Raw genomic sequence first — 72,089 nt, 5'->3', positions numbered from 1 at the left:
TAATGTTTTTGTGAATATTTTTTCTGGAAGTAAAAGAAGTCATCTGCACAAACAGTGAAACAACAAACCACCTCGCAAAATGGGTAAGTTTCGTTGGAACATCTTAGTATACTCCATTCCCCACAATTATAAAAAGTATTTTGTAAACAGCTGAACAATTGCCGTTAGTAATGGCTCTCCTCTTCCACATTTTTGAAAAATTTCGGATTCAAATTCATTGAAATCTTGTCTTCAGAAATATTATAGATAATAAGACGAGGAATAGTTCTATCAAACATTTCAAGCATCGTGCAAGTGTTTAAGGGGTTATTGGTCACTAGCAAATGCTTGCTACTTCGTATGAGTATTTATGTATTTATATTTAGTGGATTAGAAATGTGGAAAGTATTAAATAAATTACCACCAATTCAAGTTATAAATTTAATCATTTATTTTAAAACAAATCGAAAATAGTTGCTTGGCCAATGATAAATTTATACGAATACATAATTGTACTTTTCTGTGTAATAAATTTCTATAAATGGGTGCATAGGGTTCATTCATTTGTAAAGTATGACTAAATTGCATATATTTCGCAGAGATCTTTTTACCGAAATTCATAACTCTTTTCCTACTCTATAGATTTTTCCTACAGTCTATACAAATTTAGTACCATTTAGCACAGTTCTTAATCAATCTAAAATCACCTACTAATGTCAACCCTATTTCCACTAATTGTTTCTCATACTAAATTCAAAGTTGTTACCATTATTCGTTCACATAATTTCTAATAGTACCAAATGTGAATTTTAGTACTTATGATAGTTTTAGTTTGTCTATCCAACATAACATGAAAAACTTTCACTCCAAATTTCAGATTTCCAGCTCTATTCCAAATACTAAAGTTACTAAAGTTAATTTTGTACTTTTCCTACTTTTTAGCACGTATTTTCAAGTCCCCCACCAAGTATCAACCAAACCGTCATCCTAATGCCAAATTTTAGAATTCCAACTAAACCCCTTACCCAAAAACCAAATTTAGTACTTTTTAGTATGTACTACCAAAATCACCTCCAAATTTCAACCCAATAGAAAAACAGTGATCCTAATGTCAAATTCAATATTCAATAATATTTCAAGCGGCATCCATTCACGCAATACCAAATATAGTACCATTCAGTACCTTTCGTGCACAGAAGTACAAATTTCGAAAACTACCTCCATATCCAAATTCCACTCTCCGACAGTAATTTTATTTCCAATTTTTAGGATACTATTGGTTCACCCAAATCCAAATTGTAACAAATTTAGTACCACTTAGTATACATAAGAACACATTTTCATAACAACCTACATCATACAGTCCAATAGAAATCTTATTTTCAAACTTCGGCATTTTAACTCTACCGGTTCACAATAATCGAAATTGTACTAAATTTTATATCATTTAGTACTTTTATCATTTAGTACATAACTAAAAAAAACTCTGCCAGTAATGTTAATTCAAAAATTCAGGATTCCACCTTCATTCGTTCCTCCAAATAAAAATTGTACTAAATTTAGTACCGATTAGTGTTTTTCTTATACACCCTTTCACGATTGCCTACTTACATCGAATCTACTCCTTGAACTCGATTCCCATTCCAAATTTTAAGATTCCCGCTTTAACCGTTCTGATGATACGAAACGGTAACAAATATAGCACATTCTAGTACTTTTCGTACACTTATAGTTCGAATTACAAAAAACCATTTGATACATCTAACTTGTACTCCATCAATTACCCTCATTTCAAATTAAAGAGCTGTAGCTTTACTGCTTCTTAAAATCCAAAGTGTACCATATTTAGTACCTTTTAAGACTTGTTGTACCGTTCTACTACGAATTTCTTAAAACCCAGCCTTGTCTGAACTCTTCACCCTAAATTTCAATATTTTAGCCTCAGCCGTTTTGTCTGGGCGCTGATGAATCTTTATATCAGCCAGTCAATTACTTTGCTCTTACGCCTAAATATTGCATTGCCGCCATTAATTTAAAGATATTAAAAACATAAGTCACTAATGAAATCTATTTTCCATATTAAAAAAAAGCTTGCATCAGTGTTGCCAATAAAGCGAAAATATTTTCTAATTTAATGTTAGTAATTATTTTTCCTCTTAATTAATTTTTATAAAAAGTATTACTACCTAAAAGTTTCCTTTTAGGTGGTAATACTTTTATTTAAAAAAAAAAAAATTGTCAAAAGAAGAAATATTTTACACAAAATGTTATCCTAATATCCAAAAAATCTGTGTTTGTTTTTAGATAACGGGTCTGCCAGAACGTGGACCTATATTACAATTCTAGTATGATTTCTTACTAATAATAATCTTAAAATACCATATTTGGCGAAATTATATGGTAAATATTTGTCAAAAACGTAAAAATACTTCTTATATAGGGACCATTACAAAAATGGACCGACATGACCCATTTTTTAAACCAATGATTCTGAAATAATCCAAAGCTCCATACAAATGTTCAAAGTTCTATGTAAAATGTTTAAAATGAAATTTAAAAAAAATAAATAAATAAAAAGAACACTTAGTATTTTCCACCATTTGGAATGATTATCTGAAAAAGTGCTAAGTTGTTCGAAAATTAAAAGAGGTTTAAAATTTGTGATTATTTTCCATGGTACATATTAGGTGTACAAATTTCTTTTGTTCAGAGACTTATATTGAAATTTGAAAAAGAATACATCTTCCTTTAACACTCTCCTCAAGACATCGTGCAGTAAGCAGGGACTTAGAAAGGACACGGGAAATTAGCATTAAAATCGCAAACATATGAAACGTAAGGATTCAAAGCAATTTTAATACGATTTTTTTTTTTTTTTTTTTTTTTTTGAGAAATGTGATTTTTTAATTTACTGGAACTATCTGTAACTTAAAAAAATGAATTTACTCACATAGAATTATTTTATTATGAGAGCAACGTATTGCAATGTGCCATTTATGCGGCCATGACTGTGCATATTATGAATCCTCTCAAATGATGCGTTAATATACGACACATCTCGTCTACCCGTAAATGGCCTGCTGTGTCAATACAACTTCGTTATAATTTAATGATGTTATGTTCTTTTCTTTCAACATTTGTTCTCACTTCAATTAACATCACCAAGAGATATGATACCTATAAATAAATGTATGTAATAATACTAGGTTCTTTTGGGAATTGTTTAAAAATTAATGAAACAATATTTTCTCATTAAACATTTGCAATATAAACCGTTTTATATCACTTACATTATCGTATCTCAATGGTATACTTCAATTAACACACAGCAACTTAAAAAAGTAAATCGCGTTAAGTTCATCCTTGCCGAACTATCAATACCCTCCACCATTGGATAAAGTGAACCTTAAAAAATAAAATTATGGATATCCAATTCCATTTTTGCCCATGAAATCAGTTGATAAGTCTTAAAAAGAGGTGAAGTCACTTGTAAAGGTTTTCCGCTATAGTGACTTTTATCCATTGCGAGTTTCAAATACTAAATGAAAAAATCCCAATTGTTCGAAGGTACCCTTTTATGGGTGAGAAATAATGTGCCTATTCTGGCAGTCTTCTTCCAGAGAAGACATAATCCTTTACAAGCTCTAAATACCGTATTTTAAATGATTCTAAGCCACTCGTCCGACAGCTGTTAAAATTATTCCAGTGATAGCTCATTATATATTTTCCAAACATTGGTGTGAGAATTTTGATGAAAAAAAAGTTATTCGTGATGGAATTCAAGCGTGATAGTGTGATTTCTTTATATTTGGCTGGAAAACCACCACAAAGTGACTATCGTTTAAGCACTCCAGCATTTAAATGTGAATAAATCTTTTGTGTCTGGTACCACCGTGATACTACTTACCGTGATACGGGTAGCGTAGCCCGACGTCAAGGAAGTGGATGGAAGAAAACAGCAACAGCAGCAGAAATTGTTAGAGAAGTACAGAAGCGACTTGATCGAATCTCGCATCGCAGTGGCAGAAAAATGGCTCGAGAGCTGATGAACATATCGCAATATTCCATTCGGCAAATATTGAAAAATGAGCTCGGGGTAAAGCCATTGAAATTCCAAAAAGTGCCAGAACTTACACCGCAACTGAAAGAAAATGGACTCAAAAGAACTAAAGCCTTGCTTCGCTTGGCCGAAAGTGATGAACTGCCGAATTTGGTTTTCTCCGATGAGAAAAAATTCGTTGTCCAGCCGTTTGTAAACGAACAAAATGATCTAGTTTACTTGCCAAAGAGGCCAGCTGAAAATGTGCACCTTCGGTTGGCCACCAGTGGGCCGCCAAAACAGCCGATGGTCGCTCTCCGCTTCTATTTATTAATCGACCGTGGAATCAGAATAAATGCCGAATATTATCTCGAAAAGATTCTGAAGGGTGTATTAAAGCCTTGGGCACTCAAACAATTTGGCAGGTATTTTGGAAAATACCGCAGAGCAATATTCGGGCAGCTTGTGACGGTTTCATTGGCCGTTTGAGGGCCATAATTTGTGCCAAAGGTGACCAATTCGAAGAAATCTAAACTTATTCTAAAATTTGAGGCTATTTCCGACAATTTTTTCTTTCATTCAATTTATTTAAAAAATACAAAAATTATGGCGTTTGACTTTGTTGTAGTTTTTTTTATCTCACTCTCTATGTGGGTAATATCAATAGAATACAGAGAATCGAGAATTACTGAAGCATAGCAAATCGTTAACCTATGTAGGGCCCGTTAGCCTACATACTGACAAAATACACGTATGTCTACCTCAATTCGTTTAAAAGATGATTGCAGCAGATAGACGGACAGCGCTAAATCGAATTTCGATTTTACGCTAATCAAGAATACATACATATACTTTCTTGGGTCTAACATGAGTATGTCGAGGAGTTATAAACGAAATGATAAAACGATTGTATATGAGGGAGCTACATCCAAATCTGAAGCGCCCTCGATAAAATTTGGCAAAGGTATTTCCGAGCTGTATTTTATATATTTTTCCGAAAATCGTTATTACAGATTGCTGTGGAGGAGAAATTTAACAAATCGAATGAGGAATATATGTGGGAGCTATAGCTATATCTGAAACTGTTTTCACCAAATTAGAAGTACTTGATTCTGGACTGAATTTTGTCGAACGTGCCGAAATACCTCCTTTTTAACCGAGTATTGCACATATGACGCAAAATAAAGTTGAAATCGGACGAAGACATGTAGGCGAGCTATATTTAAATTTGAACCGCCTACCACTAATTCAATAAGGTTTGTCCTTGGACCAACAAATGATTTGGGGAAAATTTCATCCCAATCGGATTGTAAATGCCACCTGTACTGTACGATTCATGGCTAATTATAGACCAAACTGGAGATGTTTGACAGAAAAATGCAATACGAAAAGTGCGTGAGATGCCTAGCTAAAAAATCACCATTTATAGCATCATTTTCATAATATATGAAGGTATTTTCAGTTTTTTTCAATGGAAAATTTCCCACATTCGTGGTATTAATTAAACCGTCGATTAACACAAATACCGAGCATTTTTGATTCTTGTAAAATCTGTTTAAAATTTTTCGGCATTTCAGAGAAGCATCCAACTGCAACAGCCTGATTTCGCTGTCATAATTTTCTTTGCTTTCTCCCTTCTATGATAAGCCCTACTAAACGTGACAACTTAATATACGAAAACGAAGAAAACTCTGCATTGATTTCACAATAATTTCAATACTTCATTACACAATTTGCCGCTTGAAGACAAACAAAGGAAATTTATGTAAATTTCTTCTCGAATATTAAAAATTACATTATCATCAGAAATCCGCATAGAAAATTCCTCGCCGAATTGCTAATGACGATAATTTCTAGAAACTTCGTTGGAAATTGACTGGGTAATTGCTTTGGAAGAGCACTGCGATGGAATGAATGGAAGCGTATCATTATATCTTTATTCAAATTATTATTATTGGTATTATGATTATTATTAGCTGTGCCTTGAGGGACCAATAAGTAATCTGTATAATTTGTTTTTGACGAATTTCCCGCGGGATTTACTTGCTTAGCTACATTGGGTAATTATTGTTGGAGAATATTAAGAAATTTGTATTTATTATTGTGTTTATCTTCATTTCACATTTGGGAATAATGTGTGGCGCTGTATTAAGAAGCCATGAAGAATATACGAATTATTAAAAAGAATTTGGTGTTTTTGTGTGTGTTTAAACGATGTGTGAAGAAAATGGAAATTTAATTTAAAAAATGTTTAGTTCCCCTGATGGGAGTTAGAACGCCAAAGCTGTGGAGCATAGGATGGTATGATAAATGGAAAAGTCACAATATAGATTCTACTTTAAATTTAACGCCAAAAGTCAAAAGTCGGGCGGTGCCAACTATATGATACCCTACAACACTATGCGTATTTAGCATAGCTCCCATCACATAAAAGTTTATATTTTACCAACTATGAACCTTATTTAAATGCGTATCATAGCTTTGGAGTAGTCACAATTTGGGAACTATATCCAACTCTAAATCGATTTTTTAAAAATTTGACAGATTCTTTTATACTTCTAGTACACATTAACATTGCCGTGCATGATATGATTTCGATAAGAATTAAATTAAAAAAAAATTATTGGAACAATAAATAAAAATATACCAGAACGAGTTGCAACAAATGGAAAAATTCGGTTGAATATGAAAAAAATCTATCCAATTTGGGCTAATATTACATGTATGGTGATCAATAACCGTAAAATCGTTTGAAGATGTATATCGAAGGCATATACAAATCTGAAAATTCGGCAGAGGTATTTTCTAGCTGTTTCTAATATCTGGTACCAAATATCATCGTTGTGGGTTGCATATTATGCATGCGAGGGACTTAAAACACCTAATCGGATGAAACATATACAGGGTGAGATGAAAAAACTGCAACCAAATTCAGACTGCTGTCATTTCTAAGCCAGTCGTCCGACAGCTGCTAAAATTATTCCAGTGACAGTTCATTATATTATTTACAAGCGTACAACTTTCCAAAAAAAAAGTTATTCGTGATGGAATTCAAGAGTGATAGTGTGATTTTCTTATATTTGGCTGGAAAACCCTCAAGTGGCTATCGTTAGAGCATTCCAGCATTTAAATATGAATTAATCTTTTGTGTCTCGTATCATCGCTCGTTACGGTGATACTGGCAGCATAGCCCAACGTCAAGGAAGTGGACGGAAGGAAACAGGAACATCAGCAGAAATGGTTCGAAAAGTAAAGAAGCGACTTGATCGAAACTCGCGTCGCAGTGGCCGAAAAATGACTCGTAAGCTGAACATATCGCAGTTTTCCATTTGGCAAATATAGAGCAATGAGCTCGGGGTAAAGCCATTAAAATTCCAAAAATTGCAAGAACCTTCACCGCTACAGAAAGAAAATAGACTCAAAAGAGCTAAAGAGTTGCTTCCCTTGGCCGAAAGTGGTGAACTGCCGAATTTGGTTTTCTCCGATGAGAAAACATTCGTTGTCCAAACAAAATTATCGGGTTTACTTGTCAAAAAGGTCAGCTGAAAATGTGCCCCTTCGTTTGGCCACCAGAACACAAGCGCCGGCTATGGTGATGGTGTGGGCCGCCATAACAGCAACCGTGCCATCAGAATAAATGCCAAATATTATTGGGAAAATATTTTGGAGGGTGTATTAAAGCCTTGGGCTTGCAAACATTGTGACCGCAGACCTTGGACATTCCAACAGGACTCAGCACCATCGCATTCAGCACGGGCTACTTAAGAATGGTTATAAAATGAGGTTCCTCGCTTCATTTCCAGTGCACAAAATGAGATTCCTCGCTTCATTTCCAGCGCACATTGGCCATCAAAATCTCCGGATAACAATCCGTTGGACTATTGTGTCTGGAGTATTTTGGAAAGCAAGGTTGGCACTAAAAAATACCAAAGTGTCGATCACCTCAAGCAAGCGCTTCGCCGGGAATGGACCAAAATACCGCAGAGCAACATTCGGGCAGCGTGTGATGGTTTTATTGGCCGTTTGAAGGCCATTATTCGTGCCAAAGGTGACCAATTCGAACAAATCTAAAACTTATTCCAAAATTTGATGCTATTTCCGATATGTTTTGCTTTCATTCAATAAAATTTTAAAAAATGTAAAAATTGTGGCGTTTGACTGAATCGATTTTTACCAAAATTTGAAGTACTTGTTTTTAGTACGAATTCAGTCGGAAGTGCTAAAATTCAGTCCATTTGGGTTGATATTAGCCATTTGATGCACAAAAAAACCTAAAATAGGAAAAAGATATATATGGGAGAAGTGCTCAAATCTAAACCGATCGTAAAAAAATTAGGCACTCATTTCTCAGCTGTACCTGATATACCAAATCTGATACCAAATATCATTCTTGTAGGGTGCATATTACGAATGTGGGGGACTAAAACACAAAATCGGAAGAAATATATAGCTATAGCTATATCTTTACCGAAATCGGCTGAAGATATATGGGAGCTTTAAATAAATTTGAACCGGTCCTCACCAATTTCAATAGGGTTCGTATTTGGGCCAAGAAAATAATTTGTGGAAAATTTTATATCAATCGAATCATAAATGCGACCTGCATTTTGTTTACAAAAATACACGGAGAGACATGCATAAATCGACACAGAAATTGATTCTATGAAGATGCTCAAAAGTAATTATGTGTCTATCTCGCCTCCTTCTTCATGTTACGAACAAATGCACAAAGACATAACACCTTTGCCACTATGTTGTGTAGGGTATAATAACGACTTAATTGTAAGTCGTAGTTGCACAGCAATAAATAAAAATGTATACACCCCATACCGATTAAATTGTAACATATTTTTATATACTTGTATGAAATCAATTAAAAACTAAACAAAATATTCCAAAAATATTTAATTTATTTTCAATATTTCTCCACAAAATATTGATAGAATTCAACCATCAATTTTACATTTACTCCTTTTGATATAAATTCATTTCTCCAAAAATCCTCTTCATAAATATCCCTTTTTCCCTTTGCGAAAATCCTTTGTGTTCAAAAAATTGAAGTATCCATACACGTCGATTGTTATTGAAATAACTTTTTTTTTAACCCAAATATGATTGATTTGATATATTGATGTTGTTCCATACATAACTGTAGATGCATGTTTGTATATTCTCTATGAATGTTAGTCGTTTATCCGACGATTTGCAGTGAAGAGAGTAAAGTGAGATTTATAAAAGGATATCAAATGATTGCTAGCTTGCTTGCATCCCGAATATTGAACCACATATTGTGTATTGTGGGTATATGTGGTTATTTTGTAATAATTCTAGAGAAAGTAAACTGAAAGGGAATGCGATTTGGTATAAACGAACAATTATTGAAATATTTTCATTCCCATCATTTAGTGTATGATTTAATTATATTAATTTGTAAAATTGTAAATATTCAGATTTATTGCTTCAACTGAAATGGAAAGTAAGCATTCCCATAAAGTATAATTGAAACGTTATGGAAGCAAACACTATATCTGCAAAAATTATTCTTGCGAAGTAAGACCCTTCCATTCCATTTTTTGGGGATAATTGTTAATAATAAGTTTAACCTCTTGCGGGGTAAGTACGAAAAGGAATGAGGCAATAAATTCCATATTCAAATCAGCTATCTGGTTAATAGAAATATTTAGATGTATACAATTTGAATAGAGTCACTGACTTATTTCGCAAGTTATAATATATATAAGTAGTTAAAATGTTGACCCTTTTGGGGGAAGTACCAGAAGGGGTAGACCGATATCTATCATTTCCACACCAGAACTTGAGTTATTAAAAATATTGGAATATTCGAAACTTGAAGACAGTCAGATGGTAATTATTGAAAATGTTGACCCTTTGTGGGGGAGGTACATGATGAACTGCGCCGATATTGTCCATTTTTGCGCCTGACATAGCACTAATACAAATATTGGGATTTGAAAAGTTTGCAGCAAATTGGATGTTCCTTACTTGTTTTATACGATCATATTCTGTAAAAAATCTGAACTTTTATGTGGGAGGTACCAGAAAGAGTAGACCGATATTGTCCATCTCCGAACTCTTTGACAATAGTATGGCGATGTACCAAGTGTGAACTAAAATGGATAATCACTTCGAGAGTTATCGTGAGCACCAGCCAGCTAGACAAACGGACGGACACCTCTACTTCGAATCCAAATGACCTGAAACGGATTTGGTCCAACGAAACCTAGAGTTTAAACGCGTTATTTCGATGAGGCACAATATGGGCTACGTTCGCCCAAATGGAAACGATTTCGGCACATCCGATCAAATTCAGCCCACGAGCAAAAAATTCAAATTTTGTGAAAATAGGTTCAGTTATTTTGGATATTCATCCCATTTGGTATTCAAGTATCCGATATTCGTAACAATGATATTAGGTACCACATATCCCATGTAGCTCACAAATACTTGTTCAGTTTAGATTTGGATGCAGTGCATGTACAGGGTAAGATAAAAAACTGTAACAAATTCAAACGCCATAATTTTTATATATATATTTTTAAATTTATTGAATAGAAGCAAAAAATGTCGGAAATAGCATCAAATTTTTGAATAAGTTAAGATTTGTTCGAATTTGTCACCTTTGTCATGAATTATGGCCTTTAAACGGCCAATGAAACCGTCACACGCTGCCCGAATGTTGCTCTGCGGTATTTTGGCCCATTTCCGGCGAAACGCTTGCTTAAGGTGATCGACACTTTGATATTTTTAGTGCCAACCTCTCTTTCCAAAATACTCCAAACACAATAGTACAACGGATTGGTATTCGGAGATTTTGGTGGCCATTGTGCGCTGGAAATGAAGCGAGGAACCTCATTTTGTACCTATTCTTGGGTGGCGCCTGCTGAGTGCGATGGTGCTGTGCCTGTCCTGTTGGTCAAAGGTTTTAATACACCCACCAGAAGATTTTCGCGATAATATTCGGCATTTATTCTGATGCCACGGTCGATAAATACGAGCGGAGAGCGACCATCGGTTGTTATGGCGGCCCACACTATCACCATGGCCGGCGCTTGAGTCTTGGTAGCCAACCGAAGGTGCACATTTTTTTTTTTTTTTTTCATTTTCAGCTGACCTCTTTGGCAAGTAAATACGAACATTTTGTTTGTTTACAAACTGCCGGACAACGAATATTTTCTTATCGGAGAAAACCAAATTCGGCAGTTCACCATTTTCGGCCAAGCGAAGCAACTCTTTAGCTCTTTTGAGTCTATTTTCTCTTTGTTGCGGTAAAAGTTCTTGCACTTTTTGGATTTTCTATGGCTTTACCCCGAGCTCATTCTTCAATATTTGCCGAATGGAATATTGCGATATGTTCAGCTCACGAGCCATTTTTCGGCCACTGCGACGCGGGTTTCGATCAAGTCGCTTCTTTACTTTTCGAACCATTTCTGCTGATGTTGATGTTTTATTCCATCCACTTGCATGACGTCGGCCTACGCTACCAGTATCACGGTAACGAGCGATGGTTAGAGACACAAGAGATTTATTCACATTTCAATGCTGGAGTGCTCTAACGATAGTCACTTATGGTTTCCCAGACAAATATAAAAAAATCACACTATCACGTTTGAATTCCATCACGAAAACTTTTTACTGGAAAAATGTCACCAAAATGCTTTTGTACGCTTGTAAACAATATAATGAGCTGTCACTGGTATAATTTTGACAGCTGCCGGACGAGTGGCTTAAAAATGACAGCAGTCTGATGTGGATTATTGTTTTATTTCCTTGCTTCTTATAATTCCGGTTTTTTTTTTTGTGCCAAAGTAAATATGAAAAATATGATGAAGAACGCGATTTTTTAAATCTACGAATAGTGTTTAAATTTCATTATGATAATTTTCAGAACCGTGTTGTTCATGACATTTTCAAATCATCAAAATTTTCGAAATTCACCATTGTAATTCCGATCAAGTAATTTTTAGAAATTTGGCTCCCAAGCTTCCCATTAAAATTTTCATCCTTAAGAAGATACCGCTCCCAATTTCCTAATCAACCCTCATATCCACACAGTTTCAATATTTTAAAAATAATTGGAATATAACCTACAATGCTATATTTCCATTTTAGGCCGAAATGCGCACCTAGTCATAAATCTTTCTGTCTCATAATAAATTTGAAGAGAATAATATCGTAGCCATCATTTGGTATTTTTCACTTAAAGGACGTACAATAATCATAGGCTGATGGTATACATCTGCCACCCCTTTTTAATCCCCCATCACATTGTTTCTTTCCAGATACTTTTCGATTTCGTCGCTCGTCTATATCCCGTTTTGGGTCGATGGCCAAACAGGAACCCATGATTGTTGTCGATGAGTCGCAAATTGTCGAAGAAGATGATCAAGAAAGCTCTGAAACACCCTCGAATAAAGCCAGTCTCGACATTGATTCACCTGTTAATCCCTATTTGTTATCACCATGGCGAGATCCCAGAGAAAGTCGCAAACATTCGCTACCCTCGCAGCAGGTTACCGAGGGTATTACAGCAAGTCAGGTCAGACGTCTGTCGGAGCGGGGCGGCGAAGGATCTGGACCATCGCCCAAGGAAGCCGCATTCCTTGCAACCCTTTCACAGGCTCCAGCACCCTCTGGAAGGCGTCATTCTGTGGTCACCATTTCCAAAGTCCCACCAACCATATTTGGCCGGGCACGTCGCGAATCCGTTGCAGCCTTACCAAACAAGTGAGTTGGGGAAGGGGGTTGGTTGGTTTATTATGGGCATTAATGCCAATTTTTAATATCTCAACCTTTTTTCCATCTCACCAGTCGTTTAATAGGTTCTCGCCGGGAGAGCAACACCTCCACTGGACCACCATCCACCGATCCGATCGGCAGCATACATAATCTGCAATTGGACATTATGGACGACATCGTACAGTCGCGTAAGGCACGCATGAAACTTTGGACCACAAGCAGTGAAAAAGTGTGCGAAGTGGAAACCCTAAATGAGGTGGGTGGTACAACGCCACAGCGTTACACTAATCGTCGCTATTCTGAATGCGTTTCAGCTCAGCCCACACCATCACCAACACCAAGCTATCGCAGACCCTCCGAACATCCCGCCGTTATGTCACCCTGCATCACCCAGCCAACCAGCAATCGTTCCTCGACCAGGCGAAAGAAAAGTTCAGGATTTTTAGGTGGACGCACAGATATTGGTTCGATTTTTAGCAATCTCACTTCGTCGGCCATTGAAATACATAAATGTGAAGACAAACCCACACCACCACCCTCGGCATCAGCAACAAAAACCAAGACCACACTGCAGGCACCCTCACACAGTAGTTCCAATCTATTGGACCCCAATGCTGGCCGCTCGACTAGGTCCAATAGTTTCGATGTCTCGATACTCAATAATGCTAAGCAATTGGTCAGTGATGCTCAGGATAATAGTTCGGCAGCTTTGTCGGGTTGGTTTGCAAATCGCCATGAGCCCATGGCTCGCAAAAAGAGCATACGCAGTAAAAGCACCGCCATGGCTCTGTCAAAAGATGTCCTAGAAAAGCTACAAGCCAAAGATGTGTTGCGCGAGAGTAAACCCAAGCTAAAGCCACGAAGCAAACAGAAAAGTTGGACAGATCATACGAAGGGAACAATTGTTGATGCCACGGTAATTGGTTCGGCCATAGAAGGATTCTTGCGTAAAAACTCAGCTTCAGGGCCATCGGGAAGTAGTGGCAGCAGTAGCAGCACAGCTGCCACTTCCAGCGGCAGCAAGACGAACAAAGGCGGTGCAGTTCCCAAAGATTATGGTTCCTCGAGGCGAAGTCGCACCCAGGCACAGGCTGCTAATGCGGTGCGCTCCACCCTCAATTGGTTTGGCAAGGCCGATGAGGATGACACCAAAGATACCTGTGATGCATCGCTTTGCTCCACGCTCAAGGATTTGTTTGTCAAATAATTGCCGGGGAATCCCTTATTTAAATTAAAATAATCCCAACTGTTTTGTTGTTTTAAGTTTCGACGACTTATTGCCTTGATTCCACTTAGAAAATGGTAAGTTTTTGTTTTATTTTTTGTTATTAATTTTTGGTTATCCCCAAATTACATTGAAATGGCCAGGCAATAAATTTTGGCAAAGATTGAAAGCTTTAGAAAAAAAAATAAAAACCCAAATATAAATATACATAGCATATAAATGAGAGAATAATTAAAATACATGCATACAAATAAAAACTATTTTTCATAATCCAAAAATAACATTTTACAAAATCACGTACACAAACAAAAATTAATTAAGAACCGTTATTGCAATATAAAATTAAAAATATATATTTCATATATTTGTTCATATGTTTGTAGGATTAGGGAGAGAGAGCAACATGAATAATCGATATTGTGTTGAGTGTACACAAGGGGTAGGAATAAATTTGTGACGCCGATTCACTGCGGACACTTCATTCAAAATATTGCTACATGTGTCAAAATTTTAAAATTGATTACTGATGTTAACTAGTTGCAGCCAGGATCCATAACAACAAGTGAAAAAATTTAGCCGGTGTTTTGGCAGATATATACCTTCAGCCAATTTGCCGACACATGTATAACCTTCGGCAATGTCCATTTATCAAAATAAAGTTTCACTTGCATTTTGATTATTTAAATGTTGACCCTGGACGATACCAAAGGAGTAGGCCAATTTTTATACCCTCCATCATAGTATGGAGGGTATATTAAGTTTGTCATTCCGTTTGTAACACCTCGAAATATACATTTTAGTCCCCACTAGTCTATGTCGATTTAACAATGTCCGTCCGTCTGTCCGTCTGTGGAAATCACTTTAGCTTCCGAACGAAATGAAGTAGCTTGATAAAATTTTACTTAAACATTTATTATGTCTGCAGGACTTTTGGTATTGAAAATGGGATGTTTCAAATTTAGTATTTGAAGTTCGTAATAGATACTTCATCCTAAGACAGAAAATGAGCCATCTTCGTATAGGCCCCATATAACGGTACCACCCGATATTCGGTATTTTGATGATTTTAGAGTCATTATTTACCGGAACTTTTTCAAAATAAGTATTCAATGTTCGTAATGGATACTACAGCCTATAACAGAAAATTGTCTATGCAGGTTCATGTCTTCGTATAGCCCACATATAACGGTACCTCCTTATATTCGGTATTTTGATGATTTTAGCGACATTATAAACCGATTTTTTTTTCAAGTTTCGCATTTGAATATTGTAATAGCTTGTGACAAAAGTTGCCTATGCAGGTCCACGTCGTCATATAGACCCTAATATACGGCTATATTCGGCATTTTTAAGATTTAAACAGAATTTTTAACGGATTTTATTTTTTTTTTAAATTGGTACCAAATGGTGGAGGGTATTCAACAGCTTTTTTACTTGTTTTTATTTTGTATCTGACCCAAATCAGATATAAATATTACAACGTGCCAGATTTTCACTATATCGACTACTTCCTTCACTCTATAGGTGATATGTGATAATTTTTGGATAATGTTGAAATGTGCGTGGGTACTTCAATTATCTCTGACTTGTTATACAAGTTGTGATAAATACAGTTATTGAAATGGTGACCCTTTGAGGGGAGGTACCAGAAGGAATGGACCGATATATCTCGTCTTCACACCAGATCTTGTTTTGATAAAAAGACTGTAAGGCGATACATAAAAAGGATCTTCAATATTTTTTAAAATTTGGACCCGTTTTGGAGAAGGTACAAGAAGTAGTGCTCCGTTCCATCCGTTCTTCATACGAGATCTTGTATTGGTAGAAATATTGAGATGTACGAAATTCGACATTGGAACTTTTTTTTAAGAGCTATAATTTTTTCATATTTTGACCCTTTGTGTACCATAAGGAGTGCTCCGACATATTTCCGCCTGGTCTTGTGTGAGTAGAAATATTAGAATGTGTCGGGTTTGAAAGTGGTCGGATGCTCGTTTCGCTTTTAATATGCTTCATGGTTATTCAAAATTTTGACCCGTTGTGGGAGAGGTACCGGAAGGAGTGGATCAAATATACCATCTTTACACTAGATTTTGTGTTAGTAGAAATATTGGAATGTGTCGGGTTTGAAAGTGGTCGGATGCTCATTTCGCTTTTTATGAGCTCCATTGTTATTAAAAATTTTGACCCGTTGTAAGAGAGGTACAGGAAGAAGTGGATCAATATCAATACTGGAAGAAGTGAATCAATATCTTCATATATGATTTAGTGTTGATGGGGATGTGTGGAATTTGAAGAGAATCGGATATTTACTTGTTATTTTGTAAGAGTTATAATTATTCAAAATGTTGATCCTTTGTGTGGGAGGTACATGTTGGAGTAGATTGATATTGTCCATTTTCGCACGTGACATAGCATTGATACAAATATTGGTATTTTCAAAATTTCAAAAAATTTGGATGATCCGTTCTTGTTTTGTACGGAAAATTATTTTCTGTAAAAAATTTGACCTCTTGTAAGTGAGGTATCAGAAGGAGTGGACATATATTGCCCATATTCGAACTCGATCTACGTCTGACAATAACATTACCATATACCAATTTTGTATCAAATCGAATGCTCCTTTCAAGAGGTATCGTGCGCACCATCCAGCCAGACAGACAGACCGACTTACGCAACAGCTAGCCAAACATATATTTTGACCTATCGGATGAGATAAACCCTCTGTAACCATACAATCGAGTTTATACAAACAGCCTTAAGTACATCCACTTATATGAGATAATGGAAAATTTGGCCAAATGCAAAACATTCCCAATTATTTTTACAAACCAAATACAGAATTCCGAGTTGTACCTTTATAATGGAACCGTGTACCTATAAAGATAATTTTTCACCAAAACTGTAATACGATCAATAATATGGAGACCATATAAAATGATGGACCTATTAAGATAATTTGTTGGCGAGAGACTGGTGCCCAAGAAGAGCTCCAACTGCCAAATTGTACACAATCCCATGAAAAAAATGTTGGAAAATTCTTTCAAATGCCGAATAAGTAATAATACCTTTTTTAGGAGCCTTTAAAACATTTGGACGGATTTATTTTTTTCTTGTTAAAGGATTTGATACCCGTTACGAAAATCAAACACTTAGCCATTCGATTGAAAATGTGGCTAAAGTCACATAAATTCTCTAAGTATGCTGACATGTTTCAGTTGGGGGTCATGGTTACTAAGACCACAAATACAAATATCATACAATTTGTGAGAAAAACGTTGCAATTTGTGAGAAAATATTAAACAAGTAAGCAAAGGCTATAGTCGTGCAGGGCCTACCATGTGATACCCTAAAAAACTATAATATGTTTGAAGCCCCCTTATGTCCAAATCCATTTTGGAAGATTTCGCTTTTGAATTATGTTACGGAGCACTGCCCAGATGTTACCCCTAGCATTTTGACCAGGGACATTTGGCCAATATTTACGCACTCCGTCGTGCTGTTAGTCATTGTGGTCCATTTTATATTATAATTTAACCTAACTCTCTTCTCAGGCGTGTCGATTGGCTTCAATTGTGTGATTAGGAAATTTTGTCTGTTTTTGTTTCATTTTTACACCTAAATATTTTGCGATCATCTCCAAAAGCAAGATGCCCCTCTATATCTCCAAATTTAGACCCATCTATATGATTTGCTTGTCTAAATCAGGAACATTGTTTGTTGTCCATTTCAAACCCTACATATCATGCGGACATCTTTAAAAATAATGGGCCTAACCCTTCTGAGCCTAACCCTACCCTAAAATTTTCGTGAGGATCGGATGATAGTTGCAATCTGTATATAATAACCCCAACCTGTGTTTTAAGGTGAACAAATATTACAAAATATACACTTCAATATTTTAAGTCAAATTGAAAAAATTGCATGCGATAGGTATATAATAAAAAATGAAAAAATTAAAAAAATGTCACAAAATACTACAAAATCTCTATTAACATCATTATTGGCATCTTTTTATGTAACTTCTTCAGATTTTATTCTTTTACGCCAAGAAGGCATTATGAATTGAAAAAATTTGTCAAAATCGGTCCAGCCACTCTTAAGATATACGCATTCTAGCAAACATCCCCTTCCAATGTATATATACATTGTATCGGCATCTACTTAACGGTCAGAATTTACCTATTTGTCTATTTGTGATTTCGCTGTGATAAAATATCATCATAAATTATATAAAAAATAAGATTAGGATGTGCTTTGTCTGAAGGCTAAATTCGTCCACTGCAGGTATTGAACTTTTGTTAAACACATTACGAACTATGTCATGGTTATGAATATAAAAGTTTTTTTTAAGTCTTAGTCGTTTTTTTTCCTGGCAAGCCGGCTCGGCATTTCCTTAGAAGACATTTTTTTAGTACTCCCCCCTAGGAGTATCATTTCTGCATTTGGGTGTTTATTTTGGCCTCAGTACATTAAACACAATATTGATCTTATTCATGTACTATTTTATAAAATTTAAAACAAAACAGAACAAGAAACCACAAAAAAAAAATACAGCAATACCGAATTAATTCAATTACATTACATTACATCAAAGTTCATCATCAACAATTTTTGTAAATCAATGTTTGCTATTAACAAAAATCCAAGTCCCAAATCAATTCCTAATATGTGTCAAGATTCAACAACTACCTACATTTCTATTCGTTAATAAAATGGAATATCTCAATGTGATGTGTTGTTTGTTAACGCAATTGAAACCAAAAAAAAAAAAATGAAAACAAATCAAATCAATTCCAGACTAAAGAGGCGTATTTTTCTGTAAAATTTACGGAATTTCAAATTGCCAAACACAAATTAAAACAAAGTAATAGCTAACTAAGTGATGCTGCTGATTCCAGTGTAGCTGTAGATCATGGAGAGATATAATGACTGCAAAAAACACACAAAAGAAAACTCAACCCCAAGTCCATAAAAATATACATTTCACACAAAAAAAAAGCATAACACTTTTCATTTTATTTGAAAACCCATTTTTTTATTTTCCTGATTGACCCAAAATACATTTTTCATTAAAAAAAATGAGTAAAAAATTCCGTTGAAATGCAAACATTGAAACAATATTTTTTTTTTTTTTTTGTGAGAAAAATACAAAATAAATATTTCAAATAAAAAAATCTCAATCAAATGTAATGTAAAGTTAACTAAATCTAAAACCACCAACATATTTTAAAAATGTTACAACCCATGAATACAATTTGTAAATTAAAGCAAAAAAATATAATGAAATATTGTTGCCAAAATAAAATGAAATAAATATTTAATTACAAAATAATTACAATTAATGTTATAGTAGCAAATGTTTAGCAGAAGATTATTAATAATTTATATATATAAGAATACGAAATCCTTAACATAGATAACAACAAAACACACAAACCAAGACAATATAAACATTTATTTTCTTAACTATTTCCAATTTATGTAAATAGCGGTGTTCTGCATACTTTTTTTTATATTTTTTGGACGAACTCTGTAATTCATCTGTAAATGTTGTTAAGATACTTATTGAATATACACAAATGAATAAATTAAATATAAAAATAATTAGCTTGTATTTAACAGATATTTTATATAAATAATTATCACTTTTTCTTTCTTTGTTAACTATACAAAAAGTGAAAATACTATTAAATACATCAAATGAAAAAAATCGAATTATACCATCTGGAAATCTAGTGGATTGGTAATATACTCTAGCAATTTTTTCTTATCTATACTAATTTCTATCAGAAGGTCAATGTCGAATGTATCAATCCTAAATTTCTATATTCAAATCTTCTTATTTATCTTGAATATTATATTCAACGGCCAGACGAAGCAGCAAAAGTTAGAATCTTGAAATTTTGCACTAGGGTTTTTGGGAATTCGAACTCAAAGGATACTAAAATGTACTAAAAATTGAATAATTTGTACAAATTGAATAATTTGTACTAAAATGTACCAAAAACGAAATACTTTGTATTGGACAAACGGAATGAGCTAGAATTCTGAAATGAAAAGAGGAAACTGAAGGAGTGCAGGGATGTACCAAAGGGATTTAAGAAAGTCGAACTTTACAAAAAAATAGAACGAAACAAGTAAGCAAAGGCTATAGTCGTGCGGGGCCGAACATCTGATACCCTACAACACTAAAATATGTTAGAAGCTCCCTTATGTCCAAATTATTTTGGAAGATTTCGCTTTTTGAAATTATGTCAAAGAACACTGCCCAGATATTACCCATACAGCAGTGTCACTTGCCCAATATTTACACACTCCGTCGTGCTGTTAGTTGTTGTTGCCTATTTTACTGCTAAATATAATCCAATGTTCATCCAAAATGCTAGACTTCCTCCCTGTCCTTAACTCTCTTCTCATGCTAAATTCCGTGTCAATTGGTTTCAATTGTGTGATCAAGAAAATTTTTCTGTTAAGAAAATATTTTGTGATCATCTCCAAATGCAAGAGGCCCCTCATCTATATGATTTGCTTGTCTACGATATTTGGTTATATTCGTCAACATAAAAATCCAATAGTTTGCTTTTGTGTATTTTGGATTTCGCTTGCAAGTTATTTTCAGCGTTTCAGTAGAATAAAAATGTTTTTATTTATTTCCCACAAAAATAGTGGTCCGTCCTAAACTCTGATTTCATGCGAGATTTCGTGTCCTTTGCAAAATCAGGAACATTTTTAGTCTTTGGTCCATTTCAACCACTAACCACTATTTTTAAAAATGAGTTAAAAAGCAATATACCCTCCACCATTGAATACCCTCCACCATTTGGAACGAATTTGGAAATTTTCAAAAAATAAAGTCCTTGAAAAATTCTATTAAAACTTTAAAAATACCGAATATAGCCGTTATTTTGGGGTCTATACGACGTGGACCTACATAGGCCATGCTTGTCATAAGCCATTACCATATTTAAATTCGAAACAATTTTCTGTCACAAGCTATAGCATCCATTACGAACTTCAATACGACATAAATTTCGGTGGGTATTGTACCTATTCCGAAGACCTGTACCTGCATAGACAATTTTATGCCACAGACTGTAGTTTCCATTACGAACTCTAAATACGTAATTTGAAATAATTACGAACCTCAAATACCAAATTTGAAACAATTCCGATGAATAATGTCGCAAAAATCATCAAAATACCGAATATCGGGAGGTACCGTTGTATGGGGGCTATATGAAAACGTGGACCTACATGGCCCTTTTACGAACTTAACCTGCCTACTGGAAAAATAAACACGTGTGCAAAATATTAGCCTTCTATCTCAATTCGTTCGAAAGATAGCGGGATTGCAACAGACAGACAGACAGAGAGACAGACAGACGGACAGACAGACAGACAGACGGACATGGCTAAATCAAATTAGAATTTTACGCTGATCAAGAATATATATACTTTGTTGGGTCTGACATGGGTATTTCGAGGAGTTACAAACGGAATGACAAAGTTAATATACCCTCCATAGTATGGTGGAGGGTATAACAATAGGTCTAGCGCTATTGAGCGTAATCCTACTCTTATGGACATTTTTTGGTGAGGATCGGACGATAACTGCAATCTGTACACAATATCCCCAACCTGTGTTGTAAGGTGAAAAAATATTACGCATATATATATCGCATGAGAAAAAAAATATGAAAAAATAAAAAATATCACAAAATACCACAAAATCTATATTAACATCATTATTGACATATTTGTATGCATTGCATTTGCATTGAGCCGGCATTGAGGGCATTCTGAATTGACCCCATTTGTCAAAATCGGTCCAACCATCCTTGAGATATAAGCATTGTAGCTAACATCCTCTTCCTTTGTGTATATGCATATTGCAAATATTTCACTATATATATCCGATATATTTGCTATCGGCATCTACGTAACGGTCAGAACTAACCTGTCCATTTATTTGTGATTTCGCCGGGATTAAAAATATTCGCGGTTAAATGGAAAGTTTGACTTTTATTTAACACAAATGTTAGGGTTTAAGGCTTTTGCCCAGCCCTAAGCTCTAGAGCCATGGAAACTTCCGCGACCTGTTTTTTGATCCATTTCAATGCCTTAATATTTTGCGATCATCTTCAAAAGCAATTGGCTTCTATTCTGACTATAACCCCACCTCAATGCAAAATTTCATGAGGATCGGGCCATAATTGCGACCTGTAGCGTGATTTTGTAATCACGTGGACAGACGGACGGTTAGAAAGATCCGTATATAATTTTCTATGTGGGAAACCAATAATTCGAGGTGTTACATGATTTTTGGTTCAGTCAAACTCATAATACCCCAACACATAGTGTTGTGGGGTATAAAAATCTGAAATCCCAAAACTTGATATTGAGGTCTCTGTTGATATTGGATATTGAGATATGGAGATGTTTTTTCTTGGTACTATAGTCTTTCGAAAAGTACTAAGAGGTACTACATTTGATATTATGTGAAGGGATAGAGCTGATATTAAGGTCTCTGTTGGTATGGAAATAAGTCATGCAAGTCAATTTTTTTCAATTTTGAGGAAAAAAAGTGGGATATCATCTCACGATAGTGCTCATCATTTACAGCTGCATTGCGAAGTACGGACACCAGCAATGGTAGCTTGCTTCTGACAATGCTTCTGGCTGATCTTTACTCTAAAATCGACAATTCTGCGTGCTGGCAGTTAAATGTCCAACAATTTCAATTTGTTGCGAAATTAAGTCACAATAGTCCGAAAAGCCACTTCAGCCACTTTTGTTAGAACAAACTCAATGCTTTGCAAGCGGTGTTCGTTTGTTTGTGTATAGAAAAAAACTGATGATTTTTAATAGGGAAACAGAACACTCTTTGCATTTCAAAAATACTAAAATTTACCCAGATCACATCCATATATATCCTCGTTCAAATGAAAGTTAATTGTTGATGAGTATCGGCTCAGACATAACTTTAGTCCTCTCGGGTTCACTGTAGCAATGATATTTGTTACCAGAAATCACAAACATCATAGAAGTAACGCCTTCAAATTTAGTGGGAATTCATAAAGATATAGCTACCATATGTTGGTTGTATCCGATGTCATAAAGTCGGTCCGATTTTTGTTAACACTGAACAAGTTTAATTATAGAAGATATTCCAAAATATTTTCTTGTTTTTATTAACATTTTCTATGCGAAATTTCCTCTTGTTTCCTTCTAAATCTTTACATCAACCTCATGGCTAGTTAAAATATACGACTAAAACAACCTAAAAAAGGTACGATATTTAGTATACATTTAATATTGCTTTTATTTCAAAGTCTATGCCAATCCAAATGATTTCCAAAAAAAACGGATATAATTCTTTTCAAATGATACCAGCAACATAAAAAATCTAATACAAAATACTCAATAGATTAATGTAATTTCCGAATACTAAATAACAATTAAATCAATAAAAACATACCTCTTGAGCCCACTGTACCTTAAATACAATGAAAGAAAACTTGTTACAAAAGAAAAACGAACAAACAAACTCATTCACAAACTTACCACAACAGAAAAAACTTATACCCACCTTCTATTAATGTTATAGCTAAAGAAAACAGTTATTAAATATACATACATACACACAAATATATTTAGACAATGTTAAACTACATAAATAAATTATTATTGTTTATGTTTAAGATAAACCCAAAATTGTTATTAGTAAAACAGCAACAACAACAAATCTTCATCGATTGCAAATTTGCTAAGTTGGCCGTACACTGTACCCGCCCCAAAAAGGAGGGCGGACGGTGTTACAGGCAAATGCTAACCACAAAAAGGGGGAAAAGGGAAAATACGCATATTACCATTTAATTATTAAGAATTATATTCAATTAATTAGAATTAGATTAATTCGAATAATTTAACATTTAAATCAGCAAAAAAAAAAAAAAAAACAACAAGAAAATGATGAAAATTATAATTAATTATAAATTAAAACAAACTCATTGAGGAACACAAAGCAAAGCAAACATGCCCAAAGGCATAACGGAGAATATGAAAACACAAATAAATATACAAATGCAAATGTTAAACACACTCACACACATATACAAAACTACAACCACGTACAAAAAATATAATGTGTTTAGAATAAATTTATATTCTAAGAAACTCCAAGGAAGATTTGCATGTATCCTGGTTGAAAGCGTTTGTACCAATGATCCGACATTGTATTATAAAATTAAATCTCACCTAGAGAACCCATTGTACATTGAAGTGTAACAGAGTTCCTTGAAAAGGAGGCTATGTAAATTAAAACCTAAGACATTTGTAATTATTAACGATTTGTTACTTTCAAATCATCATTAATTCAGAAATATTTATGAAATTACTATAAAGTTAATAATAATAGACAAAAAGCAAGAAACAGGCAACAAATATTAACTATTCATAAAATAAAAATAACAAAACGTCTCTATTTCTCTCTATTGGATGTGTAAATAAAATGTGTGTGTGCGTTTGTGTTTTATTTCGAATGGTGGCTACGGCGGTAAGTTCATGAAGATAAATGTGAAATCACACGAAAACCAAGAAAAATCGGTGCAAAACCCGAATTTGATAAAACTTGACAGATCATTGATATCGGAAGCATATTAAGGTTTTCATAGAGCAGTTCTGAATTGATTTTAAAACTTCATACGGAATTCAGCTTCGTGCGATTAAATTCATATAATTTTGTCAAATATTTCGCACTTGGTGCACAATAAACGTTAAATAATCTGAATCTGAACTGATTTTGACAGAGCCGAACATTTAATACCCTCTACCATTTGGAAGGAATTTGCAAAACGTAAAAAAGTCCTATGACAATAACGTTAAAATTATAAAAATTCCGAATATTAGGTTTTACAGTTATACGGGGCTATACGAAAATTTGGACCATTACAGCCAATTATCTGCCAGAGGAGGAGGCAGATATGTTAGAAGCCCCTCTACGTCCAAATCCATTTTGGATTTCCGTGGGGATCGGACGATAGTTGCAGACTGTATATAATAACCCCAACCTGTGTTGTAAGTTGAAAAAATGTTACAAAATATACACTTCAATACTAAGTCAAATAAAAAAATCGCATGCGATAAAAAATATGAAAAAAAAAAATGTCACAAAATCTATATTAACATCATTATTGGCATCTTTTTATGCGATTTTTTAGATTTTATTCTTTTATGTCAAGAGGCCATTCTGAATTGACAAAATTTGTCGAAATCTGTCCAGCCATTCTTGAGATATAAGCATTCTAGCTAACATCCCCTTCCTTTGTATACACACATTGTACATATTTCGCTATATATATCCGATATATTAAATATCGGCGTCTACGTAACGGTCAGAATTGACCTGTTCGTCTATTTGTGATTTCGCCGGGATTAAAAATATTCGCGGCTTAATGGAAAATTTGAATTTTATTGAACACAAATGTTATGGTCTTTTTCACCAACTAAATATTACACGATGACTATCAAAATTGGAAGACTTCTGCCCAGTCCTGAACTCTAGCCCCATGCTAACTTCCGCGTCGATTGGTCCATAATTGTGACCTGTAGAGCAACTGTAAAATCAGTTTTTCAGTTTTTGGTCCATTTCAACCCCTAAATATTATGCGATCATCTCCAAAGGAAATAGGGTTCTATTCTGACCTTATCCCATTAGATCTGACCTTAGATCCATATATACTTTCCTATGTGGGAAATCAATATTTCGTTGTGTTACATAATTTTTGGCCCAATCAAACTTACAATACCCCAAACACATAGTGTTGTAGGGTATAAATACCGAAAATAGCGAGACAACGCTATACAAGGTGAGATAAAGAAAACTGAAACCAAGTCAAACGCTATAATTTTTAAATTTTTTTTACCCTCAGCCATATTGCTACAGAGGGTATATATCATTTGATACGGCCAAAACGTGCCTCATCGATATAACGGTTTTAGACCCTAGGTCTCTTTGAACCAAAATTGTTTCAGGACATTTGGAGTCGATCTAGCGATGTCCGTCCGTCCGTCTGTCTGGCTGAATGGGTCGCACGATAATTCTCGAAGGGAGGATCCGATTTGATCCAAAGTTGGTCATATTAATATTTTTGTCAAACTTAGATCGAGTTCGAGGATGGGCAAAACCGGTCCACTCCTTCTTGTACAGCCCCCCTACAAAAGGTCGAAATTTTCAAAAAAATATTTTACTGAACAGAGAGAGAAATAATAATCCGATTTTGTGCGAATTTGTTCACGTCTAATGCGAAAATAGACAATATCGGTCCACTTCATCAAGTACCTTCTCCACAAAGGGTCAAAAATTTCAAAGGAAATAATTTATTGCACAGAAAGAGAAAGGATAATCCGATTTCGTTCCAACTTTGCGAATCCTAATATTTTCATCAGTGCTAGGTCAGGTGCCAAAATAGACAATGTCGGTCCACTCCATCAAGTACCTCTCCCACAGAGGGTCAACATTTTGAATAATTACAACTTTTATAAAATGTGATGTAAGAGTCCGATTGTCTTCACATCTCACACATCCCAATAATTTTATTGACTCAAGGTCTGGTGTAAAGATAGGATATATCGGTCCACTCCTCCCCCACAAAAGGTCAAAATTTTGTATATACATTAAACTCATAAAATGCGACATTAACATCCGATTCCATTTAGACTTGGCGAAAATGAATATTTCTACCAACACAGGATGTGTTATAAAGACTGTAGGGATCGGACCATTCTTTCTTGTACCTCCTCCACAAAGGATCAAAGTTTTGAATAACAAAGAAGGCGAAATAAAAGCAAACATTTTAGCTAACACAAGATCTCTTGTGAAGATGCGAACCCCTTGTGGTATCTCACAAACAAGGGGTCACATTTTACAATAATTTTGCCTGTCATAATTTGCGAAACAACTCAGCGATTTTTTACAACTTGCTATATCTAAATATTGTCAAGAGTTTAGATAACCATAACGGAAGTCAAAATATTTTTAAATAATCGAACATTGACTGAGGTTATACATCTGTCGGCAAAACCGACCGCCACTTTATTACTTGTATTTTTTTTTTTAATTTTATTGAATGAAAGCCAAATATTTCGGAAATAGCATCAAATTTTAGAATAATTTTAGATTTGTTCGAGTTGGTCACCTTTGGCACGAATTATGGCCTTTGTACGGCCATAGAAACCGTCACACGCTGCCCGAATGTTGCTCTACGGTATTTTGGCACATTTCCGGCGAAGCGCTTGCTTGAGGTCATCGACACTTTGGTATTTTTTTAGTGCAAAACTTGCTTTCCAAAATACACCAAACACAATAGTCCAACAGATGGTATCCGGAGATTTTGGTGGCCATTGTGCGCTGGAAATGAAGCGAGGAACCTCACTTTGTAACCATTCTAGGATGGCGCATGCTGAGTGCGATGGTGCTGAGTCCTGTTGGAATGTCCAAGGTCTACGGCCAAAATGTTTGCATGCCCAAGGCCTTAATACACCCTCCACAATATTTTCGCAATAATATTCGGCACCAATTCTGATGCCACGGTCGATTAATGCGATAATCGGCTGTTATGGCGGCCCACACCATCACCATGACCGGCGCTTGAGTTCTGGTGGCCAGCAGAAGGTGCACATTTTCAGCTGACCTCTTTGGCAAGTAAACTCGATAACTTTGTTTGTTTACAAACTGCTGGACAACAAATGTTTTCTCAACAGAGAAAACCAAATTCGGCAGTTCACCACTTTCGGCCAAGCGAAGCAACTCTAGCTCTTTTGAGTCTATTTTCTTTGAGGTGTAAGTTCCTGCACTTTTTGGAATTTCAATTTCTTTTCCCCGAGCTCTTTTTTCAATATTGCCGAATAGAATATTTCGATATGTTCAGCTTACGAGCCATTTTCGGCCACTGCGACGCGTGTTTCGATCAAGTCGCTTCTTTACTTTTTGAACCATTTCTGCTGATGTTGCTATTTTATTCCGTCCACCAGTATCACGATAACGAGCGATGTTACGAGACACAAAAGGTTTATTCACATTTAAATGCTGGATTTTTTCTAATGATACACACGTGTGGTTTTCCAGCCAAAGTTAAAGAAATCACACTATCACGCTTGAATTCCATCAGGAATAACTTTTTTTCTGAAAATTTCTCACCAAAATGCTTTTGTACGCTTGTAAACAATATAATGAGCAGTCACTGGAATAATTTTAACAGCTGTCGGACGTATGGCTTTGAAATGACAGCAGTCTTAATTTGGTTGCAGTTTTTTCATCTCACCCTGTGTATGTCACTGTTGGTGTCTCTGGTTAAGATATCAAATATCATTGAAATCCTCACATTTTAGGTGTATAGGGTCTTCGGCATTATTACAGATAACATCGAATATTATTTTGGTCTCTCGATATATAATGGAAAAATGAATTTATTTTGGTCACATGTTATAATTATGATAAAAAATAAGTTTGTCCGTCAATAAATGTTGAAATGTATATACAGTGTTTCCTAGTTTTAGCTCTTCTTTCATAATCTACTTGAATTTTGGTGTAATTTATAAAGAATTGAATTTTATCGCAAAATGTAATTAAATTCACGACACACTGTCTCATACATCCACAACCGACGTTATTATTTTTTCTGAGTTTCGAACTCCCAATCTTCGATTTTGGTAATGAGGACTAGGTAATGAGGACAATATCCATTATTTTAAAATATTTAATTGGAATTCTGATGTAATGAACATGTCCAATATGAGTAAGTAAACATATGCATCGTAAAAAATCCGTTCGGTTTAAATGCGGTCAGAGATGGTTTCACAGACTTTCCATTATGCTTGTACATTGTACCACCGAGAATTTATGTTACTTTTTTTAAGGTCATAACGTATTCACAATACTTTAGCTAAATGTTATTAACTACAACTACCAGATTACCAGGTGACATTGTTGCGCCAGCTGAAAATAAATTGTAATTTAAATACACAAAATGGAATAAAAACAACAAATAACTTTCACTTCAAGTTCTAGATTCTCTTGTTCATTAACGTTATTTCCTTCAAAACATCTAAACGAAAGGATGCGCTGTAACTACATTCCAGTGGCGTTGCCACCATCCAATACAGATTCAAAGACAACGTTACATCTAATACACCATCTAAATTGTGACGCTACTGTCCCCACCAATGCATCGCTGCTAAAAACGAAAACTTCTAACAACAAATTAATGTTTGCAAACAAAGTAAAACGAAGAAACTTCATCAAAGAGTTTGACAAATTATCCAAGTAATCTTTTGCCAGGTAAAGTGGTTCTTAAATCAAATGCAAGTTAGGGTAATGAGATGTCCTTGCAGACAAATCCCTGGTTTAAAGGAAAGAAAGAAAGTCATGGCAAAATATGTGTCTAAGTCTTATAAATTTAAAAAGTAAAGAAAGTCTTAAAGTCGTGCGGGGCCGACATTATGATACCCTACATCACTTAGCTAGTTTAGTAGAGCTCCACATAACAATTAAAAGTTTTTTTATGGGAGATTTCAATCATACACGCTATGATTATTATTATAATTTAAAGTTCAAACGACTAAATATGCCGAAGCATTTGTATCATTTAAATTCGGACTTATATTGCACATTTGGTGAACAATTAATTTGAAATCGTATAAACATATTATATGGGAGCTATGTCCAAATCTGATCCGATCTCGATAAAATTTGGCAAAGATATTTCTGAGCTGCATTTGATATATTTCCCCAAATATTGTTGTTACAGAATGCATATTACGGCTGCGGAGGACAAAAATAACAAATCGGATGAACCGTATATATGAGAGCTATAGCTATATCTTAACCGATTTCGATCAAACTTGGCATTCTTATTTTCAGGCCTAATTTGGTTTTATGTGCGAAATTCCATACTATTCGGGCTGATATTACACGTTTAATGCACAATAAAAGGTAAATCGGACGAAGTTATATATATGGGAGCTATATCCAAATCTGAACCGATCTTCGATAAAATTTAGCAAATGTATTTCTGAGCTGTATTTGACATGTTTCCCCAAATATTGTTATTACAGAATGCATATTACGGCTGCGGATTACAAAAATAACAAATCGGATGAACAATATATATGGGAGCTATAGCTATTTCTGAACCGATTTCGATTAAATTTGGCATACTTATTTTCAGGCCTAATTTGGTTGTATGTGCGAAATTCCATACTATTCGGGCTGATATTACACGTTTAGTGCACAATAGAAAGTAAATCGGACGAAGTTATATATGGGAGCTATATCCAAATCTGAACCGATCTTCGATAAAATTTAGCAAATGTATTTCTGAGCAGTATTTGACATATTTCCCCAAATATTGTTATTACAGAATGCATATTACGGCTGCGGATTACAAAAATAACAAATCGGATGAACAATATATATGGGAGCTATAGCTATATCTGAACCGATTTCGATAAAATTTGGCATACTTATTTTCAGGCCTAATTTGGTTGTATGTGCGAAATTCCATACTATTCGGGCTGATATTACACGTTTAGTGCACAATAAAAAGTAAATCGGATGAAGTTATATATGGGAGCTATATCCAAATCTGAACCGATCTTCGATAAAATTTAGCAAATGTATTTCTGAGCTGTATTTGATATATTTCCCCAAATATTGTTTTCACAGAGTGCATATTACGGCCGCTAAGGACAAAAATAACAAATCGGATGAACAATATATATTGAAGCTATAGCTATATCTGAACCGATTTCGATAAAATTTGGCATACTTATTTTCAGGCCTAATTTGGTTGTATTTGCAAAATTCCATACTATTCGGGCTGATATTACACGTTTGGTGCACAATAAAAGGCAAATCGGACGAAGATATATATGGGAGCTATTTCTAAATTTTAACCGATTATCTCCAATTTCAATAAGGTTCATCCTTGGGCCAAACAAATGAGTTGTGCAGAATTTCATCTGGATAGGACAATAGATGCGAACTGTTTACAAAAATACATGGACAGATGGACGGACGGACATGCATAAATCGACTCAGAATTGTTATTCTATGCGGATCATCAAAAGGAACTATGGGTCTATCTCGTTTCCCTTTGCCTGTTACAAACAAATGCACAAAGACATAATACCCTGACCACCTTGTGGAGTGTAGGGTATAAAAAGAATATTAGATTCTTATACTCACTTTTACTTTTTCCACATCCTTATATGAGGTAACACAAAACTGTTTTTTTTTTTTCTAAGAACAAAACTTTTTTATTAACAAAAAAATAATAAATAAATAAAAAATTAAATACTCAAAATTTGACTAAATTGCACTTAAAATTTAAGAATTCTCTTTATATTCTCTCTTCACTCTCACATTAACACTCCGCACGCCACACGATTCCTTTGGTTATAGAGCCGAAAATCCTTGAGCTGTTTTGTAACGCAACGACGAATAATTCGGTTGATAATTTGGCCCACAATAGTTGGAGGTGGGAAAAAATCCACAAGGACCTGTTAAGCCATCGGCCGCAGTATTTGCGCTTGCCGTTGCAAAGGTGTTGTACGAACTGTTCACATAGTTCTTCGACGATGCATACATTCCCAGGGCAGATGGAAAGCTCAGTGAATATGCTGCCGCTGCAGCAGCAGCATGATGATGATGGTGGTGGTGATGCGGATGGGCCAAATTCATTTGCTGTTGCAGCAGAACAGCTCCTTTTTCGGGTGAGAACTTGTGGGCCGTTGTTATGGGCGGTACGGGCTGTGGTGTGGTTGTTATCAAAGGTCTTCCTGTGGTCGAACTGCGTTCATTGCGACGAAATTTGGCACGACGATTTTGGAACCATACCTGAACACGAGCCTCGCTCAGACCCACCTTGGTGGCCAATTCTTCACGCACAAATGCATCGGGGTAGTGTGTTCGTTCGAATACCTTTTCGAGGGCTGTTAATTGTCCGGATGAGAATGTAGTTCGATTACGTCGTGGCTTGCGGCCATTGTGTGGTGACGTCGATATTTCATGATGATGCTGTTGCTGCTGTTGGTGTTGCTGATGGAGCTGGAGATGATGATGATGTGGATGGTGGGCATGATGCTGCTGCTGGTGATCGGCTATAATGTCATTTGTGAGCGATGATGTTGAACCAAAGTCATTATGAAAAGTGTCATCTGCAAAGAAGGGAAAAAAGTAAAAAACGTCAGATTAGTTTTTTGCCAAAAATTAAAAACGAATATTTGTAGCTTAAGGTAGAAGTGTAAGACAAGGTTGAGTTTTAAGAAATATAAACTAATTTGAAACTAAATTCGTTCGAAATTAAATCTCTTTAAAAATAAGAGATCATAGCAAATAGTACATTTTTTCAAAAAAAAAATAGACATAATTTTCCCAAGTCATTAATAACAAATTTCAATGTAAATCGAGGATATTTTTGCAGGAAATTTATTGAATAACGTTTTTTGCTAAAAAGTTATTAGAAAATAAAAAAGTCCAAAGTTTTTAAATATTTGAAAATAATCCCAGATTTTTTTGGAGTCAAAAAATCTAAAAAAATACAATTTAAATGATTCGCAAGATATGACAGATATAGGTATTAGAGATTGAGACCCTTTGTATGTGAGGTACCAGAAGGGGTTGGCCGATATCTATCATCTTCACAACAGATATTGCGTTCGCAAGAATGTTTGGATGTGTGTAATTTGAAGAGAGCTGGATGTTTATTTCGCATTTTACGAGCATTTTGTTTTTTTTTTTTAATTTGAACCCTTTGTGGGCGAAGTATCAGAAGGAGTGGACCGATACATTTCATCTTCACAGCAGATCTTGTGTTAGTAAAAATAATGAGATGTGTGAAATATGAAGAGAACCGACCATTTTCGCACCTCACCTAGCCATGATGTAAATATTAAAATTCGCTGTACCAATTTTGGATCAAATCGAATACTCCCTTCGAGAGTTATTGTGCGCAACAGCCAGACAGACGGACGGACATCGCTGGATCGACTCCAAATGTCCTGAAACGGATTTGGTCTAAAGAGACCTAGGGTCTAAAAACCATTATTTGGATGAGGCACGTTGGGGCCGTATCAAATGATATACAGGGTAAGAGGAAAAAATGCAACCACCAGCTCATTATATTGTTTACAGGCGTACAAAAGCATTTTGGTGGGAATTATCCAGAAAAAAGGTATTCGTGATGGAATTCAAGCGTTTGTTTATTTTTGTTTTATTTATTTGGCAGGAAACCCAGAAGTGGCTACCGTAAGAGCACTCCAGCATTTAAATGTGAATAAAACTTTTGTGTCTGTACCATCGCCCGGTACCGTGATACTGGTAGCGTAGCCCGACATCAAGGAAGTGGGAGGAAGAAAACAGCAACATCAGCAGAAATAGTTCGAAAAGTGAAGAAGCGAAAATGGCTCGAGAGTTCAACATATCGTAATATTCCATTCGGCAAATGTTGAAAAATGAGCTCGAGGTAAAGCCATTGAAATTCCAAAAAGTGCAAGAACTTACACCGTAACAGAAAGAAAATAGACTCAAAAGAGCTAAAGAGTTGCTTCACTTGGCCGAAAGTTGTGAACTGGCGAATTTGGAGAGTTTCTAGTGTATAATTCGCATATGCTAATTTGCAATAAGTTCGAAATATATACTACTTTCCAGAGAACGGCCCTTGTAAGCCATCATCCACACCAAATATGCCTGATGAGCCGCTTAACCAACGGCGAAACGCGTCGCATAGTGGTGAGTGTGAGATAGTGTCTATCTGGCTTTCCTTTTCACTGCAAATTCCTGATCATTAAGCTCGTCTCGAAAGAGAAGAGGCCGCCATAATAGCCGATGGGCGCTCTTCGCTCGTATTAATCGACCGTGGCATCAGAATAAATGCCGAATGCGAAAATTTTCTGGAGGGTATTAAAGCCTTGGAACGCAAACATTTTGGCCGCAGACCTTGGACATTTCAACAGGACTAAGCTCTATCGCACTCAGCACGCGCCACTCAAGAATGGTTACAAAATGAGATTCCTCGCTTCATTTCCAGCACACAATGGCCACCAAAATCTCCGGATACCAAACCGTTGGACTATTTTGTCTGGAGTATTTTTGAAAGCAAGGTTGGCACTAAAAAAATACCAAAGTGTCGATCACCGCAAGCAAGTGCTTCGCCGGGAATGGGCCAAAATACCACAGAGTAACATACGGGCAGCGTGCCAAAGGTGACTAATTCGTGCCAAAGGTGACGAATTCGAACAAATCTAAACTTATTCTAAAATCTGATGCTATTTCCGACCTTTTTGCTTTCATTCAATAAACATTAAAAAAAATTAAAAATTATGACGTTTGACTTTGTTGTTGCAGTTTTTGTTTCACCCTGTAGACAGAAATTATGAATACATCAAAATATACGCAGAAATATATGGCTTTCAAATACAAATTGGGTCCACATAAATAAAAGTCAAAAATATAGATAGCTTCTTTGAAATGAAATAAAAACTTTGACACACATTATATTGACGTAAGGTATTACATGGTCGTTCCGCCCTCTAGCTTACTTGTTTCAAATATAATGGGAAATCTCAAACGATGATCGCGGATTCTTCAAAATATGCTTACGAAGACTTCCTGAACAAATAGTGGAAGATTTCGTAGAGAAAGAGTTGTGAATTTTTTGAAAGAAAATGTATTTTCAAGGATATCCTTCATAAGGATAGAGAAAATCTTCAGTGAAAATGCTGCGGACTTCAAAAAATTATTTTTTTGAGTTTTAATAACGTATTGGAGAACTTTAATTTTTTAGGATATCTGTCAAAATCATTGATTTTTTTTAACAAGTTTGAAAAGAACAAGTAAAAAAGCAGTAAGTTCGGCCGTGTCGAACTTTGAATACGCTCCACCATTTGCATGGAGAGATAATGCTGTTGAAATCAAAAAAAAAAAAAAAATACCGCATATAGGGAGGTACAGTTATATGGAGGCTACGCGAAGAGCTGTCCCAGCAGATGCAATTTTCTATCACTGAATGTAGTACACATAATGAACAACAAATACGAAATTTGAAACAATTCCGGTGGACAATATAGTTAAAAACATCAAAATGGGGAGGCTATACGAAGATCTGTGGCTGGATTCATGTTATATGAGAATAGGAAATTAACAATATTTCCTTTATAAAATGTTTCATTTGACATTTTTCTCCTTTATAAAACATAGAATAAGAATTAAGGCCATGGACCCGCATTGGCAGTTTTCTATCACAGGTTGTAGTACTTATAATGAACTACAAATAGGAAATTTCAAATAATTTCGGTGAATAATATTCGAAAATGATCAAAATATCGAATTTAGGGCGGTACCGTTATATGAGGGCTATACGAAGAAGTGGACCTGCATGCCAATTTTCTATCAGAGCTTACAGTACCCATTAGTTACTTCAAATACGAAAATTGAAACAATTTTGGTTGATAATATCGTTAAAATCATCAAAATTCCTATCTATATTCGGTATCGCCATATGTGGGCTATATCAACACTTGGACCTATATAGCTGATTTTCAATGCCAAAATCCTGTGGACCAAACACACATCTGAGCAAAATGTTATCAACATACTTCAATTCGTTTTGAAGCTAGAGGCGGACGGACATTATAGAGTTTTTTGCTGACCAAGAATATATAGGGTCTAAATATTGTAGGGTCTAAAATATATATTTCGAGGTGATACAAATGCAATGACATATTAAGTTTATCAACTATAGCGGCTGCCATACTATGGTGGAAGGTATAAAAACATTTGGTCGCATATGGTTTGTATACACGTATATTGCACATAGTCTAGGGTATAACATCTAATCCGACGGATATTTCTAAGTAGATTTTTAATTATTATTAGGGTCTCAAGAAAAATTACAAATTTCATATATCACTTTGGTTTTATTTCTCCTACACTATTTCAATAACTATCCAGCACTTCCGAACAATTTCAATTACTATATTTGTACTTTGCTTTAGGCCAAAGGGCAGCTATTTAAGGATAATGCTTTTAACATTCCTTCCGCCCTCATTCACTCACTCCCACCCTCATATTTGACATTAAAGTCATTTAAATAACGACATATTCTTGCGAATGCCTCCAAGTGATTTTATGACCTTTTAAAATCGATCCATTCGACCACTGGGAATCAATTTAATCGTAATAAAGTCATAAAATCTGAGGGACGTAAGGGGGACGAAAGGTTTGAAAATTGTCAACTTACAATTTGCTCATAAAATCTATATCGTCCGGCCGTCCGTCCCTGCATTAAAAGCTCATAAAACAATGATTTATTTATGTCCTACTGTTAGTTGTTGCAGCTTAAATATTGTGTCCCTCTGTCATGCCAGACCCTCAATTTGTCGTTGTTGTTGCTGTTATGTTTGATGTGACACATCTGAAGAATTTTTCTGTTATCTTTTTGCTGACATCTCCTTATCTGGCGTGGGGGTGGAGTGGAGTGAGTTTTACGACCATGTTTGTAGTTGTTAATGATGGCGCTGCCGTTTGGGCAAGGTCTGGATGGCAGTTTACAAATCCCATTTACGACATGTGTTAAACAGAGATTTTATTGTATATTTGGAATTTAGTAAAAGGATGTTGTTGCATTTATGTAATCGATGGTTATCAGTCGCATTGAGGCTGATACTGCGTGTGTTTATTTGTTTGCTTAGAATAAACTAATGAACATTGCAGTTATAGAAAATCGATTTCATTCTTAAAGTTATTTTAGATTTTAGTTTACCGTTCCTACACTGGGAAAGTTTAAAAAAATAATAATACCGGGTAGTAGGCACGACAATAACAATCAAAGGGTAAAGTAATTGACTGACTGACCTAACAATTCATTAACGCCTAGACAAAACGGTTGAAGCTAGAATCTTCAAATTTTGGGTGAGGGCCAATCTTGATCCGAAGTAGTCAGATAAGGCTGCGTTTTTGAAATTCGTACTATACCGGTACGAAAAATATTAAACGGTACTAAATAGGGTAACCTTTCTATTCGAGGAAGAGATGGAACTCTTAAATTTGGAATGAGGATCACTGCTGAAGTGTATGATGGGTAAATCGGAAGCTTTTGGGAACTCGCACTATAAGTGTACAAAATGTACTAAAATGTACTGCATTTGGTACCATAACTTATCATGTGAGCGGTTAAAGCTAAAATCTTGAAACTTGGAATGGAAATTAAGGTTGAGGAGTAGAGTCGATATAAGAAGGTGGTTTTGGAAGTGTATTCTCATGTATACGAAAAGTACTAAATGGTACTAAATTTGGTACAATTTGACGAATGCAGCTGGAATCCTGAAATTTGAAACCAACATTGCTGCCATAGTGTAGGATTGGGATATGGAGTTATTTTTTGAAATTTGTGCTTATGTGCACGAAAAGTACTAAATTATACCAAAATTTGGTACAATTTCGATTGGAGGAACAGGTAGAGCTGGAATATTAAAAATAAGATTACTATACCATTGTAGGCCTGTAGTCTGTAGGAAGTTTTAGAAATTCATTCTTATGCGGACTAAATTGAACTAAATTCTGTAAAATTTAAATTTTGAGGGAACCGACTGAGTTGGAAACCTGAATTTGGGAATAAGATAACTACTGCATTCTAGGATTGGGGTATGTAGGTAGTTTTGGAAATTCGTACCTATGTATACTAAATGGTACTAAATTTGGTACAATTTAAAATTTGGGTGAACCAATAGAGCTGGTATCCTGAAATTTGAACTCTACATTACTGGCAGACTGTTGGATTGGGATATGGGTATAGTTTTCGAAATGTAAGTACTGAAGTAAGTACTAACTGAAAGTACTAAATCGTACTAAATTTGGCACAATTCCATTTGGGTAAAGCTGGAATACTGACATTTGCAAAATAAGGTTTCTATAGCATTGTAGGCTTGGGGTCCCTAAGAAGTTTTGGAAATTCGTTCTTATATGTACTAAATGGTACTAAATTCGGTACCATACAATTGTATAAGATTAATATTGCATTGAAGGATTGGGGTACATATGAAGTTTTGTAAATTTTGGTATAACAGGTAGTGTTGGAATCATGAATTCGGGAATAAAATTCCTATTAAATTGTATAATGCAGGTATTTATGAAAATTTGTACTTATGTGTACTAGATGATACTAAATTCGGTACAATTGAAATTTTGGCAAAACCGATAAAGTTAAAATCCTGAATTTTAAAATGACATTAACGTTGGATTGGGGTATGGAGATAGTTTTGGATATTTTACTTAAATGTACTTAATTTCGTACGATTTGCATTTGGGTGAACCAGTAGAACTGGTATCCTGAAATTAAGAAATAAAATTAATGTTGGAGTATAGGATTTGGATATGGGAGTAGTTTTCGAAATGTGGTACCAAATTTGGTACATTTTGTATTTGGGCGAATCGATCCTGAAATTTGAAATTGGGATTACTGTGTGAGTGTAGAATATGGATATGTAGGAAGCTTTGGAAATTCGTACTTATATATACTATTATAGTACCAAATTTTAATGCAGTTTGAATTTGGATGGATTGATAGGGCTGAGATCCTGAAATTGTTTTAAGAGATTTATATGGGATTGAGGTACACAAGTAGTTTTGAAATTTAGATTGGTTTATGTAGGCAATTTTGGAAACTTGTACTTAGGTACAACTTGTATTTGTGTGAGCCGATAAAGCTGGGATTCCTGAATTTTATGTAAAGACCACTAATGGTGTATGTGGTTAAGACATGGAAGTGGTTTTGGAAATGTGCACTATAACTGTTAGAAAAGTAATAAGTGGCACTAAATTGGGTATTGGTTGAATGGATATAGCTGAAATCTTGCAATTTGATACAGATGCCACAGTTGGTATCTGTGGTTAAGATATGGAGGTGATTTTGGAAATGTGCACTATAATTGTTCGAAAAGTACTAAAATGTACTATATTAGATATTGGGAGAAGGGATAGAGCTGGAATCCCGAAAATTTATATTGAGGACTCGTTTGGTATCTGGTGCATAGATCTGGAAATGTGTATTATAATTGTTCGAAAAGTACTAAGTTGTACTAAATTGAGTATTGGATACTATGATAGGGCTGAAATCTTAAAACGTTGTATTGCGATAACTATTGGTGTCTAGGATTGAAATGGAGGTGGTTTTGAAAATATATACTAAAATAATTCGAATATTACTCAATGGTACTAAAATTAATATTGGCTGAATATATGGAGCCGAAATCCCGAAATTTGATATTGATGACTCTGTTGGTATTCTGTGTTGAGATCTGGTGGTGGTATGTACTATAATTGTTCAAAAATTACTAAATATTAAATCTGGATTACTGTTGGTATCTGGGACACGTAAATTGTACTGAATGTTACTAAATTCGGCATTGGGTTAAGGAATAGAGCTAAAATTCTAAAATGTTTACTATGAAAGTCTGAATAATTATTAGAAATTGTGCATTTGGAGTACTAAAAAATCCTAACGCAAACTGTTGGAACGAATCTAGTATTTTAATGTGTACTTTTCGCCGACAGAGTAGCGGGCACTTGCTAGAACTTAATAAGATAACAATATCGACTGTCGTTAAAAAGTTACAAAATAGGTCTACGGTCAACCTACTTCAAGGTGGAGCGCGGTGTGCTCATAAAACGAAATTTTGAAAAAAGAATAATTTTTCATATATTTCTGAAGCAAATTTAGGACATTTATCAAAAACAATTGGCCCACAAAGGTTTTTATTCCACCATAGTTTTCTAATATTGTCAGGATCGTATAGCCTTCAAAAGAATCATGTAGCTTTCAATAGAAATTCTTAATTGAGTCTTAATGTAAAAAAATATTCCCAAAATATTGCAAAATTGTTTTGTACTATAAAATACATTCCGCCCGCTATTTATATATATATATATCAAAGTGCTTGTCACTCATATTATTTCTTGTCAAAAAATCAGTTTTTCTCATCACAACAAAAAGACACCGCGAAGCATATCACGAGTTTTCAAACAAAAGAAGCCGCCACTACCGCCTTCATACAGCCACTATTTTCTATTCGCATATGTGACAGGAGCGCAAAACGACAGGCGCGTGAGTTGAGCTCGTTCATGCAATTGCCCACATATGGTGCATAAAGATGTTACAATTTATCATTGGGCGGCGGACAATGAATGGTACCGCATCCATTGCGGTCTTGTTTGTTTTTTGTCCGCTCAAATAATATATCTGTTGTGGGTCATGTTTTGTGTGCCTCTGTGAGTCCTGAACATCGAGGGATGCCTCCTCACAACATCAGTAGCTCTAAGTACTTTATGTGTGTTTGTCCTCTGTTTTGCTGTTGTTGTTGCGTGCACGCCACCGCTGTCAAGCTGTTGATGCGGCAAACATAAACAGATACTCACCCGTACCCACCACTTTACAAAACTATGAATAATTATATTTTAAAGAGCCATAAATTTACACCTAATTATAAATCATTTGTTGCTCCCTGTCTCTCCCTCACTGGATGGCCCTGCTTATTTATTCCCCCAAAGGCGTTTCAAGTTTTATGAGTTGTATCCACAAAGAATGTGCCACATTAAAATTGGTAAATGTTGGAAGGGGACTCATTGCCTCATTTCAAACAATTAGGTGATTTAATTGATCTTTTTACAAAAATAACAGCAGTTTATAGTTTTGAGAACTTCGATTTTATGGTTCTGAGAAAATTTTCTTGGAATTATCCGGCGATAAGGTGGCGTCTACATAAAATGTATTGTGTAAAAGAGAAGTAGAAATGTCAAATAAACACAAATGTATCTATAATGTTAAAACTATTATATAGTGTTGTTGTTCCAGAGCTTTATCATTTCAAAATGTCTTTCATTTGGGTTTGAAAGCGATCAAAATCCTGTTCTACAGTTCTTATAAATTCTATATTCTCTATAAAAGGAATATATTTGAACAGGATAGCGAAACTCATGACCCCATTTCACATGATTTGATTGTAGTTTTGGGTTATTTGTTTTGTTCACATTTAGGTATAGCCCCGATATAACGGTAGAGATACTGATTTACGGTATTTAGAAGATTTCTACCACAATTTTCAAAAAAAACAGCCAAAACTTTTCACTTGGTTTTTTTATAGGTATAATCTCTCCCTGGAAAAAATATTCGCTACATGCCCACAAAATTGGCATAGCATCCATATAACGGTACCTCCCGATTTTCAGTATTTTGATAAAGATAAAGAGTTGAACAATCGTACTAAAGGTGCTAAATTTGGTATTGCCTATACTGCTTGAAATCAAAATTTTTGGGATTAGGGTCCTGTTAGTATATAGATTAGTACTAAATGGTACTAAATTTGATATTTGGGTAAGGTATTAAGTTAGAAGTCTAAAACTCTGCGATAGGTTTGAAAATACTTACTAAAAAAGTACAAAAATACTTAATAGTTTTAACTTCGGTAATGGAAATTTGGAGTGAGAGTCGTTAATGTTGCGTAGGATAGAAAAACTCGAAGATATTTCGAAATTCTAACAATGCGTGTACCAAAGTACTAAAATTCGCCAAATTTCTTATTTTGAATTATATGAACGGACAGTGGTAAAATGTGAGAGAAATGTTGGAGTTAGGGTCCCTGTTGGTGGTAGGTTTATGATAAAGAAGTGGTTTTGAAAATGCGTACTACAAAAACCATATGTTGTTCAGTTTGGTATTGAGTGAACATATAATGCTTGACATTTAAAATTTGGTATTAGGCTCGTTATTCATGTGTAGCCTGGACATATGGAGATGCTTTTGGAAATGTGTACTATAGTTGTACTAAAAGTACTGAATGGTACTACATTTGCTATTGGATGAAGGTGTAGGGATGGAATCTTGAAATTTATTTTTGAGGTCTCTGTTGGTATTGAGATATATAGGTGGCTGTGAAAATGTGTACTAAGTGTGTCAACTGTACTAAATTGTACTTATTTTGGAACATTTTGGTTTAGGGTGAATGGATGATACTGCATGTTGGTGGTAGGTTTGTGACAAAGAAGTGGGTTTAGAAATGTGCACTATAATTGCTCGAAAAGTACTAAATAGTACTATATGTGGTTCAATTTGTTCTTAGGTGAACCAAGACCAAATGAAATGTGAAATTTGGTGGGTGGAGGTGGTGATCATGTGATCGGAAATGATCACTATAATTGTACGAAAAGTTTTGAACGGTACTAGATTTGATATTGAAGAAAGAAACAGAAATAAAATTTTGAAATTTGATACATAAATTACTGATGGTATCTGTTTTTGAAATTTGGCGGTGTACGAAAAGTACTAAATGGTACTAAATTTAGTATAGGGTGAAGGAATAGGGCCGGAATCCTCAGATTTGATGTCACTGTTGGTGTCTGTGTTTAAGATATAGAGGTGATTTTGAAAACGTGTAATTGTTGGAAAAGTACTAAGTGGTAATAAATTGGATATTGGGTGAAGAAATAGAGCTAGAATCCCGAAATTTGATGTTGATCTGGGATTGACATAAAAAGGTATTTTTGGAAATGTTTAATATAAATGTTCGAAAATACTCAATAGTTTGAAATTTGCTGAAATCCTGAAGTTTAATGTGGATATCACTGTTGGTTTCTATGGTTGAGAGAAGAAGCTGTTTTGGAAATGTGTGCTATAATAGTACGAAAGGTACTAAACAATACTGAATGTCTAACGAATGAAAGAATAGAGCTGAAATCCTGAAATTTGATATATTGGGTGAGATGAAAAAACTGTAAACAACTTCAGACTGCTGTCATTTCTATGCCACTCGTCCTACAGCTGTTAAAATTATTCCACTGACAGCTATATTGTTTACAAGCGTACAAAAGCATTTTGGTGAGAATTTTGTAGAAAAAAGTTATTCGTGATGGAATTTAAGCGTGATACTGTGATTTCTTTATATTTGGCAGGAAAAACACAAGTGGCTATCGTTAGAGCACTTCAGCATTTAAATGTGAATACATCTCATTCGCTCTCTAAATCCCTCGTTACCGTGATACTGGTAGCGTAGCCCGACGTTAAGGAAGTGAACGGAAGAAAACAGCGACATCAGCAGAAATGGTTTGAAAAGAAAAAGAGCGACTTGATCGAAACCCTCGTCGAAGTGGCCGAAAATTGGCTCTTGAGCTGAACTTATCGCAACATTCCATTCAGCAAATATTGAAAAGTGAGCTCGCGGTAAAGCCATTAAAATTCCAAAAAGTGCAAAAACTTACACCGCAATAGAAAGATAATAGACCCAAAAGAGCTGACGAATTGCTTCGCTTGGCCGAAAGTGGTGAACTGCCGAATTTGGTTTTCTCCGATGAGAAAACATTCGTTGTCCAGCAGTATGTAAACAACAAAACAATATTATCGAGTTTAATTGCCAAAGAGGTCAGCTGAAAATGTGCACCTTCGGTTGGCCACCAGAACTCAAGCGCCGGCCATGTTGATGGTGTGGGCCGCCATAACAGCCGATGGTCGCTCTCCGCTAGTATTAATCGAACATGTCATCGGAATAAATGCCGAATATTATCGCGAAAATATTCTGGAGGGTCTATTAAAGCATTGGACACGCAAACAGACCCTGGACATTCCAACAGGACTCAGCACCATCGCACTAAGCACGCGTCACCCAAGAATGGTTACAAAATGAGGCTCCTCGTTTTATTTCCAGCGCACAATGGCCACCAAAATCTCCGGATACCAACCCGTAGGACTATTGTGTCTATCGTATTTTGGAAAGCACCGTTGGCACTACACCTCAAGCAAGCGCTTCGCCAGGAATGGGCCAAAATACCTCAGAGCAACATTCGGGCAGCGTCTGACGGTTTAATGAGTCGTTTGAAGGCCATAATTCGTGCCAAAGATGACCAATTCGAACAAATCTAAACTCATTCTAAAATTTGATGCTATTTCCGACATTTTTTGCTTTAATTTAAAAAAATGTAAAAAAATGTAAAAAAAATTGTACAAATTATGGTGCTTGACTTTGTTGCAGTTTTTCTCTCACCCTGGCAGAAGCCACCAAAGCTAGAAAACATTATTACTTACAAATACCAATTTTTTGATAAATCCGTGTGGACATGAGCCGAAAATCATCAAAATGCCGAATATCGGAAAGTATCGTTATATGGCGGCTATACAAATCCGCGGACCGATATATTTCATTTTTGGTACCAACGGATTGGTATCCAGAGATTTTGGTGGCGCTGGAAATGAAGCGAGGAACCTCATTTTGTAAGAATTCTTGGGTGGGGCGTGCTGTTGGAGTGTCCAAGGTCTGCGGCCACAATGTCTGCGTGCTTAAGGCTTTAATACACCCTCTATTTATGCTGATGCCACGGTCGACTTATACGAGCGAAGAGCGAGCATCGGCCTATACCATCAATATGGCCGGCGCATGAGTTCTGGTGGCCAACCGAAAGTGCACATTTTCAGCTGACATCTTTGGCAAGTAAACTCGATCCTTTTGTTTGTGTACAAACTGCTGGGCAGTTCACCACTTTCGGACAAGCGAAGCAACACTTTAGCTCTTTTGAGTCTATTTTATTTTTGTTGCGATGTAATTGCACTTCTTGGAATTTAAATGGCTTTACCCCGAGCCCATTTTTCAATATTTGCCGAATGGAATATTGCGATATGTCCAGCTAACGAATCATTTTCCGCCATTTTTATGGAAAATTCTCACCGAGATGCTTTTGTATGCTTGCAATCAATATAATGAGCTGCAACTGGAATAATTTTAACAGCTGTCGGAGGAGTGGCTTAGAAATGATAGTAGCCTGAAGTTGAAGAATTTTCAACTTCATCTCACCATGTAGGGTAAGTGTGCCTAAGTTCGACATGTCCCTGTAGTCGGCACTTTTTATTTTAAAGCCCAAATAAACTTCAAATATATTGCCAGCTATCTTTGTGTACAATTTCTCTAAGAAAAGATGATTTATTCTAATAAAAATTAAATTTTTGTCTCTGAAGGTCCTCAACAATCAATATTCTTAAGAAAAGTACAATAAAGACGTCGAATCAGTTTAACTAAACAAAAATATTATATTTTAGTGAATTAATTTATTATTATTATTAATTATTCTTACAAAAAAATTGGTATGCCGAATGTTGGAACATGCCATACCGAAAATTGGCAAGTGGTGCCGACTACTGGCCAAAAAACATTGTTTTAATAAATCTACAAATTTATGAAATTTATTAAACTTTATTTATTATTGCAAAAACTATACAAAATTTCGGATCTGAATAAATTAACTTTGTAATAATTGAAAAGTTCCACTCAGAATGGTGAGCGATTAAAAACGCGAAAATCCTAAAAGTGCCGACTACTGGTACACTTACCCTATAAACTTTATTTTGTCAATATATTTTTGTCATCAAATCTAATGTGACAATTCCAATGTTCGTTATAAAATTTATATTATATTTCTAATGCTATTAAACTAACCTCTTAATGTTTCAAGTTTAAATATTATTTTAAAATAATAAGAAAACCTCACGTAGAATACCCAACAAATGCTACATTGACATTCAAATCTAAAAAGAAATCAAAATATCCAAAGTAATAAAAGAAAATAAAATCCAATCAAAACCAAAAAGAACATTTGGACAATTTACACGTTTGTCGCCATGAAATAAATCTGTCACTTTACAATTGATGGCAATTTGTCAACAATCATCAATTGCTACATATCCCCAAACTCATCAACCACCCAACAAATCAAATGACAAATCTCACAGATATTGAATGAACTACACAACAAAAAACAAAAAACGAACCCCAACTCCATACATCAACCCAAGACCAAACACAGCAACTTATTGTCTCCCCAGAGAGAGATTCGGTAAAAAATAAACTCTTTTTTATGAAGTTGCTTCGCATCGAACACACACTCACACACATTGTGTGTTATAAAAATCAAATGACAAACTCAATCTCAAAAAAAGTCAAAATAAAAAACTCTTTGATTATAGAGATGAAGTTGCATCCATGCAATCCCCATTAACAACTGAAAGGGAAGGGGTGGTAGGGGTTATTGGGGAAGAGGGATCATATTGAAATTGAAATGAAAATTTACAACACAAGTACCATGAACACAATCCACTTCATGGAATAGAAAGTATCATGAGGAAGGCGGATCTCCCTGCTGGTCGGTCGTCTTGAACAGTTGCTACATTTGCTGTTGTTGTTTTGAATGAATGCAACACATCCGTCCATTGATGGTAATGCAGACGAGCGCACACACACACACTTGTATCCTCATTCTTTCTGGGGGAAACAGCATTGCATTGAGTAGCCCTAGCCGTTCATCCCCAGACCGAGAGTACATTTCAAAAAAGTTTTATTTTGAAAAGGATACAGCTTGAGTTGCATGATTGCACATGCTACACTCAACTCAAGTAAATTAAGAGCGACATTGTAAATGCAACAACATTTTAAGAACTCTCGAGGGGCTGCTGTTGCAGCGGATGGTCACCGATGTTGATGGTGATGACGACGACGCCGAAAAGGAAAATGTTGCAGAAGAAGAAACAATCCATTCATTTACTATATCGGAGAGTCGATGTAACATCAGTGACTGTTTATTTTCATCTTATGATCCGTTGTGTGTGCTTTTTTGATTTTTCAGAATTTTCTTCGGATTTTTTGGTTAGTTTTTTTTTTCTACTCTTCAGATGTCAAACAATTTTTTGCTAAATAAAGATAATATTGTTGCTTGCTTTACTTTTTTATGTTATACAGTGTTCGGTCGTTAAATTATGACACACAATATAATAACACTACTGATATTTCCTTTGTCTAACCCACAGTTACCCTCATAGCTGAATTCATAAGTTCAACTCTATATATATTAAATTTAATATCATTAAGTACTAAATGTTATGGTTTATGCTAAATGACAAATTTAGTACCACTTAGTACTTCTCGGACACTTTTTGTACGCAATTGCAGAAAGAATTCTTAAATTCAAACATTCCACCCTTTTCCATTCTCCCAAAACTAAAATGTACCATTTAGTACAGTTCTTTTAGTGCTTTTGAACTCGTGTTGTTCCGTAAAATCTTTGGTTCATCAAACCTACACAACATCAAAGACCATCATTCCAAATATCAGAGTTTCATATCTATTCCTTTTCAAAAAAAAAAAAAAAAAAAAAAAAAAAAAATTAATACCATTTGGTACTGTTCTAACTTTTTGTACATTTTCCAAATCCACCTACATATATTACCCCCTCTCTCAGAAAATGTGACCCTAATACCAAATTTCAGATTTTCAGGTCTATCACTTTCTTCTATACCAAATTAAGTACCATTTAGTACTTTTCCAAAATATGCACTTCCAAAACAACCTTCAAATCTTAACGCTAGACACTAACACCAATGGTACCAAATCCAATTCTGTTTTGTATTTTTATAACCGATTAGCGTCCGTCATCCCAAAATTTCAGAATCCCTGAATAATAATATTATTCTATGTCCTTCACCTGGCTCTTAGCTACCTCCCCACAATTTTTCAGCAATATTGGTAAAGCTATATATGGTGTAATTAGCACGATTTTTTTATGTATAGATTTTTCTACGGATGCCTCTCCAAAAAACGTAGTTTTTTGAAAAGAAATTTCCAAGCCATTCGGGGGCACACATTCCAGGACAAAAAAGTTTATTTTTTATTGATTTTTTTGGAAACACTTTAAGAAAATGTTTAACAAGTAACAAAAGGCTATAGTCGTGCGGGGCCGACTATGTTATACCCTACAACACTACAATATGTTAGAAGCCCCCTTATGTCCAAATCCATATTGGAAGATTTCGCTTTTGAAATTAGGATTTTGACTAGGGACATTTGCCCAACATTTATGCACTCCGTCGGACTATTAGTTGTTGTAGTCCATTTTACAGATAAATATAATCCAATGGTCATCCAAAATGCTAGAATACTTCCCTGTCCTTAACTCTCTTCACAGGCGTGTCGATTGGCTTCATTTGTGTGATAGGAAAAACATTTTTGTTTTTGGTTAATTTGAACCCCTAAATATTTTCTAATCATCTCCAAAAGCAAGAAGTCCCTCTGTATCTCCAATTTAAGACTCATCTATATGATTTGCTTGTCCACGATATTTGGCTATATTCGTCAACCAAAATAAGCATAAAAAGCCAGAAGTTGGCCTTTTTTGTATTTCGAATATCGCCTGTAAGTAAAGTTGGTATTTTTTTACGTAGTGGTCCATTATACCCGGTGTCCTAAACTCTTACTTCATGCTTGATTTCATGACCTCTGGTTTCTAATTGTGACCTTTATACCGGCTGTAAAGTCAGGAACATATTTAGTTGTTGGTCGATTTCAACCCCTAAATATATTGCGGACATACTTGAAAACAATAGGTCCGCTCCTTCTGAGCCTAACCCTACCCTTGTGAAAATTTTCGTTAGGATAGGACGGTAATTGCAATCTGTATATAAAAACCCCAACCTGTGTTGTAAGGTGAAAAAATATTACAAAATATTATAAGTCAAATTGAAAAAAATAGCATGCGATAAAAAATATGAAAATATAAAAAAAATTCATAAAATACTAAAAAATCTATATTAACATAATTATTGGCATATTTTTCTGTGATTTTTTTAGATTTTATACTTTTATGTCAAGAGGGCATTCTGAATTGACAAAATTTGTCAAAATCGGTCCAGCCATTCTTGAGATATAAGCATTCTAACTAACATCCCCTTCCTTTGTATGTACACATTGTGTATATTTCGCTATATATAACCGATATATTAACTATCGGCATCTACGTAACGGTCAGAACTTACCTGTTCGTCTATTTCCGATATCCCTGGGATTTAAAATATTCGCGGTTTACTGGAAAATTTGACTTTTTTTAACACAAATGTTGTGATCTATATCACTCACTAAATATTACCCAATGACCATCAAAATTGGAAGGCTAGCCCCATGCTAACTTCCGCTTTGATTCGTCTATAATTGCAACTGCAAAATCATGACTTTTTTAAGTTTTTGGTCCATTTCAACCCCTAAATAATATCCCACCTCCATTCTAAATTTCGTGAAGATCGGGCCATAATTGCGACCTGTAGAGTGATTACAAATTAACATGGACAGACGGACAGACCGACGGACGGACATATATTGCTAGATCAACTCAGCTCGGCGAGCTAGGAAGATCCATATATACTTTCCTATGTGGGAAACCAATATTTCGAGGTGTTACATAATTTTTGGCCTAATCAAACTTATAATACCCCCAACACATAGTGTTGTAGGGTATAATTAAAATAGTGGAGATTTTTAAAAATAATGTTCTGTGCCCCTAAGGTGTTAATATTTAAGGGACCTTTACAGATCAAAACATTTTTTACAATGAATTCCGGGCCCGACCAAAAAAACTTCTCGGAAAAAGAAAAGTTTTTTAAGAATCTTACATTTTGTAAAAAAAAATTAACTTCTTAAACAAAAACCTTGAAACATAAGCCGGCAAAGTGACTAATAATTTAGAACATTTTATGCTTAGATACATACATCCAACCGAAACTCTCAATTCCAAATAATGGATTTCCAAACAACAATTTATCATTCTAAGCTTGGTAGGTACGCACTTGGTGCTGGAGTCCGTTCTCACATTTTTGTACTTTTTACATGGAAATGCTTATGCATTTCTTTGAACGTCCCCGCTCTTAGCCACTTATAAAATAAGTATTTTTATTTGTGATTTAAAGTTGTTGGTAATTAGAAAAATAAGTTGATTTGCTTTATAACTTAGGAAAAACATCCTTTCATCCTTTTGGGTATGCAGAAAAAAGTTTGTTCACATTACGCTGTAATAGATTATTCGCCCCATTTAGCTTCCAACTATTTACTTGGTATTCATTAATTCTTATTCCTGCTTATGTTTAAAAATAACACCAATCCCCTCGTTTTTTTTTTTTCCAAAACATTCCCAATAGATGCATCCGTTGACTGTTGCCTGTGTTTTTCTTGTGTGCGGCCGCCACTGTCAACACAAATTAACGTAATGTCATGTCGACAGTGTCACGTTTGTCATGGAAACCACAAACGCTTGACGTATGTGTAACATTGTCTCCGTTTTTCGTCTGTTTGATGTAACGAAATTGATATGTTGACGATGATGATGGTGATCATCATAAAATTTATTTAATTTGAATCGTCCAAACAAAAGAAAATAGGTTTTAAGGGTAAAGCTAAATTTCCCAGTACCAATGAGAGGAGATTAATTTATATATTTTTTTTTCTATAAGGATTTTAATTTAAATATTTTTAGAACGACAATTAAAACCAGCATTAGCAAAATTATTATAAAATTAAATAAACAGAGCATGCAAATACTACGTAAGCTAATATCGTGTACCCTCCGCAATATACATCAAAAAAAAAAAAAAAAACTAGTATATAATTATTTCATCGGTTACAAACTTCAAATACCAACTTAAAATTGGCCAATCCCGACTTTTGTCCTTTTTTTTCTTAACTGGATGTTATATAGAAAACCATTCCTCGGAAAAAATATAGATATCACCATTTTTTTTTTTTTGAGAATTTGGGAAAAATCGATATTTAATTTCCTAATTTACAGAGAAAATCCTAGTTTCTTGGATTTTCAACTTTGAACGTGCGTAACTTTTATTTCCAACAATGGATTTCAATTATTTTTTTTTTTTTTCGTTGTGATCGATTGTTAACAGATATCAAAGTTGCAGTGGTTTAAGTGTGAAAAAATGCATAAAAAAACAGGGAAACGGGTTTCTTCGTGCTCTACAGTGCAAAGCTGATACCAAATAGTGGTATTATTTATTTTTGGTAAAATTGTGTAAGCTTTCAAAAGTTGGACGCAGCATTAAAATCGGTTTAGAAATAGACGAGTAAATATTTTTTTTTTTTTTTTATTTGTTTGAGACCCTTTCAAAGACAAGAAATAGGAATATGTTGTTGACAATCGGATTTCTTCTGTATTTTCTGTCATAACATCAATTTTCGAAGTGACCCAGAAAAAAGGCGCATTCGTCATCTGTGGCCTCCCAGTATTGGAACATTAAAGCAAGTGCGTATTTTTGCTGTCACACAGTGCTATAATAAATTTGTTATAAGGCTAAAAATTATTCAAAATATTGATATTTGAGAGAGAGTATTGATATTATGAGAGTTTGGGCCATTCCAAATTTTTACCCGTTGTGAAGTAGGTACTACAAGGAGTGCTCAGACATACTCCACTATCACACCTAATCTTGTGTTGATAGAAATATTGAGATGTTCCGATTTTGAAAATAATCGGATGCTCATTTCGTTTTTTATCCATTTTCGCACTTGAAATAGCACTGATATTGGAATTTGCACAATTTGTACAAAGTTAGATGATCCTTTCTGATTTTTGGGATGTGGCGAGTTTGAAAGTAATCGGATGCTCGTTTCGCATTTTGTGTACTTAATGGGTCTTCCAAATTTTGACCCTTTGTGGGGGAGGAGTGGTCACTTCAATCTGTTCTTCGCACCAGGTATAGTGTTAGTGGAAATATTGAAATATGCGAATTTTTAAGATAATCGGACTCTTGGTTCAAATATTATAAATGTTATACTTATTTAAAATGTTGACACTTTGTGGGGCAGTTACCAGAAGGAGTGGTCCTATATCTTCACAGCAGATCTTGCATAAGTAGAAGTATTAGCATGCATGAAATTTGATATGAAAAAGAATCGGATGCCAATTTCGCGTTTTACGAACATCATGATTATTCAAAAGTTTGACCCTTTGTGAGGAAGGTACCAAAAGGAGGGGACCGATATACTCCATCTTCACACCGGACCTTTGGTAAATAAATATATTGTAATATGTGTAATTGAAGACAATCGGACACTAACATCACATTTTATAAGAGTTATATTTATTCCAAATTTTGACCCTATTATGGGGGAGGTACTTGATGGAGTGGACCGACATTGTCCATTTTCGCGGCTGACCTAGCACTGATGCAAATATTAGTATTTACAAATTTCTGTGCAGTAACATATATATTTTTTTTTAAATATCGATTTGTGAGGGGGAGGTACCAAAAGGAGTAGACCTATATTGTCCACCTCCGAACTCCTAAGTTGGACAATAACATTACAATGTGCCAAATTTGAATCAAACTGGATGTTCCCTTTGATATTTATCGTGCGCACCATCTAGCTAGACAGATGGATGGACGGACATCTCTAGATCGACTCCAAATGTCCTGAAACGGATTTGGCCCAAAGAGCCGTGGGAAATAAAACCTTTATTTCGATGAGGCTTGTTTTGACCGTATCAAATTATATATCTGAGGGTTTAACAAATAAAAAACAATAAGTTCGGTCGGGTCGAACACTTAATGAAGGTAAAAAAAAACATTTTTATAAAAATTATCTGCATTCAAACGTATTCCACCTAAATATTTAATGTTCTGCTACCAGAACTAGAATCCTTTATGGACTATAAATACCAATTTTTAGACAAATCCGTGGGAAAATGTGACAAAAAACTGGATATCCGGAGGTACCACTATGTGGGGGCTATACCAAAACGTGGACCTATATATACTATGTTCCGCCACCACAGCTAGAACCCATTACGAACTACAAATACCAATTTTTGAAAAAAATGTTATATGGAGGCTAGACTAAACGAGTTTTTAGGCATATTCGTGAAAAAATGTGGCGAAAATCATCAAAATACCAAATATCCGGTGGTACCATTATATGGTAGCTATACCAGAACGATGACCGATTTTCAATACCAACCATGCTAGATATAATATAAATTGTTCTGCAATATTGTGAAGCTCTACGTCAAATAATGTGAGGTATATCAACAGACAGACTGACGGACATCGTTAAATCGATTTGGATTTTATGCTAATCATTAATATATATATTTCAGTCCGTACATTGATGAAGGCTCATTTTTTTTAATAATTAGAATGAGGAACAACTCTTTCTTCTAGAATGCAATAATTATCACCTTAATCAATTCCAAAGCTTATTTTTAAATAGCTACCAGAATATGTCCTTCCATTTTTCCTGTCACTAACAATTATTATCGATTCATTGCAAATGCGTAATCCCAAATTCTAATTGTATTTCCAAATGAACAATCTATGTAAAAATTCGAAAAAAAAAAAAACAACGCACTTAACAAAACATACCTAAATTATCCCCAGGCGATGACGAAATGATGGACAGTTGTTGATTTTGTTGCTGCTGGTGCTGTTGCAATTCAAGGTGGAGTTGTTGATGATGCATTTGCAGTTTATTCGTAATAAGATTGTGATGATGATGGTGATGCGGACTGTCCTGGACGGCGGCCATGTCCAGCAAATTGTTAACAGAGAAACGTTTCACATTATCCGAGCCCTTGTCGAAGAGGAAGGGTGAACAAATCGCTGCCGTCGGCGAGGCGGTCAATGTCAGAGAATTTGAAAGTTTTGCCGATAATGAGGCCGATGGCGACGACAATGGTTTGCTGTTGCATAATTGTGGCTGGTGATAGATTGATGCAGCTGCAGGTGATGGCAGGGTCATGGATCCGGATGAGGAGGAGGAACTGGTTGTGGGTGTTGTTGAGTTAAGGCCTGCAGGTCCCGTCGCCATTGCCAAACCTGTTGATAACTGCGATGTGTTAATGTAATTGTTATTATTGGACTGTAGCGAAGTTGACGTGGCCAAGGAACAGGTGGTGGCCATTGGCGATGAGGTTGATGATGTTTGATGTGACTGTTGTTGCTCCAGTTGTTGCCGTTGATGCAGTGACGTTGCAGAATAAAAAGGTTGAGTTGCACCAGAAGAAGTTGTGGCCGCGTCTGCCGTCGCCGAGCTGCCATTATCGCCAGCCATTGTGGCCACAAGTGTGGACATTTGATGCTGTTGATAATTAAGCATAATTGCTGTTGTTGTTGTTTGTGTTGCGGCTATCAACTTAAATGCCTTACGCTATTAAAATAAATCAATCTTGGACCACAGCGACGTGCTAATCAACAAATTAGCATTGGGGGGAAAATAACTTAATTATGTATCAATTAATTAAGAAAATTGTCAACTGGCTACGTTGTTCTTTGCTATTGAGAATGACACAATCACACACACACACGCCTGCAGATTTCCTTTTTGGCGGCCGTCTTTTCTAATTTCACCACAATTTTATTTTCACACTTTTGTTAAATTCCGTCGAGGTTAATCAGCCAGGGCTACTAATTTTTTTCCTTGTTGTCTATGGTCGGCAATTTAATTTAGTGTCGATATTTGAACATTTATTTTCTTCGTTTTCTTTTTTTATTCGATTGAATTAAAAAATCAAAGACCTTTAACCGTTCTTTTTTATTATCGAATCCCGAACGTGCCGTATCGTATCGTACCGTTTTTTGTGTATATTTTGTCTTATTTGTGGGTTCTTCAACTAATTGAATTAACAATTAGCAAAATACACAATTAAGTTAATTAAGTTAATTGTCGTCGCAATACTAAACTATACTAAAGTCAACTGACTACTGAAATTATTTTCAAAAACATAAAAAAATCCGAGCGCACAAACCAAATTATTTTTTTGAACAACGAATGAAAAGGAAAATTCACTTTTCATCCACAGGCATAGATCATTCGTTTCTTTTCTTTTCATTCTGAGATAATACGGATAAGGCACCAGTCTAAATATACATCATCGGCAGCATCCTCCCAATTAGAATGTCTTGCCTGCTGGATACCAGTATCGCCACCTCCCATTTTGTGTGGATCTCTTGCAGCACATTCTTTGGCGATCATTTCATTTAATTTGGTTGCATTGCCATCTCTTTCACTCTGATGAAAATTGAGGTATTTAGTTCGTAAAGATCTTCTATTGGTTGATCTTCAAAAGGAAATGTATTTGTTGTTGTTTTCCAAATGGACCGGGAGGGATCGTACTTAAAATTGATCAAATAAACATTCTGAAGTAAATATTTTGCAGTTTATTAACAGTTTAATTTTTTAGCGGATTTTTTAGCGTGGATTAGAGATACGATATGTTTAGCTTCGTGTACTTTTTATTTCCTCCAACTAGAAAAGTGAGCGACCGCATAATGTATATATATTCATGATCAGCTTAAAATTCTAAGTCGATTTAACGATGTCCGTCTGTCTGTCTGCAGAAATCACGATACAGGCCACAATATTTGACATAGAGCTTCAAAATTTGGCAGAACTATTTTTATTGTACATTGGTTGGTTGGTATTGACAATGATATATATCGGTCCACGTTTTCTTGTTGCCGCCAAACAACAGTACCTCCCGACATTCGGTATTTTTATGATATTTGCCAAAATGTGTCGTTCATAATGGGTTCTAGCTCGGGTGGCGGAACTTAGTATAAATAGATCCACGTTTTTCTACAGCTCACATATAACGGTATCTACCGATATTCGGCATTTTGATAATCCTAGTCACATTTAACCACGAAATTGTTTCAAATTTGGTATTTAAGAATAGTTGGTAGATGACAATCCTTGAAATATTAAATCGTCTATAGAGGTTCCTGTTTTGGTATGGCCCCCATATAACGGCGTCTCCCACCTTATGGTTTTTTTTGAAAAGTTTTACAGCATTATCCAAACGGTCTCACTGGTATTCGTAGTTTAATGTGGAACAGTTTTGAATTCAAATACTTTTATAAAAAAAAAATTACAACAGTGTTGGCTTTGTTTGTTCGACATACCATAGTATTTTGTTGTTGCAAAATGGATAGGCTTAACCTTTTTTTTTTTTTTGTTTTTATAAAAACAACGTTTGTTTATTAGTGGTGAACGATGGTAATGTTTACCAGGGGGTAAGGCAGCGAATACCTAGGTTTCGGAAAGAGCCACCATTCCTTATCAAGATTACTGATATTGTCTGGGATATTCTCCCCAGAATTTTAAAAATAACTTATATGACAAAAAAAAAAACATTTTTACCCAAGTGACGAGATCGTAAGCTCAATAGAAGAGAAACCAAAAAATTAAATAAAACTATTTTTTTTTTTTTGGAAAATCGTCTAAATCTTACAACCGCACTTATAAACTCTTATATTAATAGACAAGGCACGGTCGACGAAGGGGTTTTTCTTGTAACGGCCAAAAACCAACTTCCATGGTTATGCTACTTCGTTCAGGTAGAACGAAAGCAAAACAAGTGGGGAAAGATGTAAATGTGTAACACCACGAAACATTGGTTTCCCACATAGGGGTTTCGCAGAGCTGGTACGATTTAGCTATGTATGTCCTATGCTCAGGATAAAAGCCTATTTCTTTTGGAGATTATGGGATAATATTTAGGGTTTGAAATTGACCTGAAAATTTTCCTGATTTAGCAGTTGCTCTATAGGTCGCAATTATTGACCAATCGACCCCGATGTTAGCATGGGGCTAGAGCTTAGAGCTAGGCAGAAGCCTTCCAAACTGTAACAAAGTCAAACGCCATAACTTTTACAATTGTTTCTAATTTTATTGAATGAAAGCAAATAAATTTCGAAAAAAGCATCCAATTTTAGAATAAGTTTAGTTTTGTTCGAATTGGTGACGAATTATGGCCAATGAATCCGTCACACGCTGAATGTTGTTCTGCGGTATTTTGGTCCATTCCCGGCGAAACGCTTGCTTGAGGTGACCGACACTTTGTTATTTTTTAGTGCCAGCTTTGCTTTTCAAAATACACCAGACACAACAGTCCAACGGATTGGTATCCGGAGATTTTGGTGGTCATTATGCGCTGGAAATGTAGCGAGGAACCTCGTTTTGTAAACATTCTTGGGTGGCGCGTGCTGAGTGCATTTATTCTGATGCCACGACGGAGAGCGACCATCGGCTGTTATGGCGGCCCACACCATCTCCATGGCCGGCGCCAGAGTTCTGGTAGTCAGCCGAAGGTGCACATAAGGTGCGCAAATAAACACGATCACTTTGTTTGTTTACAAACTGCTGGACAACGAATGTTTTCCCATCGAAAAACAAAACCGAATTCGGTTGTTCACCACTTTCGGCCAAGCGAAGAAACTCTTTAGCTCTTTTGAGTCTATTTTCTTTCTGTTGCGGTGTAAGTTCTTGCACTTTTTGGAATTTCAATGGATTTACCCCGAGCTTATTTTTCAATATTTGCCGAAAGTTCAGCACACGATCCATTTTTCGACCACTGCGACGCGGGTTTCGATCAAGTCGCTTCTTTACTTTTCGAACAATTTCTGTTGATGTTGCTGTTTCGTCCACTTGACGTCGGTTTACGCTACCAGTATCACGGTAACGATTTATTCACGAGATCTGTTTACATTTAAATGCTGGAGTTCTCTAATGATAGCCACTTGTGATTTTCCAGCCAAATATAAGGACATCACACTATCACGCTTGAATTCCATCACGAATAACTTTTTTTCTGGAAAATTCTCATCAAAATGCCTTTGTACGCTTGTAAACAATACAATGAGCTGTCACTGGAATAATTTTAACACTTGACGGACGAGTGGCTTAGAAATGGCATCAGTCTGAATTTTGTTGCAGTTTTTCATCTCACCCTGCATATGGGAGCTATATCCGAACCGATTTGGTATACTTGCTACTAGACTGGATTCTGTCGAATGTGGCAAAATACCCGTCATTTGGATTGATATTGTCCATTTGGTGCACAAGTAACCCGAAATCGGTTGAAAAAAAAAATTGGGAGCTATATCTTAATTTTAAGCGGTTCTCACCAATTTCAATAGGATTCATCCTTGAGCTAAACCAATATTGTTTGAAAACTCCATCTCAATCGGAAAATAAATTCGACCTGTATTTTGTTCACAAAAAAAAACATGGACGAACGGGCAGACTGACTGACTGACATGCATAAATCGCCTCAGAAAGTGATTCTATGAAGACCCTCAAAAGTAACGATGGGTCTATCTTGCCTCTTTCTCCATGTTACAAACAAATTCACAAAGACATAATACCCTTATCACCATGTGGTTTAGGGTATAAAGATACATTGAAAATACTGTTAAAATCATAAAATGCAGAGTATATGGAGTTATCGTTTTATTCGGGTATATACGGAGACTCGCACCTTCATAGTCAAGTTTTGTTGAAAAAACGTCAAAATGTTGCAAAAACATCAAAGTTCCGAATACACCTCCTTATATTTCGTATTTTGATGTTTTTGCTTTAGATAGGGGCCTGCACAGTAAATTTTCTGTCATGGGCTGTAGAATCAATTGCGAACTTACAATCCGGAATTTAAAAAAATTTCGGAGAGTAATGTCTCTAAAATCGTCAAAATAGCAAATATAGGGAGGTACCGTTATATTGGGGCCATACCTATATACTTAAACGTGGAGCCATTTTCAATACCAAAAGTCCTGCAGACCAAACACACATCTGAGTAAAATTTTATCAACCTACTTCAATTTGTTCGGAAGCTAGAGTGATTTTCGTAAAGGGAATACTTGATTTTGAACCATATTGTGTTGTTATCTTTTCAAAAGTAAATTTTTCTCTGTATCCCATTACTTTACAACATCATCTATCAATGAGTAAAGAAAATACACAACCCATGTGGTTCTTAGACATAGAATTTTAGACATCATTTTCTTCATTAAAATAACTCATCACTAGTGGAGGATGTTGCAAACTATTCATTGTACCGCTAACCACTAATGGAAGTTCATCTACTTTGTTAAAAATCCACAAAGCTTCCAACTGTGTAATCTTCTTGTAAAATTGATTGCTAATAGCTGTGTAACATTGGCTTGAATTTGCATTTAATTAGCATGGCATTGTTTGAAAGGGAACGACATAAGCTCCACGGAGATTATATCTTCGCATAATGCACATCTACATATGTAAACCTATTGAGTTTTCCTGTGGCGCCTCCGACGACTTGGCGGTTTAATAAACGCCGAGTGTAGCCAAAATATCAAACAGACAGTAACGACAGCGTATACCAACCACATCGCACATAATCACCAGCCATTTAGGGATATAATATCACACATGCACACACCCTAGCACACCCATAGCCACTTAGACACAACAACACCGACAACATAATGAACACGAACTATACTTATTCATCTCATCGAACAGACAGGATTGGCATGAGCTGTGGTTGTGATAATTAGTTGGGATAACCGCTCAATTCCGGCATCGTATTTCATAAACACAAAACATCAAGGAAAAGGAAATTTTGATTTATTTGGTGTTTGGTTATGCCTCATAAACTAAGAAATGATGTTTTTGTTCCTCTCCCCCTCCACACGCACAGAAAACGAAGCAAACAATGTGTTTCTTTATTCGAGGTGGGACAAAAAAATGTGGCCTCACAAAACATGTGGATAATATGATGCAACTAGTCCTTGTAATCGTTCTCTATTTACTTGGATGCAATTGCAATTGTATTGGTGTGTCAATATGCAGTCGGGCAAACATTCAGTACAGCCAAGAGTGGCTGCTCCTTAAGTTAGATAACTATAGACATGTAAGTGTTGGCGTGAGCATCATTAAATCCTTGAGGGCAGAGAGATAGAGAGAGAATTGTACATTTTAAAGTGGGTGTAATGACAGTGTCGACAGTTTAATTGGTATTTATTGCTACTTAAAATTCAAGGGTCTTGTTAACAATTTTCACCCAGTATATTATTGGAATTTGAACACAGAAATGCTGGGAGCACACACGCTGCATTCAATTGTTGTGACTATTTATTATCTTATAAAACATGGGTTTAATTGAAAATGTATTTTCGTATTTGAATACACAAATATGGAAATATTTAATATTCTATAAAAATAGAAAACCAAAATTCCATTTTTTTTTGCGACAAATAATGAAAGAAGAGCTGAATATAGAAGATATCGGTGCTTAAAAATTTTGTGGGGCAAAGTAACCTTAACGACAACCTCTATTCTAAATTTTATACCCTACAGCACTCTGTGTTGTGGGTGTTATAAGTTTGACTGGGCCAAAAATTATGTAACTCCTTGAAATATTGAATTCCCACATAAGAAAGTATATATGGATCTTCCTATCTTGCCGAGCTGAGTCGATTTAGCTATGTATGTCCGTCCGTCTGTCCATTTTAATTTGTAATCACTCTGCATGTCGCAATTATGGCCTGATCTTCACGAAATTTAGAATGGTGGTGGGGTTATGGTCAGAATAGAAGTCTATTGCTTTTCGAGATGATCACATAATACCTAGGGGTTGAAATGGACCAAAAACTGTAAAATGTCCTGATTGCAGTTGCTCTACGGGTCGCAATTATATACCAATCGAAGCGGCAGTTAGCAGGGGGCTATAGCTTAGGTCTGGACATAAAAGTATAAAATCTAAAAAATCGAATAAAAAGACGCGATATATATTTAGGGTTTGAAATGAACTAACAACGAAAAATGTTCTTGATTTTGCAGCCGCTATAAAGTAAACAAATGGAAACCAAAGGACACGAAATCTCGAAAGTCAAAGTCAGAGTTTAGGACTGTGGTCGAATGGACCATTACTTTTGTGAAAAATACCAACATTACTTACAGGCGGTATCCCAAATACACAAAAGGCGAAATTCTGGCTTTCATATGCTGATTTCGTTGACGAATATAGCCAAATATCGTAGACAAGCATATCATATAGATGAGTATCAATTTAGCCTCTTGTTTTTGGAGATTATCGCAAAATATTTAGAGGGATAGGGAAGAGTTCTAGCATTTTGGATAACCAAATAAATAAATACAAATAAATACAATCCAATGTATTTAGCTGTAAAATGGACCACGACAACTAACAGCACGACGGAGTGCGTAAATATTCGGCAAATGTCCCTGGCCAAAATCGAAATCTTTCAAAATGGATTTGGACATAAGGGGGCTTCTACATACTGAAATGTTGTAGGGTAACACATTGTCGGCCCCGCACTACTATAGCCTTTGCTTACTTTTTTTGAATTACGATTTTTGAATATTAATACATTTTAAGTATATAATGTCCTCAGCACTAACCATGCGAGTATTATATTGCTAAAAAAATTTTACGTTTAAGCGAGTCACCAAAGAGGTCCCATTGGTCCTTTTTTCAAAATATAATAAAAACGAAAATATGATGTAACCGTAACGAGTCAAAGGCCACGGAATAGCTAAAAAATCTTACCTTCACGAAAAGAATTATTAAACCCTCAGTCGGTTTGAGACCCTAGGTCTCGTTGGACCTAGTTCTTTTTGGAGTCGTTCTAGCGATGTTCGTCCGTCACTCCGTCTGTCTGTCTGACTGGTGCGCACGATAACTCTCGAAGGGTGTATCCGATTTGGTACAATCTCGGTACGTCGTAATATTATTAGGTCAGGTGCGAAAATGGACAATATCGGTCCATTCCATTAAGTACCTCCTCCAAAAGGGGTGGATTTTTTTATATTTATAACTCTTATAAGATGTGATGTAAAAGCCCAATTGTCTTCAAATTACACACATCGCAATATTTTTATTAACCTACCTCCACCGCAAATGGTCAAAATTTCGAATATCCATGAAGCTCATAAGATGCAAAATTAACTTCCGATTCCTTCAGTCTTGAGACATTTCCATACTTCTTTCTATCAACTCAAAATCTGATATAAAGATGGTAGAGATCGAACTATTTCATCTAGTAACTCCCCCACATAGGGTTTAAGATTTTGAAACACAAAACGCCTAAAGAAAGCTAAATAATCTCCCTTCATATTTCACACATACAAAAGTTTTTGCTAACACAAGATCTGTTGTGAAGATGAACATGATATATCTCTGAACCCCTTCTGGGTCCTCACCACAAAGGGTCACAATTTACAATATTTTATCTGTCATAACTTGCGAAACAATTCAGCAATTGTTTACAAATTGTTGTATCTAAATATTTCTCTCAACAGGAGACCTGAGATGATTACGGAATATAATACGGACTTTCGCATAAAATTGGATATAAATTTTCGATCTTTTGTAATTTTGACCATACCAATATTTTTATCTGTATTAGATGAAGTATGAAAATGGAATCCTTTCTCAATGAATTGTCAATTGCTGTTTACATTTTTTTTGTAAATCCCAACTTTATTTGGTATTACCAAAATTTGAGAAGAAACTAAGAACATAACAAGGTCTTCGGAAGTAGGCGAAACTTTAATTTTTTTTTAAATACAATAGATTTGAGGGAAAAATTTTTTACAATAAAATAGTCGATATAAATTGTGAAAATATATCCCAACGACCTCTGTCCTATGTATGTGTCATCTTACAATATTTTGTGGTCTCGTCTTTGCTTAATGGATTTAGTATGGACATGAACCATAAAGGACTGTGTAAACATATTATACAGTACAATTACAACACAGCATAAACCCAAAATTCACATCTTTGTCGCCAGGGGGGTGTTTAATGTGATATCGCCGTAGATACACATCAACGCAAGCGAATTAACATATATTCAGATGTATTTTTATGCCCTCCACCATGCTATGGTGGTGGTTGTCATTCCGATTTAGAGATGCCTGTCTGTCTGTGTGTCCGTATTTGCCAGTAGCAAGTTCGTGGGCTATATCGCTCCAAATTATCGTATAGCCCCCCGAAAGGAAATTGTTTATAGGTCCACGATATCGTATAGGCCCTATATATCGGTAACTCCCCATATTTGGTATTTTGATGATTTTAGTCACATTTTTAAATTGCATTGCCTGAAATTCTACACAAGGAGTTCTCTGTGAGTATTTTAGCCCCTGAAAAAGAATTGTCTGTATAGGTCGACGATATCGTATATCCCTTATATTACGGTTCCTACCCATATTCTGTATTTTGTTAATTGTAGCCAAAATTTTCAAAATCCACACAAGGATATCTCTCTGAGTAACTTACCACTTGGAAGAGAATTTTATATAGGTTCAAGTTTTAGTATAGCACCCATACAACTGTACCTCCAAAATATTCGATATTTCCAAGATTTTAGCGACATTATTAATCGAAATTGTTTCAAATTTCGTATTTAAAGTTCTTAATGGGTACTTAAACCTCTGGCGGAAAATTTCCGACGTAAGTCCACGTCCTTGTAGAGCTGCCATTCAACGGTACCTCCCTTTATTCGGCATTTTAATGATATTAGCGACATTATTCACCGGAATTGTTTCAAATTTCGTATTTGAAATTCGGAATCGTAACTACGGCCTATGACAAAAAAAAAAAATAAAATAAAAAAAATACTTATGCAGCACCACATTTTCGTATAGGCCCCATATAACATTTTTTTTGAGGGATTAACGGCAGTGTTTTTGCGTCCATTTTCTTATTATTATTTTTATACCATACAACACTATGTGTTGTTTAGTGGTTGAAATAGAGCATAGCATTTGTGATACATAAAAGTCAAATTTTCCATTAATCCGCCAATATGTTTAATGCCTGCGAAATCACAAATAGACGAACTGGTCAATTCTGACCATTACATAGATGCCGATAGTAAAAATATCGGATATATATAGCGAAATATATACAATGTATATATACAAAGGAAGGGGATGTTAGCTAGAATGCTTATATCTCCAGAATGGCTGGAGCGATTTTGACAAATTTTGTCAAAAAAAAATTTTAGAATGCCCTCTAAGCATAAAAGTATAAAATCTGAAAAAAAAAAACGCATAAAAAGATGCCAATAATGATGTTAATATAGATTTTGTAATATATTGTGACATTTTTTTTTTTTCATATTTTTTATCGCATACGATTTTTTCTTATAATATTGAAGTATACATTTTGTAATATTTTTTTACTTTACAACACAGGTTGGGGTTATTATTTATATACAGATTGCAATTATTGTTCGATCTTCACGAAATCTTTCACAAAGGTAGGGTTAGGCTCAGAAGGGCTAAGCCTATTGTTTTCAAAGATGTCCGCAATATATTTAGCCGTTATAAAGGTCACAAATAGAAACCAAAGGACACGAAATCTCGCATGAAGTTAGAATTTAAGACATCGGGTAGAATGGACCACTACTTTTGTGTGAAAAAATATCAAAATTACTTAAAGGCGATATCCGAAATACACAATATGCGAACTTCTGGCTTTTTTATGCTGATTTCGTTGACGAATATAGCCAAATATCGTAGACAAACAAATCATATAGATGGGTCTAAATTTGGAGACACAAATGTGCCTTTAGCTTTTGAAGACGATCGCAAAATATTTAAGGGTTCAAATGAACCAAAAACAAAAAAAATCCTGATCACACAATTAAAACCAATCGACACGCCTGAGAAGATAATTAAGCACAGGGAAGAATTCTGGCATTTTGGATGACCATTGGATTATATTTAGCCGTAAAATGGACCACAAAAACTAACAGCACGACGAAGTACATAAATATTGGGAAAATGTCCCTGGTCCAAATGCTAAGGCTAATATCAGGGCAGTGCTCGGTGACATAATTGCAAAAGCGAAATCTTCCAAAATAGATTTGAACATGAGGGGGTTTCTAACATATTGTAATGTTGTAGGGTATCACATGGTCGGCCCTGCACGACTATAGCCTTTGCTTACTTGTTTTTTTTTTTTTTTTTTTTTTTTTTTGATGATGATGAAAACTCATTATTTGGAAAGAAATTTTTTGCTATATTTTTTTTGGAACAGTGTGGCTTGTTTGTTCGGGATACCGTAGTATTTTGTTGTTGCAAAATTTTTAGGCTTTATCCCTTTATTGTTGTTTTTATAAAAACAACGTTTGTTTATTAGTGGAGAACGATGGTAATGTTTACCAGGGGGTAAGGCAGGGAATACCTAGGTTTCGGAAAGAGCCACCAATCCTCATCAGTTCCCTTGTTTTTTGTCTGGGATATTCTCCCCAGAAGTTATTTTAAAAATAACTTCTATGACAAAAAACATTTTTTACCCAAGTGACGAGATCGTAAGCTCAATAGAAGAGGAACCAAAGAATTAAATAAAACTAAAATTCTTTTGGAAAGTCTTCTTTTTTTATTTTCATTATTTAGTTATATTCATGTATAATATTTATTTTTTAGTCTAATTTAAAATTTTGGCGAACAAATGATAATTTTTTGATTGCTAACAAGATGGTATAAAAGTTAATAAAGCACCAACCTATAGTGTTTTGCTATCGTCTTAACAACCGGCATCCCTAGTAATTATTTGGTTTGTTTTGTTTTAAGTCTTTTCGTTGTTGTTGTTGTTATTGTTGAAGCTTTGAGTAGTCTTTTAAAATCATCTCTTGTGGTCAAAATCGTTACCGCTATCCAAATACCAATTGATAATGATTTTCATTGAGTGGTACGTTGGTAGGTAGGCATGATGCCTACATAAAGGCAGACACTTTGGCGATGGGGAATCACAAACGAAATCAATTTATCACAAGTAATTCTTGGAAAAATACATATTAAATCATAATTTTGAATGGGCATTAAATTAGGTAATCGGAATCATTCATTGTTTTCATGCGTTAGCCAAACTAAAAAAAAACACACAAAAACACATCACGTGTCTAAATCAACGATTTTCACACGTTTCCAAGAATTCGATTGCGAATGGTTTACACGAGCAGAAAATTACGGTAATTTTGAATTTTAAACAATTATGTTGTGGGAACATAATTAACAAGGTTAATTTTTGACACAGATTGCTACTGGGGTATGGAATTGGCATTTGTTTTTTTTTTTTTTATTTTTATACCAATTCGCTTGTAGTTGACCGTTACATAGAAACACATATTGTTGCGGTACTACGCAGATTACCGTAACCACAATTTATTTATATCATAGAGAACGAAAGGAAAATAAATAGATCTATAAGCTAATATTGATTGTCATATATTATTAAAATAGAGCATGTGAGTATTTATCTGCACACATGGGTGCAGATTTAAAAATAATGAAGCGTCATTAATACAAAAGGTGATCAGATTGAACTCTATTTAGAATAGAATCATTTTCAGAGCGTTAGATCACAATGTGCATGTCATAATTAGTACAAGGTAAATGCAAGTACTTACGTTTTCTTAAAAGTAATAGAAATGTCAACTTTAATAAAAGAAAGACGAAATCTGATAAGTTTAAAATAGTTTTCTGAATATGATCCTACGTTAAAGGAATACATATGTGTTATTTTTTTGAGCCCTCAGCCATATGTCTAACGAGGTTATAACATTTGAAACGGCCAAAACGTGCCTCGTCGAAATAACGGTTTTAGACCCTAGGTCTCTTTGGACCAAATCCGTTTAAGGACATTTGGAGATGATCTAGCGATGTCCCTCCGTCTGGCTGGCAGGTGCGCACAATAATTATCGAAGGGAGTATCCTATTTAATTCGAACATGGTACATCGTAATATTATTATCAAACAATTCGGAGATGGGCAATATCGGTCCACTCCTTCTAGAACCTCCTCCTCAAAAGTTCGAAATTTTCAAAAAAAAAAAAAAAAAAAAACTGTATAAAAAGAGAGAGGATAATCCGATTTCAACTCTTACTAATTGCATCAGGGCTAGGTCAGGTATGAAAGTGGACAATATCGGGACACTCCATCAAGTATCTCCCCATAAAGGGTCAATATTTTGAAGAGTTACAATATTTTTGTAAACCCAAGGTCTGGTGTGAAGATGGCATATATCGGTCTACTCCTTCTGGTACCTCCCCTACATAGGGCCAAAATTTTGAGTATCTGTGAAGCTAATAAAACTTGAAAATAACATCTGATTCCATTGAGACTTGCCACAGCTCAATATTTCTATCAACACATGATCTGTTATAAAGATATCGGAACATTCCTTCTGGTACCTCGCCCACAAAGGGTGAAAGTTGTAAAAAACCAAAACGATTATAAAATCCGAAATAAGCTTTCGGTTCTCCTTATATTTCACATATTCTATTATTTCTACTAACACCACTCCTTCTGGTACCTCACCTTAAAAGGGTCAAAATTTTGAATATCCATGAAGCTCATAAAACACGAAATTAATATCCGATTACATTCAGACTTGGCACATCTCAATATATTCATGAACACAAGGTCTGTTAAACAGGGTGAGATGAAAAAACTTCAACCAACTTCTGATTGCTGTCATTTCTAAGCCACTCGTTCGACAGCTGTTAAAATTATTCCAGTGGCACTTCATTATATTGTTTACAAGCGTACAAAAGCATTTTGGTGAGAATTTTCCAGAAAAAAAGTTATTCGGGATGGAGTTCGAACGTGATAGTGTGACTTCTTTAAATTTGGCTGGAAAACCACAAGTGGCTATCGTTGCAGCACTCCAGCATTTAAATGTGAATAAATATTTTGTGTCTCGAACTATCGCTCGTTACCGTGATACTGGTAGCGTAGCCTGACATCAAGGAAGTGGACGGAAGAAAGTAGCAGCAGAAATGGTTCGAAAAGTAAAGAAGCGACTTGATCGAAACCCTTGTCACAGTGGCCGAAAAATGGCTCGTGAGCTGAACATATCGCCATATTCCATTCGGCAAATATTGAAAAATGAGCTCGGGGTAAAGTCATTGAAATTCCAAAAAGTGCAAGAACTTACAACGCAACATAAAGAAAATAGACTCAAAAGAGCTAAAGAGTTGTTTCGCTTGGCCGAAGGTGGTGAACTGCCGAATTCGGTTTTATCCGATGATAAAACATTCGTTGTCCAGCAATTTGTAAACAAGCAAAATTATCGTGTTTACTTGCGCACTTATGTGCACCTTCGGTTGGCCACCAGAACTCAAGCGCCGGCCATGGTGATGGTGTGGGCCGCCATAACAGCCGATGGTCGCTCTCCGCTCGTATTAATCGACCGTGGCATCAGAATAAATGCCGAATATTATCGCGAAAATATACTGGAGGGTGTATTAAAGTCTTGGCACTCAGCACGCGCCACCCAAGAATGGTTACAAAATGAGGTTCCTCTCTACATTTCCAGCACACAATTGCCACCAAAATATCCGGATACTAATCCGTTGGACTATTGTGTCTGGAGTATTTTGGAAAGCAAGGTTGGCACTAAAAAATACCAAAGTGTCAATCATCTCAAGCAAGCGCTTCGCCGGGAATGGGCTAAAATACGGCAGAGCAAGATTCGGGCAGCGTGTGACGGTTTCATTGGCCTTTTGAATGCCATAATTTGTGCCAAAGGTGACAAATTCGAACAAATCTAAACTTATTCTAAAATTTGATATTTTCTCCGACATTTTTATAAAAATTATGCCGTTTGACTTTGTTGCAGTTTTTTATCTCACCCTGTATACGAAAAAATAGGGAGTTACCGTTAAATTGGGACCTTTGCGAAGACGTGGATCTGTATATGAAATGTATGTCATAGGTAAATGCGATATTTAAATACGAAGGAATTCCGGTGAATAATGTAGCAACAATCGTCAAAATACCGAATTTATATGGGACCCATACGAAGACGTGGTCCTGTATAGACAATTTTTCGTGACAGGCTGTAGTATTCACTGCGACCACATATGATTAAATTTGAATTTGTCGCTAAAATCATCAAAATACTGAATGTCGAGAGGTACCGTTATATGGGGTATATATGAAGACGTGGACCTGCATATGCATTCTGTTGTAAGATGTTGTACCCACTGGGAACTTATAATTCTAAATCAAAAACATTTCCGGTGAAAGTGTGACACAAATCATAAAAATGCAGTATCCAAATATGTACCAAAATGTATACCTATATTGACAGCCCTATTTCTTACATAAGGGGAACACATGCTGCAAACTTAAAGGTAACAATTGTGACTAAAACACCAAAAAAAAAAAAAAAACTTAAATATGTCGGTAGAGTTATATGGGGGCTATACCAAAACGTGGACATATATTGCTCATTTTTAATACCGAAAGTCCACCACTAGGTACAATTTTTATGCCCACTTCATTTTGTTTAGAATCTAAAGTGATTTCCACAGACGGACGGACATTTCTAAATCGACATTGAATTCTCTGCTGCTCAAGAATATATATTTTGCAGGGTCTAAAATTTATATTTCGAGGTGTTACAAACGGAATGACATACTTAATGTACCCTTCATACTATGGTGGAGGGTATATAAACTTGAAATATAACATGGACCGTGGAGAAAAGTACCTTTTTCGTTCTCCCTTAAATTAAGTTTATGATTTTCTTTACTCCCATTCCAATCAGATTTATTGAAATTTTCCATGTTCGCGTTTTAATAATAAGTCTCTTCTCATAAAATTAAAAAAAAAAAAAAACTAAATCTCCTGTATATCTCTTACCTATTGTTCTATCTCAGATACTCAGAGTGTTTAGGTAAAAAAATCTCACGGTTTCCGATGGATGTACTATCTCTGTCAATTTCTTATCTACAGGCTTTGGAAACGTGTTTTCCGAAATTGTCTCTGTAAAAGCATTATGCCCCCTTTCGCATAAAATAATTTGCAGAACTTCATGATTAACATAATTATTCGTCGTATTTACCAATGACGTTTGCAGTGATATTGTCAATTAATATTGACATAATTTTGTTACAAACACAATTTTTCGGATTACCCCCAACCATATTTTGAATAACTAAAAAAAGTCTCATTATCTAGTTCCCAAAGAGAGAATTTTTTTCAGAAACGAAAAAAAAACAAATATTGTCTCTCATGAGTGATCGACAGAGTGCTTCGCAACTACATTTGGGAGGCATGAAAACACAGCGATTTGTTTCCCACTTAGTTTTATTTCTACAGCAGAACTTATCGGTTGTCGAATGCTTTACCGAAGCGAAGACAAAAACTAAAAAAAAAAAAAAAAAAATACGAAATTCTGATGCTAAAGTCAAACAAACAGGCAGACAAGAAAACCATTGCAAGCTTATGTGAATTAGAGAAGAAGAAAGAAAAAATAAAGCCCTTCAAAAGCAAAACAAACATCGCTGGTGAAAACGAAACGAACAAAATAAAATAGTGTGTTTACAAAACTAATTAAATAAAGAATTGGTCATAAAAAACACGCCAAATAAAGAGCAACACATCAACACATTTTCAAAGGTAGGAGAGTTTTTGTTTTTCGATTTTTTTAATACTGCCTTGCACGCGTGATCTAATTTTGTTCCCGGAATGTGCCGGTATCTTCACTGAAATCGATGTGACCAGTCCAAATCAATAAATCATACGACCATACGACCCTATCAAACATATGTTCAAACATATTCTCGTTCGTTCGCCCGCAGACAACTGAGTCATTTAAATTTAGAATAACGTGCGAACGAAGAGGCAAGAACAATTCTATTTTTCTTTCCGTCACATTTGAAGACAAGCAACAAATTATTGAGTAATCCCTGCTAATATACCGGTAAGTAAAAGTTCTTAAATTTTAATTGGCAACGAAGAGTGATGTCAATGTGATGTGATTTTGTGTAGGTTTGACGATTTTTGGGAGAGAAATCATCTATGTGGGTTTTTGTGGTTTAGAATAATTGCTCTCATATGTAAATGAGTGAGACTAATTAGGGAAATATTTATTTCATTTTAGGGATTAACTGGTTTTTAAATTGATCCGAATACCTACAGGCCCACCGATACACTGAGGTCTCAAAAAGTAGTACATACAGGGTGAGATACAATAATTTTTACATTTTTATAACATCCACCATAGAAATGACAAACTTAATATACCCTCCATGCATATTAAGTTTGTTATTCCCTTTTTAACACCTCGAAATATATATTTTACACCCCACAAAGTACATATATTCTTGATCAGCATAAAATTCTATGTCGATTTAGCAACGTCCTTCCGTCTGTGGAAATGACTCTAGCTTCCGAACGAAATTAAGTAGATTGATAAAATTGTACTCAAATGTTTATTATGTCAGCAGGACTTTTGGTATTGAAAATGGTACCTCCATATTTTCGGTATTTTGATGATTTTAGCGACACTATTCACAGGAATTGTTTAAAATTTGGTATTTAAAGTTCGTAGTGGTTACTACAGCCTAGAGAATTGACTGTGTAGGCCCATGACTACATACAGCCCCCATATAACTGTACCTCCCGATATTCGGCATTTTGATGGTTTTAACGATATTATTCACCAGGTTGTTTCAAGTTTGGTATTTGAAGTTCGTAATGGATACTACAGCCTATGACACAAAATTGTCTGTGCAGGTCCACCTCTTCTTAAAGCCCCCATATAACGGTGCCTTCCTATATTCCGTATTTGATGATTTTAGCGACATTATTCATCGGAAATTGAAATTTGGTATTTGAAGTTCGTAATGGATACCACAGCCTAAGGCAGAAAATTGTCTGTGTGTGGTACCTCCCTATATTGCTGATTTTAGCTGCATTATTCACCGATTTTTTTTCAAGTTTCGCATTTGAATATACAAAAATTGCCTATGCCGGTCCAAGTCGTCGCTTAGACCCTAATATGACGGTTACATTTGATATTTTTAAGATTTCAACAGAATTTTTAACGGATTTTATTTTTTTGAAAATTGCCGAATACGTTCCAAATGGTGGATTGTATTCAAAGTTCGGCCCGGCCGAATAAATTAAGAATTCGACACCTTTGACATGAATTATGGCCTTCAAACGGCCAATGAAACTGTCATACGCTGCCCGAATGTTGATCTGCGGTATTTTGGCCCATTCCCGGCGAAGAGCTTGCTTGAGGTGATCGACACTTTGGTATTTTTTAGTGCCAACCTACCTTTCCAAAATACTCCCAACACAATATTGCAACGGATTGGTATCCGGAGATTTTGGTGGCCATTGTGCTCTGAAAATGAAGCGAGGAACCTCATTTTGTAACCATTTCTGGGCGGCGCGTGCTGAGTGCAATGGTGTTGAGACTTGTTGGAATGTCCAAGGTCCGCGCGCCAAAATGTTGGCGTGCCCAAGTCTTAAACACACCCTCCACAATATTTTCGCAATAATATTCCGCATTTATTCTGATGCCACGGTCGATTAATACGAGCGGAGAACGACCATCGGCTGTTATGGCGACCCACACTATCACCA

The 72,089-nt window shown here is 35.3% G+C and overlaps 2 protein-coding genes across 2 annotated transcripts; one reads left to right on the top strand and one right to left on the bottom strand.

Annotated features, from left to right (window-relative positions):
• The first annotated feature begins 12,323 nt into the window (after positions 1–12,323).
• Positions 12,324–14,061, top strand: LOC131801874 (uncharacterized). Its single transcript, XM_059120983.1, has 2 exons — positions 12,324–12,763; positions 12,848–14,061. The coding sequence occupies exons 1-2, from the start codon at positions 12,363–12,365 to the stop codon at positions 13,980–13,982; spliced, it is 1,536 nt and encodes a 511-aa protein (XP_058976966.1). The 5' UTR covers positions 12,324–12,362; the 3' UTR covers positions 13,983–14,061.
• Positions 14,062–31,376: 17,315 nt separating this feature from the next.
• On the bottom strand, positions 31,377–54,604 carry LOC101887386 (homeobox protein goosecoid-like). Its single transcript, XM_011292089.3, has 2 exons — positions 53,279–54,604; positions 31,377–32,219 (listed from the first exon to the last, which is right to left on the bottom strand). Exons 1-2 carry the CDS (start codon positions 54,009–54,011, stop codon positions 31,459–31,461), a joined length of 1,494 nt encoding a protein of 497 aa, XP_011290391.1. The 5' UTR covers positions 54,012–54,604; the 3' UTR covers positions 31,377–31,458.
• Positions 54,605–72,089: the final 17,485 nt, after the last annotated feature.

This window comes from Musca domestica, unplaced genomic scaffold (genome assembly GCF_030504385.1).
Source record: "Musca domestica strain aabys unplaced genomic scaffold, Musca_domestica.polishedcontigs.V.1.1 18, whole genome shotgun sequence".
NCBI lineage: Eukaryota > Metazoa > Arthropoda > Insecta > Diptera > Muscidae > Musca > Musca domestica.
The sequence above is the reverse complement of the archived record's forward strand: the minus strand, read 5'-3'. Positions and strand labels throughout refer to the sequence as shown.

What these genes read in the sequence shown, in the direction of transcription:
- LOC131801874 (XM_059120983.1), top strand. Translation starts at nt 12,363, where the DNA reads ATGGCCAAACAGGAACCCATGATTGTTGTCGATGAGTCGCAAATTGTC. An exon ending in GTTGCAGCCTTACCAAACAA is followed by an intron (nt 12,764 to 12,847) that starts GTGAGTTGGGGA and finishes CCATCTCACCAG; the next exon opens with TCGTTTAATAGGTTCTCGCC.
- LOC101887386 (XM_011292089.3), bottom strand. Translation starts at nt 54,011, where the DNA reads ATGCTTAATTATCAACAGCATCAAATGTCCACACTTGTGGCCACAATG. An exon ending in ATCGCCTGGGGATAATTTAG is followed by an intron (nt 32,220 to 53,278) that starts GTATGTTTTGTT and finishes CCTTCTTTGCAG; the next exon opens with ATGACACTTTTCATAATGAC.